The 72089-nt window shown below is 39.9% G+C and overlaps 1 protein-coding gene across 1 annotated transcript; it reads left to right on the top strand.

Annotated features, from left to right (window-relative positions):
* Positions 1-54125: 54125 nt before the first annotated feature.
* LOC126595417 (uncharacterized) lies at positions 54126-64080 on the top strand (the record flags this gene model as incomplete). Its single annotated transcript, XM_050261721.1, has 5 exons — positions 54126-54384; positions 54499-55200; positions 55474-55826; positions 55860-56211; positions 64061-64080. Coding segments are annotated over 5 exons (1686 nt in total), but the record flags the coding sequence as incomplete, so codon positions are not given.
* Positions 64081-72089: the final 8009 nt, after the last annotated feature.

Here is a 72089-nt window from a genome sequence, read left to right as displayed (position 1 = left end):
GTGTCTTAGGGTACCTTCCAACACAATGATGAGGATTTGGTTTTTAATTGCATGACTGTTAAAGAAAGTTACAAACATGGATGGAAGTTTGATATACTCTTTGGTTTATGCTTGGTTGTAGTTAACGTTTACGAATTCACATGTAATCATAAAGGAAAAAATAAGTTTTTGTAACATGCTTGAAGGAAGGAACTCAAACTAACGCTACAACCCTGAGAGACTTGAGCCTAAACTTTATTTGGAGAGTTATTAATCTGTGATTTATTGTTTTCTAAAAGTCGTTGCAAGATCTCATTATTCTTTGCTTGGTTGCTACTTAGAATGCGTTTTATCATTTTAGTTCCAAATACTAGAACTCATACCAGTTTCATTCAAAACTTAAAATTGAATGCATAACATATAACAAGATGAAGTTGTTAGTAGTTACCACCAGAGCCAAAAAGTCTTCATTCCATGCATTTGTTTTTGTAGGTTTAACCCCTTTGAGCCTTAATTAGCCTATTTTCTTTGTTAGCCACATTATCCCTACCTAGCCTAGAATAGGACTATCCACACCCTTGTTCTTAAAGTATAGTGGATAAAAACTTAGAGGGAATTCCTTTTGATCAACATTGTTCCAGAAAACAAGTGTGGGGGAAGAAATGAGGCACAGGTAGAAAAGAAAAAGAAAAAAAATAGTGGAAAATAGAAAGGAAAAAGAAAAGTTGTGAAAAGAATAAAGAAGAGCTGAAAAATATGTGAAAAAGAGCTCTAAAGTGTTGGTTGTTGAAGAAAGGGTCCAAAAAGCTTGAATTTGACCCTAAGTGTTGCATGAATCTTCCCTTGTGTTTAAAAGTTGATTTCTGAATTCAAAAGTGAATTCTAGGTGTCAATTTCATTACTTTGGTCACTATTGCTTTAAGAACGTTTGTTTTCCTTACCTTTCTTTGTTAGCCAATACCCTTAGCCCCATTACAACCCTTAGACTTTAATCTTGGTTGTTGTGTATTTCAATATGTGGAGTTTGGGATTGGTATGAGCATATGGTATCCCTGGTTCTCGTGTTTAAGTAGTAGCATTCCGTTCGTGAGATCATATATATATACATGAATTAATAATTCCAGAAAGTGCTTTCTTCGCTTATAACATATGTGAGTGTTAGTCTACATATTTACATCAATCTTCTCACGTATACCTAGTATAGGGAGTGTAGTCAGAAATTCTGTGTGAAAATAGAGTGTATATCTGGTGAGGAATTGAGGGAATTCTCTAAGGCATGTTACTACATTCAAAATGTTGTTTTATGTGATTAAATGCGAACTAGTAAGTGGTGACTGTGATTAAGTATGCGCTTGAGGGTAGGGATAACTAAAATCTATGTGAGTAGTGATTTTTAATGTGTCATGTTTCATTGGAAATCCCTGAGGCAAATGTTGGAAGGTTTAGGTTATGTTTTGTTTGTTTTGTTTCGTCACCACCCTTCACACCATTCAGAAACACCTTGCCGCAACCCTAATCACCATTCTACATCACGAAACACCATCCTCCATCCATATACATCTCTGCCGCACCTTTTGGAGAAGAAGGAGAGCCTTGTCGTGCATTCCATTGATGAAGGAGGGCCTTGTGCGCAAGCCATCTGCATCCTTGGGAGTTTTAAAAGTTCTTTCTTCCCTCGTTTCAGTTTCGATGTTTATTTTAATTTGCTTTTCAATTGCTATGAGGATGTGGAACTAAACTCTTATTAGTTAGTGGTGAATTTGAAGGCATGGATATATGTTAATATGAATTGATTCCTTTCAGTTATTGTTTCGTAAAATATGAATGCGATTTACTTATCTATTTGATTGATAACTTATTCTTGTGTGTTGATTAAGGAGGCCTACTTAGTTTGCATGCTTGAATCTGATGCTAAATTATAAGGGACTTTCACCTAATCGTTAGAAACTTATAATTACAAGTAGTGGAGATTGTTAGTCACAATCGTGTTAAGTAGATTCTTGGCAAAAGTATCATGCAGTTCATAGTTATAATTGCCTTGTCAATGCTTATGATTTCCATGGAGTTTAATGATCTTTGAATGTATCTCTATCATGCAGTTCATATAGGGAACTTGAGAAGAATAATTTGGGTTTTTGCATGCATTCATCCAATTCAATGAATTTAGGGAAATCTGAGAGTTAATTTGTGCATTCACGATTAATTTGGGGCATTGTCGTTCATGGTTTAAAGAAACAATACTGGAAATCGATTTATGTTGCATATGTTCATGTGTGGAGAAGGATCCTCTAACTAGCTTTTCACCCTTGAATTCATCTCAATTTCGTTTTAGTTTACTTTGATTTGCAATTTGTTTAGTTTTAATTCAATTTCGTCAGAAATCAAACCCCCTTTTCTGTTTTATGTTATTAGGTCAGAATCTGTCCTAATTAGGTTCTTTAGAGTGTTTTGAGTCAATATAGGTTAGAATCTGTCCATAAACATTGTTTGGGTCTTAGTTTAGTCTTAAATTCGTCCAATTTCATCTCTAGAATCTGTTTTGAGTCTAATTGTTAGTATTGTGCTGTTTTGAGTCTTTTAAGTGTTTTCTGAGTTAGTTAAGTTACAATCTGTTTTCTTTTAATCTTTTGAGTCAAAGTAAGTTTTAATTTCGTCCAAATCACTTGTTAGGTTTAGAATTGAGTCAATTTCACTTAGTTTTGCAGATTTGAGTGTCTTAGGTCAGTTTAGAGTCTATAGAGTCTATTCTTGTGTTTTTAAGTCTAGTTTAGTGTTTTAGAGTTTAATTTCAGTAGATTAGCAGCCCTAGTTAATCCCCGGTTTAGAACGATCCCTACTTACATCTTTGCTACAATTGTCATCAATAAGGTTTAATTTGTGTGTCAAGTAATTTTCACATCATCCACACATGAAATATATGCAACGTAAATCAATTTCCAGTTATCAATTCAATAAGTTATGAACCTCAACACTCCAAGTTAATTAGGTCCGCTTAAATTAACCTTCAGATTTCCCTAGGATCATTGAATTGGATGAATATGCATCGCAAACAAATTATTCCTAACAAGTTCTTTATATGAACAGCATGATAAAGACACAAGTTAGAATCATTACGTTCTTTGGAAATCATAAGCATCGACAAGGCATTCGTAACTATGAAAAGCATGATACTCTTGCCAGGAATCTACTTAACACGATCGTGACTAGCGACCTTCACTACTTACGAATATAAATTCATAACGATTAGGTGAAACAAATTTATATCCTAGCATCAAATTCAAGCATGCAAATTAAGCGTGCACTCTCAATCAACATACAAGAATAAGTTCTAAATCAAATGGTTAAGCAAATTGTATTCACGACTTATGTAACAATAACTGGAAGTAATCAACTCATTTCACATATATAATCATGGTTTTGAATACACCCTTAGCCAAAAACGAAATTAGCCAATCATACTTAAAGCAAAACAAAGATTACATGAATTAGACATTAAAATCCAAAGAAAGAAAACACCTAGAATGCTCCAACTTGGCAGCAAGTGCATCCAAGATTCCTCCTTTCCCTTGCTTGCGGCAGATTGGGTTATGGACAGGTTTTGGGTAGTTTTATGGTGTAGAATGGATGGGGAATGGTATGGAAAGGTTTAGGGTGAGTGTGGAGGAGTGTTTGATGGTTGGAGGGTGGTAGAGAACTCGGCAAAGATGGTGGAATAAGGTGGAGTGGCTGTTATGTTTTCTGGGCACTAGAATGGTGTTTTTGGGGTGTTTTGCTGCCTAGGGTGAGTATGGACGAATTTTCTGCATGAATGATGAATATGGGAGGTTCAACCCTTTGCCAAGGGTTGTAAACATGTATATATAGGCCCCAAAAACCCTAGAGAATCAGATTAGGCAGTGGGGAAAATGCACAGCAAGGAGGGTGAATTTATGGTGTGCAATGGTCCAAGGATGAAAATGGAGCAATGATGCAAAGTATGGAGGGTAAAATGGAGTGGTATTTCAGCTAGGGAGCATGAATGATTGTGTTCATTGCATGGAAATGAAAAGGGGAGGTGAAATGTTTCAGAAATTAGTTAAAGGTGCAGCAACATGTGTTGCACAAGGCATTGGATCCCAAATGTGGATGATGGAGCATCAATTGGTGCATGGAATGGTTGTGAAATCTGATGGGTGAAGGGAACAAGAGGTATGCAGCAATTGAGTGTGATAATTGAGTGTATTGAGGCATGAAATCAGAAATATTTTAGGGGACAAGGATGATTAAGCATGCATGGGAATCCAAAGGGAATGCTATGTGGATTGCATGGCAAGGATGTGTATTCTTTTGTGGCTGAGTTCATGATCCTTTGTACACTAATTCTTCACACTCTTAGCCTCTTTAAGTCTTCAATTTCGTCCAAACCTTGGCTCCAAATATGTGACATGCATTCCAAGCTCCATTTTGCTCCAAAATGCTTCAAAATGCATCTTCTTGCCTACTTTGTCCTTAAAATCTGAAAACACACGAAAATGACTTTAAACATTAAAATAACTAAGGAAACACGACATAAATGCACAAGAACAAGCCAAGTAAGTCGCATAAAAATTTGATGCGAAATAGATAAGCACACAAATTAAACCCTCTTTTTGTCAAATTGTAGCAAAGATGTAAGTAGGGATCGTTCTAAACCGGGGATTAGGAGGGATTGCTAAACACTTGGAAACTGACTTAAAACTCAAAAACAAAGTTTAAAACACTAAACTAGACTCAAAGAATGCAAAAGTAAAGGTTAAAACACTTAAACAAACCTAAAACTCAAAACAGCAACTAGAAGGCTCAAAACTGCCTAAAAACCACTTTCTGGGCAGTTTTGAGCACCTACACTAATTTGGACGAAATTTGATGAAAACTTGAATCAAAATACTTAGAAACACAAATCAAAACACTTTCTAACTAATCTAAGACTTCAAATTAAAGGGGGATTTGTTTTGGACGAAAATTTAACACAAAACAGAAACTTTAACTAACACAGATTGTAAAAACGATTTTGGTGAAATAGATGGTTAAAAGGCTAGTTAGGAGGTTCTTCTCCACACATGTCACACTTGCAAACAAAACAATTTCCAGTTGTTCTTCCAATAAATTATAAATACTCAATGCCCCAAATTAACCGTGAATTGCACTAATTAACCCTCAGTTTTTCCGTAAGTTATCAAGTTGGATGATTGCATACGACAACCCAAAACATTCCCTACAAGTTCCCTACATGAATTGCATAATAGAGATACAAGCACGAATCATTAAGTTCTATGAAAAACATAAGCATTGACGAAGCATTCGTTACTATGAATTGCATGAAACTTATGCTAAGAATTCATTCAACGCGATCGTTTTCAAGCGACCTTCACTACTTGTGATTATAAGATTGTAACTATTAGGTGAAACTCCCTCATAATCTAGCATCATATTCATGCATGAAAACTAAGCGTGCACTCTCAATCAACATACACAAATAAGTCATCAATCAAATAGATGAACGAATTGAATCCACAACTTATGAAATAACAACTGAATGTAATCAAATCATATTGCAAGCATATACATGGTTTCGAATTACCCCCCAACTAAGGGGGTTTAGTTCCTCATACTCACAACACAAAATTTATTGAATTGAAACATCGAAGACATAAGAAAGATTACACCTAAAACGCCCAACAATTCCACTTTGAATTTCTGACTTCAAGCTCCTCTTTCTTCTTCTCCTTGCTGCGGCAGAGAGGGTTTAGGGTGATTTTGGATGTGATTTTGGTGTAGGAATGGAGTTAGGGTGATATGGTGGTGCGGCAAAGGGTATGGATGGTGTATGGAGGTGTATAATGGTGGCTAGAGGTGTGGACTGTTTGCGGCAAGGAGTGGGGAGTGGCTGGTTTGTATGGAGGAGTGGCGGCTAGGGGTTCTAAGGGTGATGATGGCTGCAGCAAGGTGGGGAAATAAGGTTGGATGAATTTCTGAATTGTGTAGAGGGTGGATCTTCGGCCAAAGGATGTAAAACACATATATATAGGCACCTAAACCCTAAAGAAATCAGATTAGACAATGGGCTAGGGTTTAGGTGCGGCTAGGGTTGGAAATCCACCAGAAAATAGGGTTTCTAGAACATTAGGTGCGGCATGGGCTTAGGGTAGATAATCAGATTTTTGCATGTGAACAAGGCCTAGGTGCGGCTGATTAAGTGGCTAGGGTTAGGGTTTAGGTGCGACATAGGTCCAAGAAGTAAGGATGGGTCATCCAAAAGCCCAAAGCCGAGAATAGAAACTCACGAATTTGGAAACCTCCAAGAATAGAAACTTCCAACTTTAGAAACTTTGGTTGCCAATTCCGATTTAGGAAAGATCAACCCAAAATGGAAACTTTTAGGCTTAGCTTTCCTACTTCAAGTAGGAAACCTCAAATCTTCAACTCTTCAATTTCATCCCAACCTTGTGTTCCAAGCATGTCCTTTTCAATCCAAGCTCATATTTTGCTCCAAAAGCTCCAACTTGCATCATTTCATGTAGTATGTCCTTTAAACCTGAAAACACATGAAAGTAGCTTAAAAGACTACTTTAACGAAGAAAACATAACAAAGATGCATAAGAACTAGCTAACTAAGGCGCATAAATATGCTCCTATCAATATGCTCCTATCATTTCCTCTTGTTGAATTCCACTTATCCTTTTTCGTAGGAGGATGACTCGAGAAGTTGGGAAAAACTTCTCCAAGAAGGCCCGTTTCATGCTCTCCCAAGATGTGACTGTTCCGGGAGCCAATTCATATAACCAATCTTTCGCATTTTCCAAGAGAGAAAAGGGAAAGGCCTTCATCTTTAATATGCTCCCATCGACGTTGATTGGAGTCATGCTTGAACACACCACCTCGAACTCTTTCAAGTGCTTGTTAGGATCCTCCATGGACAACCCATGGTACTTCGGAATGTGGTGTAGCAAACTTGACTTCAACTCGAATTCCTCGGTCTTTCCTTGGGCAGCTGCGGGATATTGAATACATAGAGGTGCGGCATTATCCAATCCCGAAGCCGAAAGCTCCTTGATTGTACGATTGTCTTGTGCCATGGCTTCCTCCACTTCACCCACTCTTGCCGTGGGTTCCTCTTCCTCAAACTCAACTTCGGCTTCTGAGTTTGAACTTGATTCACTAGGTTCTGGATTCTTCCTTTTTCATCTCAACTCTCGCTCAAAATTGTCGTCAAAGTCCAAGATGTGTTCACGAATCGGATGAGTACTCCGAGTCATAAACTAGTACCTAAATCAAGAAACAAAAACAAAGTCAGAATCTGGAATTAATTAAACAAACTAAAATAAAACAATCCAAGGGATTAGCAACTTTGCTAATCCCCGGCAACGGCGCCAAAATTTGATGTGAAAATTAAGTTGACACACAAATTAAACCCTATTGATGACAATTGTAGTAATGATGCAAGTAGGGATCGTTCTAGACCGAGGATTAACTAGGGATGCTAATCAACACAAATAAGACTCAAAACTAACTCAAAACACTCAAAACAGCAAATAACAACCAAAAAGACTCAATTCAAGACCTAACATGTGATTTGGACGAAAATAGAACTTCAAAGACTCAAAAGACTTAAAAGAAACAAGTTTTGACTCTAAAAACAAGACTTAAAAGTAAGGGGGTTGGTTTTGACGAAATTGGACTTTAAAACATAAACTTTGAAAACAAACTTAACAAAAACGATTTTGGATGAAAAAGAATGGTGAAAGGCTATTTAGAGGGTTCCTTCTCCACACATGAAACATAGACATACGACTCGATTTCCAGTTACTCTTCCAACAAACCATGAATGACAATGTCCCAAATTAACTAGATTGCACCAATTAATTCTCAGATTTCCCTAGATTCATTGAATTGAATGGAATACGCATTACAACCAAATTATTCTTATCAAGGACCCTAACTATGGAATACGCATGATAGAGACACATATCAAAGATCATTAAGTTCAATGGAAATCATAAACATTGACGAGGCATTCATAACTATGGAATACGCATGTTACTCTTGCCAAGGATTTACTTAACACAATCGTGACTAGCGACTTTTACTACTCATGAATATAAGTTAATAACAATTAGGTGAAATTCCCTTATACTCTAGCGTCAAATTCATGCATGCGAACTAAGTATGCATCCTTCAATCAACATACATAAACATGGTATCAATCAAATAGATAAGTAAACCACATTCACGATTCATGAAATCATAACTGGAGGAAATCAAGTCATATAAAACATATGATCATGGCTTTGAATTCCCCTCTAACTATAAAGAAATTAGTTCCTCATGTTCGCAAATAAACAAAGATAAATAAATCTAAACATTGACATAAAGATAGAAAACACCTAGAAACGCTCCAACAATCCAAGCTCCTTGAATGGCATGCATGGCACCAAGAGTCTCCTTCCTTCTCATTTGCAAGCTCACGGCACAAGAGGGATGATTGGGTGAATGATGTAGTGAAAATATGGTAGAGGGTGGTGTTCAATTGGTGCGGCAAAGGGTTGTATTTATAGGCTGAAAATCACAGCCCCTAGGTAGCAAAGGAAAAGGATTTAAAGGCCTAAGTTGCATAGGAAAATAAAACACAATCCTTGAAGGAAAACAAATCAGAAATCCAAAGGGAATGGGAGGATAAGGTGCGGCACTTATCTAGGAAGGGATAAGGGCTTCTAGAAACCAAAATCCCAAGGGATTTGGGTAAAAACTCATGGCACAAAAGTGGAGGGAAAGTGGCTGACTTGCAATGCAAGGCAAAGGTTTTCTAGAAAGGTCCTATGCGCCATTTTTGTAGGAAAGGATTAGGTTTTCTAGAAATCTGATTTTAAGCATCCTAATATAGCTAGGAATCCTCCCAAGTAGCTGAAATATAGGTGGATTAGGATTAGGATAAGATAGGATAGGATTGGATAGGATAGGGTTTGGATAATGTTTTGGATAAGGTGTCTTCACTTGAGCTGATTCTTTGGCTTTAACTTCCCTTCTTCAAGTAGGAAACCGTGTTTGAGTAGGAAACTTCAATCTTCTAGGAATCCAACTTCAACTAGTAAATCCATCTTCAATTAAGCACTTTCCCACTTCAATTATGAAACTTTGCATCTTCAAGTCTTCAACTTTGAAACACATTCCTAGCTCTTCAATCCTTCAAATTCGTCCATTCTTTGTGCTCCACATGCATGAGCTCCATTCTAGCTAATTTTTGCTCCAAAATGCTCCAAATTGCATCTTTTTGCTTACTTTGTCCTTAAAACCTGAAAACACATGAAAATAGCTTAAAAGACTAACTTAACTAAGAAAACACAACATAAATGCATAAGAACTGGCTAACTAAGGCGCATAAATATGCTCCTATCAGGATCCGAACAAACATTTGAAAGAATTTGAAGTGGTGTGCTCAAGTATGACTTCGGTTAACGTTGATGGAAGTATTTTAAAGATGAAGGCTTTTCCATTCTCTTTAATGGACAAGGCCAAGGATTGGTTATACGAGTTGGCTCCCGGAACAGTTACGTCTTGGGAGAGTATGAAGAGGGCGTTTCTGGAGAAGTTTTTCCCGACTTCTCGCATCATTCTTCTTCGTAAAAAAATAAGTGGAATTTAACAAGATGAAGGTGAGTCTTTTCCTACATATTATGAACGATTTAAATCACTTGTTGCTTCTTGTCCACAGCATCAGATGAAGGAGGAGTTGCTTTTGCAATACTTCTACGAAGGGCTCCTACCACTAGAACGTCAAATGCTCGATGCCTCGGCGGGTGGAGCATTGGTGGACAAAACGCCCATGGCTGCAAAAATCTTGATTGCTAATCGAGCGTTGAACGCTCAACAATACGAGGGCGTAGGCCAAAGAGGACCCCCACGGCAACAAGTTCATGAGGTAAGTTCCACATCCAATATTCAATCTCAGTTAGCTAATCTTACTTCTATTGTTTCACAGTTGGCCGAGGGAATGAAGATTCAAGGACCCATGGTGTGTGGTGTATGTTCTATCCAAGGACATTCTTCCGAAAAGTGTCCTCAACTCATCGAGAATGGTGGATGGGAGAGCGCTAATGCCATTGGGTTTCAAAGCCAAAATCAGCCAAGACATGATCCATACTCCAACACGTATAATCCGGGGTGGAGAGACCATCCAAACTTCAAATGGAGAGAGCCACAACAATCCCAACCACAAGGAGACTTTAGGCAACAACCCCCGGGCTTCTACACCAAACCATACGCATCCCCTCAAATCCAACCACAATCTGCCCCAAATACTTCAAATAATGCTTTGGATAATGATACACTTGTTAAGTTACTAACCACTTTGACTCAGGGGCAAGAAAATCAAAACAAAAGGGTGGACCAACTAGAGAAACAAATGGGGCGGATTGCTGAAGTTGTTGGGCAGATTAGAGACCAAGGAAGGCTTCCTAGTTCTACCATTCCAAATCCAAAAGGAGGGTTTGAATCAGCCAAAGCAATCACCCTAAGAAGTGGTAAGGAGGTTGGAGCAGGTTCTTCATCAAAAACAGGTCACAAAGAGGATGAAATGTTGCAAATGGAAGAGGAGGAATCAAATCAACCCACGGCAAAGGTGGAAGTACCTTTGCCGCAAGTGTCCATGGCCCCTAAACCTTCAAATCTGTCCAATAAGGGTAAGAATGTGTTAAATTCAATTCCTACTAATGTTTTTCCTTCGAATGTCCCCTTTCCTAGCAGATTTTTGCAATCCAAGAATGAAGAGGAGGAAAAAGATGTTCTAGAGACGTTTAGAAAGGTGCATGTCAACATTCCCCTCCTTGATGCCATAAAGCAAATCCCGAAGTATGCCAAGTGTTTAAAGAAGCTTTGTACAACAAAGAAACGTGCCCGGGAGAAAGAAGTGGTACATGTAAGCAAGAATGTCTCCGCAATGTTGCAAAGAAAGCTGCCACCAAAATGTAAAGATCCGGGTAGTTTCACAATTCCATGTGTCATTGGTAATACCCGTTTCAAATCTGCCATGCTAGATTTAGGAGCATCTATAAATGTTATGCCATATTCTGTTTATGCATCTATGAATCTAGGAGCACTTAAACATGATGGTGTAATCATACAATTGGCCGATAGATCTAATGCTTATCCGAAGGGAGTTTTGGAAGATGTTTTAGTGTAGGTTGATCATTTAATCTTCCCGGCAGATTTCTATGTCCTCGAAATGGATGAATCAGACCATGCCCCTTCATTGCCCATCCTCCTTGGAAGGCCATTCATGAAAACGGCTCAAACGAAAATTGATGTGGCCAAAGGATTTGTAACTATGGCATTTGGGGGTGACATGATTAGTTTTAAAATTTCTGAATCCATTGAGACTCCTAATGTTGTTCATTCTTGTTGTGCCATTGATAAATTTGAAAAGATAGGACCGGACCATTCAGCACCGAGCACAAAGGATGCATCAAGAACTATGCAAGACGTGGGAATTGGAGTGGAGTACAAGGACCAAACGGCCACTGCCCTCAAAGTGCTCAAATTGGCCGAAAGCACCATGGGGAAGAATGTTCACATTGCTGCCACTTCATCACAACACAAAGGTAAGCCACCTAATCCAAATCCAATTCCCATTAAAGTTGATAGGTGGTTCCCTTCTTTGGTGCAGATACCCAAGCAAATCCCCGATGGTGGGCGCATGAACGTGAACCTTAGGCAACACAACGCACCCATCAACAAACATCACTATCCATTTCCGTTCAAGGATGCAATGTATGCGAACTTTGTTGAGCATGACGTGGAGGAGATCCCACTGCATGCCGTGGGCTCCAATGAGAGCTGAATGAGCTCTTCGTCCAGCTGCAAGACGTTAAAGAAAGCGCTACTTGGGAGGCAACCCATGCATTCGACAAAGGAAGACCTAGAGAGCACTCCAATTCCAGATTTGCGTTCCTAAAACCCTTCTCTTTGTTGTTGTTTATAATCTGCCAGTTTATTTGTTTACTTGCTGTTTGTGTGTTTAATTTTATTTGGTGTGATTTTATGCTTGAAACATTGAGGACAATGTTTGATTTAAGTGTGGGGAGGTAACTAAGTGTTTTTTTTTATTCAAATTCGTGGGATTGTACCACCCATTACTTAGAGACTTGTTCTTTGCTGTTTTTAAGTGTTTTTGAGCAGTTTTGGTGTGTGTTAACATAAAACTCCGAAAATCACATAAAAATTTGAAAAAAGTGTTTTGAAAAACCTAAAAAGGAGTGTTTTGAGTCGTTTTTATGTGTTTGTGTCTTAGGGTACCTTCCAACACAATGATGAGGATTCGGTTTGTAATTGCATGGCTGTTAAAGAAAGTTATTAACATGATGAAAGTTTGAATTACTCTTTGCTTATGCTTGGTTGTGGTTATAGCTTAGGAATTCACATGCAATCATAAAGAAAAAATTAGTTTTTGTAACATGCTTGAAGGAAGGAACTCAAACAAACGCTACAACCTTGTGAGACTTGAGCCTAAATGTTTATTTGGAGAGTTAAAATCTGTGCATTATTGTTTTCTAAGTCGTTGCATGATCCCATCATTCTTTGCTTGGTTACTACTTAGAAGGCGTTTCATCATTTAGTTCCACATGCTAGAACTCATGCCCATTTCATTCAAAGAATGTTATTGATTTGCATAACACATATTCAAGATGAAGTTGTGTAGTTACCACCACCTTAGCCAAAATGTCGTGTACCCTACTTCATTTTTATGTTTAAGTTAACCCCATTGAGCCTTGTTAGCCTTCATTCTTTGTTAACCCACATTAACCTCACCTAGCCTAGATTAGGACAATCCTTACCCTTGTTCTTGAAGCATAGTAAAGCATGATTCAAATTGAATTCCTTTTGATTTATATATGGCAGAAAACAAGTGTGGGGGAAAGGTTTCAATTTGGGTATTTTGGGTGCCATAGAACACGGCAAGAAAAGAAAAGAAGAAAAAAATGAAATTCGTGGAAAAAGAAAAGAAAAAGAAAAGTGTGTGAAAAGAATGAAAAAGAGTTGAAAAGATGTGAAAAAAGAGTTCTAAAGTATTGTTTGTTGAAGAAAGGGTCCAAAACTTTGAATTCAGTCCTAAATTTTGCTTGAATCTTCCCTTTGTGTTTAAAAGTTGATTTCTGCAATCTAAGTGAATTCTAAGTTTCAATTTCATTACTTTGCTTGCTATTGCTTTAAGAACGTTTGTTATCCCTATCCTTCATTTGTTAGCCAACACCCCAAGCCCCGTTACAACCCTTGACTTCAATCTTGAGTGTTATGTGTTTCAATTTGTGGAGTTTGAATTTGGTATGAGCATATGGTGTCACTGGTTCTCGCATCTAAGTAGTAGCATTCCATTCATGAGATCATATCTTAACATGCTTATTAACTCCAAAAATTGCGTTCTTTGTTATACATATATGTGAGCAGTCGTTTCCATATCTACATCAATCTTCTCACATATAACTAGTATAGGGTGTGTAGTTAGAAAATCTGAGTGAAAATTGAGTGCATATCTTGTAAGGAATTGAGTAAATTCTCTAAGGCATGTTACTACATCAAAAACATTGTTTTAATTGGTTAATTGTGAACAAGTAAGTGGTGACTATGATTAAGTATGTGCTTAAGTGTAAAGATGACTAAAATCTGTGGGGAATAACGATTTTTAACATGTCATGTGCATTGGAAATCCCTGAGGCAAATGTTGGAAGGTTTAGGTTGTGTTTTATTTGTTTTGTTTTGTTTTATTTCTTTGTTTTGCTCGAGGACTAGCAAAAGCTAAGTGTGGGGGAATTTGATAGGAGCATATTTATGCTACTTAATTGGCTTGTTCTCGTGCATTTATGTTATGTTTCGTTAGCTATTTTAGTGTTTAAAGTTACTTTTGTGTGTTTTCAGATTCTAAAGGCAAAGTATGCATTTTGGAGCCTTTTGGAGCAAAATGGAGCTTGGAATGATTATCACATGCTTGGAGCAAAAGGAATGGATGAATTAAAGACTTGAAGAAATTAGGATTCCTAATCAATCAAGGATTCCTAATCGAAGAAGGATTCCTAATCGACGAAGGATTCCTAATTGAAGATGGATTCCTAGAAGAACAAGGATTCCTACTCCAAGAAGGATTCCTACTTGAAATAGGAAAGTTAAGCCAAGGTTTCCTACTTTGGTTTGACCTTTCCTAAATGTTCCTAAGATTTATCAACTTTGAAGGCATCCTAAGCATTCTAGGACATCAAATACACCTCTCTTGCACATTGTAAAACCTTGCCGCACCTTTCCCAATTTTCCCTTTCCTTGCCTTGCAAGGGATCCCTTTTTCCATTAGTTTTAGGACACTTAGACCTTTCCTAAAGCCTTGCCGCACCTTGTGAAGGTTCCTTGCCCTTTCCTCTTCCTTGCCGTGCAAGGGAGAGGGTTCTTTCCTGATTTTATGCATTAAAACACATTCCTAATGTGTTTCAAGGTGTTGCCGCATATCCCTTGACTTTCCCTTAAGTTTCTGATTTAATTTCCTATTTCTAGAAGCTTTTGACTTAATTTCTGTTTACCAAAATAGTCTAGGGTTTTTAATTTCCTAATCCTTTTAAATAAACTCATCCTGGTGCAGCCAAAAACATCCCCATTCATCCAGAAACTGACCATTCACGCCAGAAACTGAACTCCATCTTCAACAGCCCCATTCCTTCACCATTCACCATATTTTCTGACCCAAAACCACCCTAGCCGCACCACCCATCAACCCTAAACACTTCCATACGTCCTCCATCCATTCTACATCATTCAATAACCCAAGAAACCACCAACATCCAATCTGCTGCAAGCAAGGAAAGGGGACAGATTCACTCAATTGTTTGGCTCTTCATTCTGAGTTGTTGAACAATTTTAGGTGTATTCTATCTTATATTTCAATGTCTAATTCATGTAATCTTTGTTTTGCTTTGAGTATGATTGGCTAAATTCGTTTTGGCTAAGGGTGTATTCAAAACCATGATTATATATGTGAAATAAGTTGATTACTTTCAGTTATCGTTGCATAAGTCGTGAATACAATTTGCTTAACCGTTTGATTTAGAACTTATTCTTGTATGTTGATTGAGAGTGCACGCTTAATTTGCATGCTTGAATTTGGTGCTAGGATATAAGTTTGTTTCACCTAATCGTTATGAATTTATATTCGCAAGTAGTGAAGGTCGCTAGTCACGATCGTGTTAAGTAGATTCCTGGCAAGAGTATCATGCTTTCATTGTTACAAATGCCTTGTCGATGCTTATGATTTCCAAAGAACGTAATGATTCTAACTTGTGTCTTTATCATGCTGTTCATATAGAGAACTTGTTAGGAATAATTTGTTTGCGATGCATATTCATCCAATTCAATGATTCTAGGGAAATCTGAAGGTTAATTTAAGCGGACCTAATTAACATGGAGTGTCGAGGTTCACAACTTATTAAATTGATAACTGGAAATTAATTTACGTTGCATATATTTCATGTGTGGAGAGGAACCCCTTAGCTATTCCATCATCCATTGATTCATCACAATTTTGTCTTACAATCTGTTTTCTTTTTCAATCTGCCCATTTAATTATTTTCGTCCAAAATCAATCCCACCTTATTCCTTTAAGTCATATTACTTAGAACTTGTCTTAGAACATGTTTTTAGGTGTTTTAGGTCATTAGGAAACGAAAATTCGTCCAAGTTGTGTTAGAGTCCCAAAACTGCCCAGAAAGTGGTTTTAAGGCAGTTTTGAGTGTTTGTTTGCTGTTTTGAGTCTTTTGGTTTGTTTTAGTGTTTTAGATTTTAGTTTTGCATTCTTTGAGTCTAGTTTAGTATTTTAAACTTTGTTTTACAGATTTGAGTCAGTTTAGAGTGTTTTAGCAATCCCTCCTAATCCCCGGTTTAAGAACGATCCCTACTTATCCATACTACAATTGTCAACAAGAGGGTTAATTTGTGTGTTTAGTTATTTTACGCATCAAGGCCCTTCATGAAAACAGCACGCACCAAGATAGATGTGTTCAAGGGGACGTTAACAATGGAATTTGATGGGGAGATTATTGATTTTAACATTTCTGAAGCTATTAAATTTCCCAAAGATGATCATTCTTGTTTTTCTATTGATGTATTTGATGAATTGGCGCAAGATTATCTTGACTTGTTGGAAGAAGATCCCCTTGAAAGAACAACTGCACAAGGAATTGGATTGAAGCCCAATCTGGCCGTACCTTGATGCGTAAAATAAGTTAACACACAAATTAAACCCTCTTTTTGACAATTGTAGTAAAGTATGTAAGTAGGGTATCGTTCTAGGCCGGGGATTAGGAGGGATTGCTAATCTATTCTAAATTAATTTAAAAATATTAAACAAGACTCAAGGACACAAAACTAGGCTAAAAACTCTAATAACTCGAAACACACTTAGAATGACTCAAAATAATGAAAACAATCAATTGAGACACTAGGAACTGAAATGGACGGAAATTGAATTAAAAGACTAACAACAATGAAAACTAACTAAATAATATAATTTAATAATGGGGGGTTTGGTTTTGACGAGAAGTAAATTAAACTGAAATAAATTACAGAATTGACAAAAGCATGAAATTAAGGTGAAAGGATAGGTGACGGACTAGCTAGAGGGTTCTTCTCCACACATGACACATATGCAACCTAAATTGATTTTCAGTTGTTCTTTCAATAAATTGTAAATCTCAATACTTCAGATTAACCGTGAACAGCACTTTTTTAATCTTCAAGTTTTCCTTAAGTTATTGAATTGGACGGAAAAACGCATACAACAATTCAAAACATTCCCTACAAGTTCCCTACATGAATTGCATAATAGAGATACAAGCAAGAATCATTAAGTTCTATCAAAAACATAAGCATTGACAAGGCACTCGTTACTATGATTTGCATGAAACTTATGCCAAGAATTTACTTAACGTGATTGTGACTAGCAACCTTCACTACTTGTGAATATAAGTTCATAACGATTAGGTGAAACTCCCTTATATTCTAGCGTCAAATTCATGCATGAAAATTAAGCGTGCACTCTCAACCAACATACACAAATCAGTTTTTATACGAACGGATAAGTAAATTGAATTCACAACTTATGAATCACAACTGGAAGTAATCAATTCATATTACAAATATATTCATGGCTTTGAATTAACCTCTAGCCAAAATAAATTTAGTTATACATTATTAAAACGGAAATAAAATATAAGTATGGAAAGATTTAACCGAGAGAGAAGGCAGCTTGCTCCTTCTGTTTTTCTCCCCGCTGGCGCTGCTCTCTGTTTTTCTGTGCCGCAAGGCAGCTGTTCCTCTCTTCTCTTTCTCGCTGCAAAGGTAGCTTTTGCTTCTCTCGCTGGCGTCCTCTTTCTCGCTGCAAAGGCAGCTTTTATTCTCTCCCGCAAGGCAGCTTCGCTGCTTCCCTCCTAGCCCTCTCTCTCCCCGTTGGTTTTCTCCCCACTCCTCTATGTCTCCTGCACTCTTCTCTTATTATTTGCTTTTTCCCGTCAGTGTGCACTCCACTTCTTCTTTGTATTTTATTCTTTCCGCACTGCCTTCTTCTTTATTTCTCCATCATTCCCATGTCTCCCACTTATTTATTTTCTTATTCTTCTTTCTCCGCACAGTCCGCAAGTCTCTCCCTTTCCTCTTTTATTATTCAATTTCTTGATAGTCCACTTCCTTCCTTTGTTTAATGCCGTGTTGCACTCTGTCTTTTCTCTATTCTTTTCTGCCCATTTTGTTTGAAATTAATCCTACAATACAATTAACGGTACATTAACATAAGGTAAGGTACATTGCTACAATTTTAACATAAAAACATCACAAAAACTTTAGAAATGGATGGTATAAATGCATGAAATATATGAGTGATCATACCTAATGTAGCACATGCCGAGATTGTGGTTGCTTTTGAATCACTGCCACAACATCATGGTAAGCCTCCAAACTCAATTCCAATTCCCGTTTCTACTAATACGTTGTTACCTTCAGTGATTCAGGCCCCCGTTCTAGAACTTAAACCATTGCAGGATCATTTAAAGTACATCTTTTTGGGCGATGAAGAGACGTTGCTCGTCATTGTCTCTTCATCACTCACAGTAATAGAGGAGGAGAAGTTAATTCGGGTGTTGAAAGAGCACAAATTAGCCATTGGATGGACCTTGGTCGATATTAAGGGGATTAGCCCTACAACATGAATGCATCGCATACTTCTAGAGGAGGGGGCTAAGCCAACTCGAGAGGCTCAACACCGACTTAACCCTTTAATGATGGAAGTTGTGAAGAAGGAGATTATCAAGCTTCTCGATTGTGGAGTGATTTATCCAATTTCGGATAGCCGTTAGGTTTCACCGGTTCAAGTTGTTCCAAAGAAGTCCAGAGTTACTGTGGTGAAGAATGCCGAGAATGAGCTTGTGCCAACCTGTATCCAAACAGGTTGGAGAGTGTGCATCGATTATAGGAAGCCCAACAACACAACAAGGAAGGACCACTTTCCCTTGCCGTTCATTGATCAAATGCTTGAAAGGTTAGCCGTTCATTCTTTTTATTGTTTTCTTGATGGTTATTCGGGATATAATCAAATTGTCATAGCTCCAGAGGACCAAGAAAAGACCACTTTCACGTGCCCCTTTGGTACTTTTGTTTATCGTCGCATGCCATTCGGTTTATGCAATGCACCTGCCACTTTTCAAAGATGCATGGTAAGTATCTTTTCAGATTTTGTTGAGAAGATTATTGAGGTATTCGTGGATGATTTTAGTGTCTTTGGTGATTTGTTTGATGGTTGTTTGAAAAATCTCACATTAATCTTAAAACAATGCGTTGAAACTAACCTTGTTTTAAATTGGGAAAAATGTCACTTTATGGTAAAACAAGGCATAGGTTTAGGGCATATCGTTTCTGAAAGCGGAATTGAGGTTGATAAATTGAAAATAGATCTTGTACACTACTTACCCTCTCCTACTTCGGTTAGAGAGGTTCGTTCTTTTCTTGGACATGCAAGATTCTATAGGCGATTCATCAAGGATTTTTCAAAGATTTCAACACCCTTGTGCCGACTTCTCCAAAAGGATGTGCCCTTTGAATTCAACGAGGAATGTGAGAAGGCGTTCAAACACCTCAAAGAGATGCTAACTTCGGCCCCCATCATTATGCCATCAGATTGGAGCATTCCTTTCGAGCTTATTGATGCGATTTATATAAGCACACAAATTAAACCCTCTTTTTATCAATTGTAGCAAGTATGTAAGTAGGGATCGTTCTAGGCCGGGATTAGGAGGGATTGCCAAATCACTTGAAAACTGACTCAAAACTTAAAAACAAAGTTTAAAACACTAAACTAGACTCGAAGAATGCAAAACTAAAGTTTAAAACACTAAGATAAACAAAAAGATTCAAAACAGCAACCAAAAGACTCAAAACTGCCTTAAAAACACTTTCTGGGCAGTTTTGAGCACAAACACAAATTTGGATGAAATTGGTTTACCACTTGAATCAAAACACTTAAAAACAAAAACTAAAGTGATTACTGTGGATGCAAATTTCTTCCTCCTCGATCTTGGACGATTTTGCACCTACAAAACAATTAACACCTTAGGTTAAGGCCAAGAGCCTCACGCACTCACGATGAATGGGGGGGGCTTTGGCCGAAGAACCTCCGATGCCAAAGTTAGAATTTAGAGAGAAAGAGTGTTTAGAGAATTTTGGGATTTTTGCCAAAGTGTTGGAATTAGCTTTTTGGTGAGAATGGGAGTATATTTATAGGGATAGGAGGTGGCTAGGGTTTTTAGGTTTCATTTAGGTTTAATTAGCCAATTTATTTGGCTATTAAACATAAGATGAATGTTTTGGTGGTTTTTGAATTTATTGGGTAATAAAAAGGAAAAAATGGTGAAAAAGGTAGAAAAAAGTGATGGATTAGGTTTTGAAATGGGGATAGCCGGCCATGTGGTGTTTTAGGGTTGAATTGGATGTATTTTGTAGTTATTTGGATATAATGGATGGTTTAATTGACAATTAATGGGTTAATTAGGCAATAAACCCATTAATTAGCCAATTAACATAATTTAAAAGGAATGTGTTTGGGAATTACCTTGTAGAAAGGATTTGATGAGATGGACTTTGAATTGTTACCTATTCTGGGCACTTCTGTCTTGGTTGAAAGAGGGTTGCCCGCTGCTTGCGCGTAGGAACCTCGTTAGCAAGGGTATTTTTGTCATTTTTGTCCAAAAATCCACGTGTCGCCCTGTGAATATTTTTGGCTCCACAAATGCCCCCACACCTGTTGGGCTGCTCGCAGAAAAGGGCAGCAGGTGTAGAGATCTTCTTGCTTTAGGAAACTTAGGACTGCTTCCTATTTTGATGTAGATTCTCTCTTTAATAGGAAATTAGATCCTTCTAGGAAAGGGAAATAAATTTCTCTCAAAGCCTATTTAAATCCACCTTAAGTGGGTTATTAAATCAACTTTGGAGAGCGATTTATTCTACCCTACAAGAGAAAGATAGCTTAGAGGATATTTGTTCCCCCTCCTCTAGCAATCTTCTACATCTTGCCCGTGCAAAGGACCGTCTTTCGTTGATTTCTTCGTCTTCTTCGTGGATAGTACTACCGCGGGGCAGCCGTCGGGGTGGTGCGGCACGTCGGCTGGCATGGGCCAGGAGTCGACTCGGCATGGGCCGATGAGGTATTGTGGCAGGGACCACTGCTTTAAGCTGCTCGACTTGGCTAGAACCAAGGGCAGCTTGTGTGGCTGGGACCTCGGATTGTGGCACTGGGGCGTAGTATTAGGCAAGTCACATGGCTCATGTCTTTTAGGCTTTTGGACATGACTCGAGCTAGGCTGGTGATTGAGAGAAATGAAATTAACTAGCACTCAAATTAACCCTCTTTTTATCAATTGTAGTAAGTATGTAAGTAGGGATCGTTCTAGGCCGGGGATTAGGAGGGATTGCTAAATCACTTGAAAACTGACTCAAATACGTAAAAACAAGTTTAAAACACTAAACTAGACTCAAAGAATGCAAAACTAAACTTGGAAATACCAAAACAAACCAAAAGACTCAAAACAGCACCAAAACACTCAAAACTGCCTTAAAAAACACAATCTGGGCAGTTTTGAACACTAGACACAAACTTGGACGAAAATTGGTTTTAACTTGACTCAAAACACTTAAAAACACAAACTAACTTGACTTCTAACTAATATGACTTAACAAAGAAAAGGGGGATTGATTTTGGACGAATTTGAAAACAAAACAAAACTTGTAAACGAACAGATTTTAAAACGAATTTGGTTTAAATGAATGGGTGGAAAGCTAGCTAAGGGGTTCATCTCCACACATGTTATACTTGCATTCAAAACGATTTCCAATTGCTTTTCAATAACCCATGAATTCTCAATGCCCCAAGTTAATTAGGTCCGCTTAAATTAACCTTCAGATTTTCCTAACGTTATTGAATTGGATGATTGCATACGACAACCCAAAGCATTCCCCACAAGTCCCCTACATGATTGCATAATAGAGATACAAACAAGAATCATTAAGTTCTATGAAAACCATAAGCATTGACGAAGCACTTGTTACTATGATTGCATGAAACTTATGCCAAGAATTTACTTAACGCGATTGAGATCATCAACCTTTACTACTTGTGAATATAAGTTTATACGATTAGGTGAAATTCCCTTACATTCTAGCATCAAACTCATGCATGAAAATTAAGCGTGCACTCTCAACCAACATACACAAATCAGTTTTAATTCATATAGATAAGTAAATTGAATCCACAACTTATGAAACGCAATTGAAAGTAATCAAATCATATAGCAAGCATAATCATGGTTTCGAATCCCCCCCTAGCCAAGGGGGGGGTTTAGTTCCTCATACTCGCAAAGCAACGATACATAAGTTTAGAAATTAAAATCAAAGGAAAGAAAACACCTAGAATGCTCCAACGTGGCAGCAAGTGCATCCAAGAATCCTCCTTCCTCCTTGCTGCGGCAGAGAACTTTAGACAGGTTTTTGGGGTTATTTGTGGTGTAGAATGGATGGGGAATGGTATGGAAGGCTTTAGGGTTGATGGGTGGTGCGGCTAGGGTTGTTTTTAGGCAGAAATTTGGGAGAATGGTGGTGGAAGGCTGCGGCAAAGGCTAGGGCAGATTTCTGGCGTGATTTATGAATGTGAGAGGTGGTGTCAATGAATGGGTGCGGCATCATGTATTTATAGGGTCCTAAAAGTCTAGCAAATCAGATTAGGACTTGGAGGATTAAATCCCATCAGGAAAGGGCTTAAAACAATCAGATTTTGGGTAGGAAAGGTCCTCCTAGGTGCGGCAGGAATGGATCAGAAGGATAAGGCTTCTAGATGGCCTTGCAAGGCAAGGAAATCAGGTTTCTAGAAGCTAGGGTGCGGCACTAAGGGATAAGGATAAGGTTTAGGTGTCCTAAATGGATAAGGACTCCTCATTTCACTTGGAAACTTTGCCTATTAGGAAACCATGTCTTTGTCTTTCCTTCTTCATCTTGGAATCCTTTTCCTTCTTGGACTTGGAAAACTTCTTTGTTGCTTCTCTTGAGACCATTTGGATTTTGACTTTCCTACTCCAAGTAGGAAACCTTGTTTGAGTAGGAATCCTCATTCTTCTAGGAATCCCAATTTCACTAGGAAACCTATTTCAACTAGGAATCCTAATTCAACTAGGATTCCATCTTCAATTAGGGACTTTCCTACTTCAACTAGGAAACCTTGTTCAAGTAGGAAACATCATCTTCAAATCTTCAATTTCGTCCATCCTCATGGCTCCAAGCATATGATGTCCATTCCAAGCTCTAATTTGCTCCAAAAGGCTCCAAAATGCACCCTTTTGCATACTTTGCCCTTAAAACCTGAAAACACATAAAACTAGCTTAAAAGACTACTTTAACTAAGGAAAAACAACGTAAATGCACAAGAACAAGCTAACTAAGGCGCATAAATATTCTCCTATCAGGGGTGGTGCGGCACGTCGGCTGGCATGGGCCAGGAGTCGACTCGGCATGGGCCGATGAGGTATTGTGGCAAGGACCACTGCTTTAAGCTGCTCGACTTGGCTAGAACCAAGGGCAGCTTGTGTGGCTGGGACCTCGGATTGTGGCACTGGGGCGTAGTGTTAGGCAAGTCACATGGCTCATGTCTTTTTAGGCTTTTGGACATGACTCGAGCTAGGCTGGTGATTGAGAGAAATGAAGAGGTTGCGAACCTCATGAACTGCTGGAATGTTGGGTTGAACTTCCCTGCTAGGTACCACGAATGACGTTGGCTACTTTAACTCTTTTCGTAAGGAGAAACGTGGGCTGTTCCCAAAAGATAAGGGGAATAGGATCAAAGCAGATGCACTGGCTCGTCCAATTACTGTTGTGGATCCTGCTGCAAGTGAAGGTGGAAAATGGATCTTCTCTGCTTGCTCAAGAGATGCCGGCTGAGAAAAAACCAAAGACTTCTTTCGCTGCTCATGAGGGTCCGCTTGCTACCAAGAGGTATGTGATTGACATGACTTCTTCCAATGGGAAGAAATGTAAGGCTGCTATATCTGAGCATGTGGCGTCTTCCATGTTGAGAATGGCTAGTACAATTGTGGATAAGATTACTCAGCGTAAAGGTTTTATCATGCCCCCAGTGCCGAAGTCTGTACCAGGACGTTCTTTGGGAGCCAAGTCCAGTTCACCTTTGTAGAGACTTGCTATTATGAAGAGTGGTAAGGTGGACTCTGCTGCTAAAGTGGCGCCAAAGCCAGCTCCCTTTGCTGCTGAGATTGATTCGCCTCAGATTCAAGGTCTTAAGCTTGCAATTTCTGAGCTTCGTTTCGCTACTTATGCTAAGAAGAGAGTGGATGAGCTGCAGCGCGTCCGTGTTAGTCTGCTTAAGAAGAATGAGCAACTGAAGGGTGAGAAGGATGGGCTTGAGGTTTTAAGACCTTCTCTATTTCTCCGGAAGACTTGCTTGCTTTTACTTTTAAGGCTTCCATTGGTGAAGTAGTTAGAGAAGTTAGTGCCCAGACTAGGGCAGCCAGGGGTGAAGCGTCAGATGATGCCGCTGCTAAGAGCGTTACGGCTGTTGAAGGTGTGGCGACCGAGTAGTCGTGGGATGTCCAAGCTGCTGTAGTGTAGTATTTTAGGTAGCCTTTAGGATTTTCTTTGTTTTTCCTTGTAGCTTTTGTTTTGCTTGAACTCCTTCGGCCTTTGCTAGTTGTTTATAAACATGTTTTCCTTCGTTTTTCTTCATCTTCACTTCTTTTGTTCATGCCCTAACCTTTAGACTTGATAGACCAGTGGCAGGCATGCTACTTTTTTATAAGCAGACAAACTCGCGTAGCCTATGCAGCCGTAGGTGTTGGTGTAGAACTTTGCAAAGTTGTTAGCCATAGGGTTGGCAGCCGGATGCCTTACTTACAGAAGCAGACAAGTCCGCGTAACCACTAGGCTGTTAACCTTGACTTTCTTCAATTCCGTAGGTTGCGTAGCAAGTATCACAACACTTTAGGACTTGGTGTAGGTTGTTCCGCGCTTGGCAGAGGTGAAGCTTATCGACTACGTAGCATGTCGGCAGTGGATAAAACTTTGTATATGCGCGCTAGCTTGTTTAACCTTTCACAAGAATGTGCGGTTGTATAAGTCTAGTGCGGCTTCACTGCTCGAAGGGCAAGCCGTAGGCAGTCTTCCGGAATCCGTAGGCTACCTTAGTGCACTCGGTAGCAGCTTTAGGATTCCAGGGCAGCCGTCCATCGCATGTACTGCGTAATGTGCCCTCTCCGTCTCTAGGGCCTGGTTCCCCACGGATTAAGCCAAGAGACCCAAAATCCTTCAGTTAGCTAAGCCTTGAAAAAGACCATTGCGACTACTTCTAAGAATCCCGGCGCAAGCCATCGTGCATCTAGTTATACTAGGGTAGCCAGGCTCATCCACGTCTGGATATTCGGAGTGTAAAGTTTATCCTCCCGTCTTGGAGAGCTGACCCATATGGGTGTCGGAGAATTGGTTTACTCTCTCGCACTGGAGAGCATGGTTGGTCCCTCGGGGGGCACAATTCCTGCGATGAGTCCCTAAGAAGGGCGCAGTCTTCTTTTGAAGTGCAGGAGTGATTAGTTGTTGTAAGCATGCAGCCAAGCCAAGTTGTGATTACTTCTAAATTCCTCATTGAAAAACGAGTGAAACGAACGAGAACTTTAGCTGTAAGGTAGGAACTGCATAACAACTGGATAGTCCTCAGCTTGTGAGGTGGTGCTCGTCGAACTTATTGAGTCTTCGGGTTTTGATGTAGCGGGAGGTCACACATGGTACTTCTTCAGATTGTAGGCCATCCATTTCTTTTCAATCTTTTTGCCGCTTCATGGTGGTGAGGGTGTAATTACTCTTGCCCCCTACTCTGTTGATCTTGTACGGACCTTCCCAGATGGGATCCATCTTTTTGGAGCCTTCTCTGCCGACAGTGATGAAGGCTTTTCTGCGTCGTCGACATGCAAATGCTAGAAGTCTCCATCGGGTGGAGTAGGCGCAGCTAAAGTGTGCTCGGCTACTTCTAAGGCATCGTTGGGCCGCTCTGTTGCGTCACCTAGGCTCGGCGTGAAGACGCAGTAGGGAGCTGTGGAGATGGGGCCATGTCATACGCAGCAGGAGATGCTCAACTGCTGGTATTGGGCCACTCTAGAGTTGAATCATTGAGCAAGGGTCGGCTAGGGCCATGTGATGCGCAGCAAGAAATGGTACTCAACTGCTGGTACATGTTGCTCCTATGTAGAATCTTTTAGGGTGACGAGGACAAAACTTGCTTTCAAGTGTGTCCTTCCAGTGTTGCATTCGTCAGAAAACTTTACATCCGCCAGGGTCTACGCCTTTATCGTCGCGCGTCTGGATTGGGCAGAATAGTACGTCATTAGGATGATTGCATGCGTTTGAAAGTAAAACTTATGCTTCTGGGTTGCAACAACTATCGCCAAAGTTAGCTTTTGAATTTTTAATGACATCGAGGAGAGCTTTTGAACTGTAGAATACAGGTAACTGTGGAATACAGGTAGTCGGGCCCCCACCTCTTCTCGCATGATGGTAGAGCTTATTGCTACTTTAGATACCGTCAAACATGTGAATAAGTCCTCCGCTGCTTCTAGGGAGGTGATGTCGGGTACTTCTTCAAGTCCTTGAATATGCATTGGCGAGCCTCATCCCAAAGTGCATACTTCTCTACCAAAGCAAAAGAGTCTGCCAGAGTTAGATCCTCTTTCATGATCAATTTTCCGAATAGCGGGTGGTCTGCTGGAAGTCCTTTTTGGAAGGCTGCTCTAGCTATCGAGTCATTGCATCCGACTATTTTTGCCTTCTCTACTTTGAACCTCCTCACATAGTCGCGAAGTGACTCCTTTGGGTTCTCCTTGACGTTGAACAAATGATCAGATTTCTTTTTGATCGAGCGATAGGATGAATATTCTTTGGTGAAAACCAAAGAAAGTTCGTAGAAATTCCGGATGGATTGTGGCGGCAGGGTGTAGAACCAATCTTGTGCCTCGCCTTGTAGAGTGGTGGCGAATATCTTGCACATAAGCTCATCGTTGTTTCGATAAAGGATCATTGCGCTTCGGTAGCGCTTGAAGTGTCTCTCCGGGTCTTCATCCCCTTTGAAAGATGTGAAATGTGGCATGCTGAACTCTCGTGGAGGCTCTGCCTGCTCAATCTCGTCCGTGAAGGGTGACCTGCTTATGTTGGTCATGTTCCGTCGTAGTGCCTCGTCGGTGACCTCGTTGCGTTGGAAATCATGCAATCGCTTGGTCAAGAGTCTCTCTACTTCTTCCTGAATTTTCCTTTGTTGGGGTAACAGAGCTCTCGGCTGCCCCCAGCCATGACTTGCTGGTCTAGGCTGCTCTTCCATGTGTTTGGCTCGTCTACGCCGCAGATGCAGTGCATGTGGTGCGTTCCTAGCAGGCGAGCGAGTTCTTCGCAGGCTGCTGGTTGAACTTGAGCTGGATTGAGCGATTGCTTCTCTCCGTCCGTCGTGCTGCCTACTCTGATGTGAGGTGGATGATGCTCCTTGTGGGCTTAGCCGCGAATGAACACTTTGTCCGGAAGGTTGCTCATGTTGACTATCGGAGTGTGACCCCAACCGTGAATGTATGCACATCCGTGGGCCTAGTCGAGAGTACACGCTCCTCCGCGCACTAAGACGGGAGTATACGCTATCTCGGGGGCCCAATCGGGAATGTACACTGCCTGAACGTTCGGCTCGTGGCTGGTCGAATGGCTGCTTGCCGGGACGCTGCTGGAAAGGTTCGTCTGCCCTTGTCCTACTTCGGGATACATCGTCCGGGGCACGTTGGATCCCAATGCGTTGCAAAAGTTGATTCACCAAAGTTGTCTGTTGTGCAAGGGCGCTCGTCAACTTTATGACTTGTCGAGACAAGTGTTGTTCGCCATTTGGATTGGAAGAGCTTGGAAGGAATGCGCCTCCTTGGGCAGTGGAAATGTGGTAGACTCCGGGTGCGAGATTTGAATTGGGAAATGTCAAATCCGCGAAAAAATATGGTGAGAATGCCCCCGGTTCGATGGTAGGTCCGGATGGTTGAGATAGTCTTGGGCCGACTTGGGCTGCTTGGAAAGCCACTGGAGCAGGATAGGCAGTGAGAGTGGGCTGCTCGTCGGGAGCAGGCTTGATAGGAGCATATTTATGCGCCTTAGTTAGCTAGTTCTTATGCATCTTTGTTATGTTTTCTTCGTTAAAGTAGTCTTTTAAGCTACTTTCATGTGTTTTCAGGTTTAAAGGACATATTACATGAAATGATGCAATTTGGAGCTTTTGGAGCAAAAAGTGAGCTTGGAATGAAAAGGACATGCTTGGAACACAAGGTTGGGATGAAATTGAAGAGTTCGAGATTTGAGGTTTCCTACTTGAAGTAGGAAAGCTAAGCCTAAAAGTTTCCATTTTGGGTTGATCTTTCCTAAATCGGAATTGGCAACCAAAGTTTCTAAAGTTGGAAGTTTCTATTCTTGGAGGTTTCCATTTTCGTGAGTTTCTATTCTCGGCTTTGGGCTTTTAGATGACTTAAACCCTAATTCCTTGTGAACCCTAAGTCCATGCCGCATCCTAGGGCCTAATCATTCAATTTCTGCCATGTTAAACCCTAATCCATTTCTCCTAAGCCCATGCCGCACCTAATGTTCTAGAAACCCAATTTTCTGGTGGATTTCCAACCCTAGCCGCACCTAACCCTAGCCCATTGTCTAATCTTATTTCTTTAGGGTTTAGGTGCCTATATATATGTGTTTTACATCCTTTGGCCGATGATCTCCCTCTCCATAATTCAGAAATCATCCAACCCTTATTTCCCCACCTTGCCGCAGCCACCTTCATCCATTCCAGCCACTTCCCATCCTTGCCGCAGCCACCATCCACCTCCATACACCATTCTACACTTCCATCCACCACCCACACACCTTGCCGCACCACCATATCATCCTAACTCCATTCTTAAACCAAAACCACATCCAAAAAACCCCAAAACCATCTCTGCCGCAGCAAGGAGAAGAAGAAAGAGGAGCTTGAAGTCAGAAATTCAAAGTGGAATTCTTGGGCGTTTTAGGTGTAATCTTTCTTATGTCTTCGATGTTTCAATTCAATAAACTTTATGTTGTGAGTATGAGGAACTAAACCCCCATAGTTGGGGGGTAATTCGAAACCATGTACATGCTTGCAATTTGATTCGATTACATTCAGTTGTTATTTCATAAGTTGTGGATTCAATTCGTTCATCTATTTGATTGATAATTTATTTGTGTATGTTGATTGAGAGTGCACGCTTAGTTTTCATGCATGAATATGATGCTAGATTATGAGGGAGTTTCACCTAATAGTTACAATCTTATAATCACAAGTAGTGAAGATCGCTTGAAAATGATCGCGTTGAATGAATTCTTAGCATAAGTTTCATGCAATTCATAGTAACAAATGCTTCGTCAATGCTTATGTTTTTCATAGAACGTAATGATTCTTGCTTGTATCTCTATTATGCAATTCATGTAGGGAACTTGTAGGGAATGTTTTGGGTTGTCGTATGCAATCATCCAACTTAATAACTTGTGGAAAAACTGAGGGTTAATTAGTGCAATTCACGGTTAATCTGGGGCGTTGAGTATTTATAATTTATTGGAAGAACAACTGAAAATCGTTTTGTTTGCAAGTGTGACATGTGTGGAGAAGAACCTCCTAACTAGCCTTTTATCCATCTATTTCACCAAAATCGTTTTTACAATCTGTGCTAGTTAAAGTTTCTGTTTTGTGTTAAATTTTCGTCCAAAACAAATCCCCCTCTCATTTGAAGTCTTAGATTAGTTAGAAAGTATTTTGATTTGTGTTTCTAAGTATTTTGATTCAAGTTTTCATCAAATTTCGTCCAAATTAGTGTAGGTGCTCAAAACTGCCCAGAAAGTGGTTTTTAGGCAGTTTTGAACCTTCTAGTTGCTGTTTTGAGTTTTAGGTTTGTTTAAGCGTTTTAACCTTTACTTTTGCATTCTTTGAGTCTAAGTTAGTGTTTTTAAACTTTGTTTTTGAGTTTTAAGTCAGTTTCCAAGTGTTTAGCAATCCCTCCTAATCCCCGATCTAGAACGATCCCTACTTACATCTTTACTACAATTTGACAAAAAGAGGGTTTAATTTGTGTGCTTATCTATTTCGCATCAAGGCTGGGTCATGAAAGCAGGCTGCTTGGCAGGAGCAGGCTGGGCCACGGGAATGGGCTGCTCGACGGAAGCAGGTTGGGCCACGGGAGTCGGCTGCTTGACGGAAGCAGGCTGGACCACGAGAGTGGGCTGCTCGTCGGGAGCAGGTTGGGTCACGAGAACAGGCTGCTTGGCAGGAGCAGGCTGGGCCACGGGAGTGGGCTGCTTGATGGAAGCAGGCTGGACCACGGGAGTGGGCTGCTCGTTGGGAGCAGGCTGGGTCACGAGAGCAAGCTGCTTGGCAGGAGCAGGCTGGGCCGCGAGAGCAAGTTGCTTGGCGGGAGCAGGCTGGGCCACGGGATTGGGCTGCTCGACGGAAGCAGGCTGGACCACGAGAGTGGGCTGCTCGTCGGGAGCAGGCTGGACCACGGGAGTGGGCTGCTCGTCGGGAGCAGGCTGGGTCACGAGAGCAGGCTGGGCCACGGGAATGGGCTGCTCAACGAAAACAGGCTGCTCAATGCGCGGTGCATGTGAATGCGAGGCTTGGGCTTGGGTCCACGTAAACTTGGATGGCACGGCTTGGGTCGTGGTCTTGGTACCGTGAGCCTTGGATGGCACGGCTCGGGCCGTGGTGAAAGCTCCATGGACCTCGCCACGAATGGCTACCGAAGTAGCCACCGCGGTGGTTCCCATGGTGGCCGTGGTGAAGGCACCATGGACCTCGCCGTGGGTGGCTACCGAGGTAGCCACCGCGGTGGTTCCCATGGTGGAAACTCGTAGTGGTGATGCCGCTCCCCTTATTGTCGCATTTTGCCTCATGGATCTCCGCAATCCCATTTCTTGTATATTAGAATTTTCATTTGTGGAATTTTCTAAATTTCTAGCCATTATATTTTGCCTATACGTTTTATTAAAGAACCTTTGCAAGTAAAAAATTCTAATAATAAGAACGTATGAAAAATATTCAAATGGACTAAAAAATAAAGAAAAAACCTTTTTGTGCGAGAGTCTTCTACGAGTATGGATTTCAACTCTCAATGAAAGCACCAATTTGTGGATGCAAATTTCTTCCTCCTCGATCTTGGACGATTTTGCACCTACAAAACAATTAACACCTTAGGTTAAGGCCAAGAGCCTCACGCGCCCACGATGAATGGGGGGGCTTTCGCCGAAGAACCTCCGATGCCAAAGTTAGAATTTAGAGAGAAAGAGTGTTTAGAGAATTTTGGGATTTTTGCCAAAGTGTTGGAATTAGCTTTTTGGTGAGAATGGGAGTATATTTATAGGGATAGGAGGTGGCTAGGGTTTTTAGGTTTAATTTAGGTTTAATTAGCCAATTTATTTGGCTATTAAACATAAGATGAATGTTTTGGTGGTTTTTGAATTTATTGGGTAATAAAAAGGAAAAAATGGTGAAAAAGGTAGAAAAAAGTGATGGATTAGGTTTTGAAATGGGGATAGCCGGCCATGTGGTGTTTTAGGGTTGAATTGGATGTATTTTGTAGTTATTTGGATATAATGGATGGCTTAATTGACAATTAATGGGTTAATTAGGCAATAAACCCATTAATTAGCCAATTAACATAATTTAAAAGGAATGTGTTTGGGAATTACCTGGTAGAAAGGATTTGATGAGATGGACTTTGAATTGTTACCTATTCTGGGCACTTCTGTCTTGGTTGAAAGAGGGTTGCCCGCTGCTTGCGCGTAGGAACCTCGTTGTACTGCAAGGGTATTTTTGTCATTTTTGTCCAAAAATCCACGTGTCGCCCTGTGAATATTTTTGGCTCCACAATTACTAACTAATCTAACACTTTGAAATAAATGGGAGATTGGTTCTTGATGAAATTTAAAACTAAACAAAAACTTTAAGAACTAGCATATTGTAAAACGAGATTGATTAAATTGAATGGATGAGAAGCTAGCTAAGGGGTTCTTCTCCACACATGTTATACTTGCATACAAAATGATTTCCAATTGCTCTTCAACACACCATGAATTCCCAACACCCCAGATTAACTGTGAATTGCACTAATTAACCCTCAGATTTCCCTAAAGTTATTGAATTGGATGAATTGCATACGACAACCCAAAGCATTCCTCACAAGTCCCCTACATGAATTGCATAATAGAGATACAAGCAAGAATCATTAAGTTCTATGAAAATCATAAGCATTGGCGAGGCACTTGTTACTATGAATTGCATGAAACTTATGCCAAGAATTTACTTAACATGATTGTGATCAACAACCTTTACTACTTATGAATATAAGTTCATAACGATTAGGTGAAACTCCCTTATATCCTAGCAACAAACTTATGCATGAAAATTAAGCGTGCACTCTCAACCAACATACACAAATTAGTTTTAATTCATAGAGATAAGTAAATTAAATTCACAATTCATGAAACGCAATTGGAAGTAATCAAATCATATAGCAAGCATAAACATGGTTTTGAATCCCCCCCTAGCCAAGGGAGGTTTAGTTCCTCATACTTGCAATGCAAAGATACATAAAATTAGACATTAAAATTCAAAGAAAGACAACACCTAAAACACTCCAACTTGGCAGCAGGTGCATCCAAAGTTCCTCCTTATTCCTTGCTGCGGCAGAGAGGTTTTGGACACGGTTTGGGTGGTTTTTATGGTGTAGAATGGATGGGGAATGGTATGGAAAGGTTTAGGGTTGATGGGTGGTGTGGCTAGGGGTGATTTTTGGCTGAATTTGGAGAGAATGGTGGTGGAAAACTCACGGCAAAGACAAGGATCCCAATCTGTTCTTTGATGAATATGGGAGGTGGTATTTATAGGCTTGAGAAAGGACCACTCCATTTCCTTTGCATGTGCAGCTTGTGTGGGTGTGAGCTGTCATGTTTCCCCTTTACATTTACACACACATGCTTGATCATTTCAACCACCAAACACCCACATTTTCTGCCCATGCCGTGTGCTCCATGTGTTTGCTGCCATGTTCTTTTCTTTGCCATGTGTTTGCTGCCATGTTATCATCCTAGCTATTACACTTGCACACACACATGTTCTTTGCATCATTTCAGCCACAAAACAAGCACAATTCATTCCCCTTTGTCGTGCCTTTCTTCCACTTTGCATGTGGGTGTCTTTGCATGTGTTTTGTGGCAGAAATGTTGTGTAATGATGAAGGGTTGTTGCTGCATTTGTGTGAAGGATGATTCCAGCTACTCTTTGCATGTGTGTGCTGCCATGTTTCATCCTAGTTGTTACACTTGCACACACATCATTTCAGCCACAAAACAAACACAATTCCTTCCCATTGCCGTGAGTTTGCATGTGTATGAGTTGTCATTGTTTACCCTTGCATTTGCACACACACACTTGCACACACATATGCCCAAAACGTCCATCCTCATGCATGCAATCCATTTTAGCCCAATTTTGATCCAAAATGCACTTTTCTTGCCAATGTTGTTATTAAGACCTACAAACATACGAAAATGACTTTAAACGCTAAAGTAACTAAGGAAACACAACGTAAACGCACGAGAACAAGCCAATTAAGTCGCATAAATATGCTCCTATCACTTATGTGTGATGCTTTCGATTATGCAATAGGCGCTGGTTTAGGACCAAGAAAGGACAAACAGCCACATGTCATCTAGTATGCATCTCGGACCTTGAATGATGCTCAATTAAACTACTCTACCACTGAAAAAGAACTTCTTGCTGTTGTGTTTGCTTTAGATAAGTTTCGTTCATATTTACTTGGTACTAAAGTTATTATTTACACTAACCATGCAGCGTTGAAGTACTTGTTTACGAAGAAGGAGGCCAAACCAAGGCTTATTCGCTGGATGCTTCTTCTCCAAAAGTTCGATATCGAAATCCGAGATAAGAAGGGAAGTGAAAACGTGGTGGCTAACCACTTGAGCCGTTTGGTACATGATGAAGATGTTATGCCTATCCCAGAAACATTCCCTGATGAGCAGTTGTTGTCCATTGAGGTAAGTGTGCCATGGTATGCCAATTTAGTTAACTATTTGGTCACTAAACATGTTCCAAGCACCCTAAACAAGCAATAAGGTCATAAATTGAAGAAAGATGTACGTTTTTATGTTTGGGATGACCCTTATTTGTGGAAATATTGCCTTGATCAGATTCTACGTAGGTGTGTGCATCATTCTGAGTTCAATTCATATTTAACCTTTTGTATCACTTATGCATGTGGGGGACACTTTGGCACTCAAAGAACAACACTTAAGGTGTTAGAATGTGGTTTTTATTGGCCGACGATCTTTAAAGATGCTAGAACGTTTTGTATGACTTGTGATAGATGTCAAAGAATGGGCAATATAGGTTCAAAAGATCAAATGCCGCAGACCCCCATCTTTTGTGTCGAAATTTTTGATGTTTGGGGAATTGATTTTATGGGTCATTTTCCTTCATCACATGGTTTCAATTAGATTTTACTTGCGGTTGATTATGTTTCGAAATGGGTGGAAGCAAAAGCCACCCGTACTAATGATTCTCAAGTGGATGCAAATTTTGTTAAGACTAACATATTTGCAAGGTTTGGAATGCCGCGGGTACTTATAAGTGATGGGGGCTCCCATTTTTGCAATCGAAACATTGAGGCACTGCTCAAAAAGTATAATGTCACACATAAGGTTTTACACCTTATCATCCTCAAACGAGTGGGCAAGCCGAGGTTTCAAATAGGGAAATCAAGCAGATTTTGGAGAAGACCGTTGGGCCAACTCGTAAAGATTGGAGCTTGCGTTTGAATGATGCATTGTGGGCATATCGTACTGCCTACAAAACACCAATTGGGATGTCACCATTTCGGCTCATCTATGGGAAATTGATAGGAGCATATTTATGCATCTTAGTTAGCTAGTTCTTATGCATTTCCATGGTGTTTTCTTAGTTAAAGTAGTCTTTTAAGCTAGTTTTATGTGTTTTCAGGTTTTAAGGCCAAAGGATGTAAGAAGATCCATTTTGGAGCAAAATTGGGCTTGGAATGATTATCACATAATTGGAGCCAAGCTTTGGACGAATTTGAAGACTCGAAGATGATGATTCCTACTTGAACAAGGTTTCCTAGTTGAAGTAGGAAAGTGCTTACATGAAGGAGGATTCCTAATCGACGAAGGATTCCTAATCGACGAAGGATTCCTAATCAACGAAGGATTCCTAATTGAAGATGGATTCCTAATCACATGAGGATTCCTAGAAGAACAAGGATTCTACCTCCAACAAGGATTCCTACTTGAAGTAGGAAAGTTAAGCCAAGGTTTCCTACTTTGGTTTGATTTTTCCTAATTGTCCCTAAAAGTTCCAGCAATTATGAAGACTTTCTAAGCATTCTAGGACACAAAACAAAAGCCTAGAACCCTTTTGAACCCTTGCCGCACCCCCCTTCGCATTTCCTCTTCCTTATTTCCTGTTTTTATGCTTTAAAACACCTTCCTTTTGTGTTTTAAACCCTAGCCGAATTTCCCTTGCCTTTTCCTTTAATTTTCTGATTTATTTCCTAATTCTAGAATCCTTAGACTTAATTTCTGATTTCCTAAACAACCTAGGGTTTTAATTTCTGTTTTCCTTTAAATAAACCTCCTTGTTGCAGCCACAAAACATTCCACACACACCCATTCACATCCATTCACGCCAGAAACCTTTCCCCTACCTTTGCCATGCCCAATCTTCACCCAAATCCATATTTTCTGACCCCAAACCTCCCTAGCCGTGCCATACACCCATCCTAGACACTTTTCCACCATTCTACCTCATCCAAAACCATCCCAAACCATCTCCATACCTTGTGCCGCAGCAAGAAGGAAGGAGTGCCCTTGAATGTGCTTGCTAGTCTATTGCAGATTGCTGGAACTTTTAGGTGTAATCTTTCTTATGTTTTCAATGTTTCAATTCAATAAACCTTGTGTTGTGAGTATGAGGAACTAAACCCCCTTAGTTGGGGGGTGATTCGAAACCATGTACATGCTTGCAATATGATTTGATTACATTCAGTTGTTATTTCATAAGTTGTGGATTCAATTCGTTCATCTACTTGATTGATAACTTATTTGTGTATGTTGATTGAGAGTGCACGCTTAGTTTTCATGCATGAATATGATGCTAGATTATGAGGGAGTTTCACCTAATAGTTACAATCTTATAATCACAAGTAGTGAAGGTCGCTTATAAACGATCGCGTTGAATGAATTCTTGGCATAAGTTTCATGCAATTCATAGTAACGAATGCCTCGTCAATGCTTATGTTTTTCATAGAACTTAATGATTCTTGCTTGTATCTCTATTATGCAATTCATGTAGGGAACTTGTAGGGAATGTTTTGGGTTGTCGTATGCAATCATCCAACTCAATAACTTGTGGAAAAACTGAGGGTTAATTAGTGCAATTCACGGTTAATTTGGGGCGTTGAGTATTCATAATTTATTGGAAGAACAACTGAAAATCGTTTTGTTTGCAAGTGTGACATGTGTGGAGAAGAACCTCCTAACTAGCCTTTTATCCATCCTTTCCATCCGAAACGTTTTATAATCTGTTTTGTTTTCAATTTTCGTCCAAAACAAATCCCCCTTTATTTTGAAGTCTTAGATTAGTTAGAAAGTGTTTTGATTTGTGTTTTTAAGTGTTTTGAGTCAAGTTATAACATATATTCGTCCAAATTTGTGTTAGTACTCAAAACTGCCCAGATTGTGCTTCTAAGGCAGTTTTGAGTGTTTATTTGCTGTTTTGGTTCCTTTGCTTTGTTTTGGTGTTTTAACTTTTAATTTTACATTCTTTGAGTCTAGTTTAGTGTTTTAAACTTTGTTTTTACGTTATTGAGTTAGTTTTCAAGAGTTTAGCAATCCCTCCTAATCCCCGGTTTAGAACGATCCCTACTTACATCTTTACTACAATTTGACAAAAGAGGGTTTAATTTGTGTGCTTATCTATTTACGCATCAAATTTTTGGCGCCGTTGCCGGGGATTAGCAAATTTGCTAATCCCTTGGATTGTCTTTTGTTTCTGTTTCTTTTATTTCACTTTGTTTCTGATTTTGTTTAAGTTCCTGACCTAATTTTGTTTCTTGTTTCTTAGGTACTAGTTTATGACTAGAAGCTCTCAAACGGTTCGTGCAAACATTTTGGACTTTGACGACGACTTTGAGAGGAATTTGAGAAGAGCGAGAAACCAGCAAGAACACAATCCACCCAATTCCGAATCTGACCTTGAAGAAAACATACAAGAAGAGGAGGAGGCCACGGCAGGGATATTTGAAGAGGATCAAGGCATGGCGGTGGACAACCGTACACTCAAAGAGCTCTCGGCCTCGGGATTGGATAATGCCGCACCCTTGGGCATCCAATACCCCACGGCTGCCGAAGGTAAGACGGAAGAGTTTGAATTAAAGTCAAGTTTGCTTCATCATATTCCTAAATACCATGGCTTGTCCATGGAAGATCCTAACAAACATTTGAAAGAATTTGAAGTAGTTTGTTCTAGTATGACTCCCGTTAACGTTGACGGTAGTATTTTGAAGATGAAGGCTTTTCCATTCTCTTTGATGGATAAAGCCAAGGATTGGTTATACGAGTTAGCTCCCGGCATTGTCACTTCTTGGGAGAGTATGAAGAGAGCGTTCTTGGAGAAGTTCTTTCCAACTTCTCGCATCATCCTCCTACGCAAAAAGATAAGCGGAATTCAGCAAGAAGAAGGTGAGTCTTTTCCTACATATTATGAACGATTTAAATCACTTGTTGCTTCTTGTCCGCAGCATCAGATGAAGGAGGAGTTGCTTTTGCAATACTTCTACGAGGGTCTCCTACCTCTAGAACGTCAAATGCTTGATGCTTCGGCGGGGGGAGCATTGGTGGACAAAACACCCATGGCTGCCAAGATCCTGATCTCTAATCGAGCGTTGAACGCTCAACAATATGAAGGAGTAGGCCAAAGGGGACCCCCACGACACCAAGTACATGAGGTAAGTACAACTTCTGATCTTCATTCACAATTGGCTAATCTTACTTCTATTGTGTCTCAGATGGCCGAGGGCATGAAGATGCAAGGACCAATTGTATGTGGCGTATGTTCCATCCAAGGACATGCCTCTGAAAAGTGTCCACAGTTGATTGAAAATGGTGGATGGGAAAGCGCCCATGCAATTGGGTTTCCAGGTCAAAACCAACCAAGGAACGATCCATATTCAAACACATATAATCCCGGTTGGAGAGATCACCCAAATTTCAAGTGGAGGGATCCCCAACAACCTCAAAACCAAGGAGGCTTTAGGCAACAACCCCCGGGGTTCTTTCCCAAAACCTACGGCCCACCCCAAAATCAAGCCCAATCTGGCCCAAGTGCCTCAGGTACGTCTCTTGACAATGATGCACTTCTTAAGATACTAACTAAGTTGTCTAATGGGCAGGAAGATCAAGCTAAGGCTATGCAAAACCAAGACAAAAGGGTGGATCGACTTGAGAAACAAATTGGGCAGATTGCCGAGTTTGTAGGTAAGTTTCGAGATCCCGGACAACTCCCTAGTTCCACCATTCCAAATCCGAAGGGAGGGTTCGAAAGTGCAAAGGCAATACTTTTGAGAAGTGGAAAAGAGATTGGGGCAGGTTCTACACCATCACTAACAGGTGCCAAAAGTGATGTAAATGTGCAAATTGAAGAGGAGGAATCAAGCATGCCCACGGCAAAGGTGGTTCCACCTTTGCCGCTGATATGATATTAACTAGCACTCAAATTAACCCTCTTTTTATCAATTGTAGTAAGTATGTAAGTAGGGATCGTTCTAGGCCGGGGATTAGGAGGGATTGCTAAATCACTTGAAAACTGACTCAAAAACGTAAAAACAAAGTTTAAAACACTAAACTAGACTCAAAGAATGTAAAACTATAACTTAAAACACCAAAACAAACCAAAAGACTCAAAATAACACAAAAACACTCAAAACTGCCTTAAAACCACTTTCTGGGCAGTTTTGAACTCTAAACAAGATTTTGACGAAAATAGGTTTTAACTTGACTCAAAACACTTAAAAACACAAACTAACACACTCTCTAACTAATTTGACACTTGAAAACAAAGGGGGATTTGGTTTTTACGAAATTGAAAACAAAACATAAACTTGTAAATCAAAACAGATTTTAAAACGAATTTGATTGAATTGAATGGATAGAAAGCTAGCTAAGGAGTTCATCTCCACACATGTTATACTTGCATTCAAAACGATTTCCAATTGCTTTTCAATAACCCATGAATTCTCAACGCCCCAAGTTAATTAGGTCCGCTTAAATTAACCTTCAGATTTTCCTAAAGTTATTGAATTGGATGATTGCATACAACAACCCAAAGCATTCCCCACAAGTCCCCTACATGATTGCATAATAGAGATACAAGCAAGAATCATTAAGTTCTATGAAAACCATAAGCATTGACGAGGCACTCGTAACTATGAATTGCATGAAACTTATGCCAAGAATTTACTTAACATGATTGTGATCAACAACCTTTACTACTTGTGAATATAAGTTCATAACGATTAGGTGAAATTCCCTTATATCCTAGCATCAAATTCATGCATGCAAACTAAGTGTCGACCCTCAATCAACATACAAGAATAAGTTTTAATTCACATAGATAAGCAAATTGAAATCACAACTTATGAAACGCAATTAGAAGTAATCAAATCATATAGCAAGCATAAACATGGTTTCGAATCCCCCCCTAGCCAAGGGGGGTTTAGTTCCTCATACTCGCAAAGCAAAGATACATAAATTTAGAAATTAAAACCCAAAGAAAGAAAACACCTAGAAGGCTCCAACTTGGCAGCAAGATCATCAATGATTTCCCTTTCCTCCTTGCTGCGGCAGAGAAGTTTAGAACAGGTTTTGGGTAGTATTTAGGGTGTAGAATGGATGGGGAATGGTAGGGAAAGGTTTAGGGTTGATGGGGGTACGGCTAGGGATGATTTTTGGGCAGAATTTTGGGATTTTGGTGATGGGAAGGTGCGGCAGAATGCAAGGGTAGATTTCTGGCGTGAATGATTGTGTATGAGAGGTGATATCTCGGCCAAAAGGGTTTAATGAGTATATATAGGCATCCAAAACCCTAGGGTAATCAGATTAGGGTTTCTAGAAGCCCAAATCCACCAGAAATTAGGTTAAAACAATCAGATTTTTAGTGGGAATAAGGCCTAAGGTGCGGCTAGGGTTAGGGTTTAGAGATGGGCCTTCTAGAATGCCTTGCAAGGCAAGGAAATCAGATATTCTAGAGGCCTAGTGATAGGAGCATATTTATGCGCCTTAGTTAGCTAGTTCTTATGCATCTTTGTTATGTTTTCTTCGTTAAAGTAGTCTTTTAAGCTACTTTCTTGTGTTTTCAGGTTTAGCGGACGTATTACATGAAATGATGCAGTTTGGAGCTTTTGGAGCAGAAAGTGAGCTTGAAGTAAAAAGGACATGCTTGGAACGCAAGGTTGGGATGAAATTGAAGAGTTGAAGATTTGAGGTTTCCTACTTGAAGTAGGAAAGCTAAGCCTAAAAGTTTCCATTTTGGGTTGATCTTTCCTAAATCGGAATTGGCAACCAAAGTTTCTAAAGTTGGAAGTTTCTATTCTTGGAGGTTTCCATTTTCGTGAGTTTCTATTCTCGGTTTTGGGCTTTTGGATGACCCATCCTTAACTCTTGGACCTATGCCGTACCTAAACCCTAACCCTAGCCCATTGTTTCAGCCGCACCTAGGCCTTGTTCACATGCAAAAATCTGATTGGAAATCCCTAAGCCTATGCCGCACCTTTCCATCCAAAAAGCCCTATTTTACAAACCTTAACCCTAGCCCATTGTTCTAATCTGAATTGCTAGGGTTTTTAAGTGCCTATATATATATATTTCTACACCCTAGCCGCATATCTTCTTCCCTCTCCATAAAAATCAGAAAACTACATCCCTTTCCCCACCTTGCCGCAGCCACCATCACCCAAATCCCTTCCTTGCCGCAGCCATTCATCCATTCCAGCCACCATCCTCCACCTTTAGACACCATTCCACACCTCCATAACTCTTTCCCACACCTTGCCGCACCACCCTACCATCCTAACTCCCTTCTAAAAAACCAAAAACACATCCAGAAACTCCATTCACGCCAGAACCTGTCCCTCACCTTTGCCGAGCCCAACCTACACCCAAATCCATATTCTCTGACCCCAAACCTTCCTAGCCGTGCCCTACACCTATCCTAGATAGTTTTCCACCATCCTCCCTCATCCAAAGTCATCCAAACCCATCCAAAAACCCCCTAAACCAACTCTGCCGCAACAAGGAGAAGAAGAAAGAGGAGCTTTCTGTGCAGAATTCAAAGTGGACTTCTTTGGCATTTTAGGTGTAATCTTTCTTATGTCTTCGATGTTTCAATTCAATAAACGTTGTGTTGTGAGTCTGAGGAACTAAACCCCCTTAGTTGGGGGGTGATTCGAAACCATGTACATGCTTGCAATTTGATTCGATTACATTCAGTTGTTATTTCATAAGTTGTGGATTCAATTCGTTCATCTATTTGATTGATACTTATTTATGTATGTTGATTGAGAGTGCACGCTTAGTTTTCATGCATGAATATGATGCTAGAGTATGAGGGAGTTTCACCTAATAGTTATAATCTTATAATCACAAGTAGTGAAGATCGCTTGAAAACGATCGCGTTGAATGAATTCTTAGCATAAGTTTCATGCAATTCATAGTAACAAATGCTTCGTCAATGCTTATGTTTTTCATAGAACGTAATGATTCTTGCTTGTATCTCTATTATGCAATTCATGTAGGGAACTTGTAGGGAATGTTTTGAGTTGTCGTATGCAATCATCCAACTTGATAAATTCTGGAAAAACTGAGGGTTAATTAGTGCAATTCACGGTTAACTTGGGGCGTTGAGTATTCATAGTTTATCGGAAGAACAACTGAAAATCGTTTTGTTTGCAAGTGTGACATGTGTGGAGAAGAACCTCCTAACTAGCCTTTTATCCATCTATTTCACCAAAATCGTTTTTACAATCTGTGCTAGTTAAAGTTTCTGTTTTGTGTTAAATTTTCGTCCAAAACAAATCCCCCTTTAATTTGAAGTCTTAGATTAGTTAGAAAGTGTTTTGATTTGTGTTTCTAAGTATTTTGATTCAAGATTTCATCAAATTTCGTCCAAATTAGTGTAGGTGCTCAAAACTGCCCAGAAAGTGGTTTTTAGGCAGTTTTGAGCCTTCTAGTTGCTGTTTTGAGTTTTAGGTTTGTTTAAGTGTTTTAACCTTTACTTTTGCATTCTTTGAGTCTAAGTTTAGTGTTTTAAACTTTGTTTTTGAGTTTTTAAGTCAGTTTCCAAGTGTTTAGCAATCCCTCCTAATCCCTGGTCTAGAACGATCCCTACTTACATACTTTACTACATTTGTCAAAAGAGGGTTTAATTTGTGTGCTTAATATATTTCGCACCAAATTTTTGGCGCCGTTGCCGGGGATTAGCAATTTTGCTAATCCCTTGGATTGTTTTCGTTTCTTTTATTTCACTTTGTTTCTGACTTAATTTAAGTTTCTGACCTAATTTTTGTTTCTTGTTTCTTAGGTACTAATGTATGACTAGAAGCTCTCAACCGATTCGTACAAACATCTTGGATTTTGACGACGATTTTGAGAGGAAGTTAAGGAGAGCTAGGAACCAGCAAGAGCATCATCCAACCAGTTCAAAATCTGACCTTGAAGAAAACGTACAACAAGAGGAGGAGGAAGCCACGGCAGGGATATTTGAAGAAGTCCAAGGCATGGCCATGGACAATCGTACACTCAAGGAGCTTTCCGCCTCGGGTTTGGATAATGCCGCGCCCTTGTGCATTCAATACCCCATGGCTGCCCAAGGTAAGACAGATGAGTTTGAATTAAAGTCAAGTTTACTTCATCATATTCCTAAATACCATGGCTTGTCCATGGAAGATCCTAACAAACATTTGAAAGAATTTGAAGTAGTTTGCTCTAGTATGACTCCCGTCAATGTTGACGGAAATATCTTGAAGATGAAGGCTTTTCCATTCTCTTTGATGGATAAAGCCAAGGATTGGTTATATGAGTTAGCTCCCGGAACTGTCACATCGTGGGAAAGTATGAAGAGAGCGTTCTTGGAGAAGTTCTTTCCAACTTCTCGCATCATCCTCCTCCGCAAAAAGATAAGCGGAATTCAGCAAGAAGAAGGTGAGTCTTTTCCTACATATTATGAACGGTTTAAATCACTTGTTGCTTCTTGTCCACAGCATCAGATGAAGGAGGAATTACTGTTGCAATACTTCTACGAGGGTCTCCTACCTCTAGAACGTCAAATGCTTGATGCTTCGGCGGGGGGAGCATTGGTGGACAAGACACCCATGGCTGCCAAGGTCTTGATTGCTAATAGAGCGTTGAACGCTCAACAGTACGAAGGTGTAGGCCAAAGAGGACCCCCACGGCACCAAGTACATGAGGTAAGTTCGACTTCCGATCTTCATTCACAATTGGCTAATCTTACTTCTCTTGTGTCTCAGATGGCCGAGGGCATGAAGATGCAAGGAACAACTGTATGTGGCGTATGTTCCATCCAAGGACATGTCTCTGAAAAATGTCCACAGTTGATTGAGAATGGCGGATGGGAGAGTGCGAATGCCATTGGGTTTCAAGGCCAAAATCAGTCAAGGCATGATCCATACTCCAACACGTATAATCCGGGGTGGCGAGACCATCCAAACTTCAAGTGGAGGGATCCCCAGCAACCTCAGAACCAAGGAGGCTTTAGGCAACAACCCCCGGGGTTCTTTCCCAAAACCTACGGCCCACCCCAAAATCAAGCCCAATCCGGCCCAAGTGCCTCAGGTACGTCTCTTGACAATGATGCACTTCTTAAGATACTAACTAAGTTGTCTAATGGGCAGGAAGATCAAGCTAAGGCTATGCAAAACCAAGATAAAAGGGTGGATCAACTTGAGAAACAAATTGGGCAGATTGCCGAGTTTGTAGGTAAGTTTCGAGATCCCGGACAACTCCCTAGTTCCACCATTCCAAATCCGAAGGGAGGTTTCGAAAGTGCCAAAGCTATCACCCTAAGAAGTGGTAAGGAAGTTGGGGCAGGTCCTACACCAAAAACAGGTCATAATGAGGATGAACTTTTGGAAATGGAAGAGGAGGCATCAAAGCAGCCCACGGCAAAGGTGGTTCCACCTTTGCCGCAAGTCCCTAATGTCCCAAATCTGCCCAATTCGTCCCACAAAGGTAAGAATGTGTCCAATTCAGTTCATACTAATGTTTTCCCTTCAAATGTGCCTTTTCCTAGTAGGTTCATGCAAACGAAGAAAGAAGAGGCAGAAAAGGATATCCTTGAAACCTTTAGGAAAGTTCAAGTTAACATACCTTTGTTAGATGCAATCAAGCAAGTTCCGAGGTATGCTAAGTTCTTGAAGGAGTTGTGTACCACGAGGAAGAGGATGGCGACCAAGGAAGTGGTCAAGGTAGGTGAGAATGTGTCCGCCATCTTGCAACGCAAATTACCTCCCAAATGTAAAGATCCAGGTAGCTTTACCATTCCTTGTGTTATTGGGAACAATAGGTTTGAATCTGCCATGCTTGATTTAGGTGCTTCTATAAATGTTATGCCATATTCCATTTATGCATCTATGAACTTAGGAGCGTTGAAAAATGATGGGGTAATAATACAATTGGCCGATAGATCTAACGCCTATCCAAAGGGAGTTTTGGAAGATGTTCTTGTGCAGGTTAATCATTTAGTCTTCCCAGCGGATTTCTATGTCCTCGAAATGGATGAGTCGGACCATGCTCCTTCGTTGCCCATTCTACTTGGAAGGCCATTCATGAAGACGGCCCGGACAAAGATTGACGTGTATAGTGGAACTTTGTCCATGGAATTCGATGGGGAAGTTGTTAATTTTAATCTTTCTGATTCCATTAAATACCCTAGTGAGGACCATTCATGCTTTTCTATTGATATAATTGACTCTTTGGCGCAGGGATATCTCGACGATTTAAATGACGATGTGCTTGAAAAAGTCATTACACGAGGCATGGAACTCAAAACAAAGGGGGCTGATTGCATGCATGCTCACGGCATACATGGTTCATCCCATGCCGTGCCCCCTAGTGAGGAATTACTTGAAGTTGTGGCTGCCCTTGAGTCCTTACCTAAGCTTGATGGTAAGTATACTAACCGTGAGTCCATTCCCATTTCGACTAACAAATTGCTTCCATCTATAATTCAGGCACCTATCCTTGAACTCAAGCCTTTGCCAAGCCATCTGAAGTACATTTTCTTGGGAGAAAATGAAACACTACCTGCCATCATCTCCTCCTCCCTCACGGCACAAGAGGAGGAGAAATTGCTTCGAGTTTTGAAGGAGTTCAAATCTGCCTTAGGTTGGACATTGGCCGATATTAAAGGTATAAGCCCTACGACTTGTATGCATCACATATTTCTTGAGGAGGGGGCCAAACCCACTAGAGAGGCTCAACGCCGTCTCAACCCTCCGATGATGGAAGTAGTGAAAAAGGAGATCATAAAGCTTCTAGATTGTGGGGTTATCTATCCAATCTCGGATAGTAAGTGGGTTTCGCCCGTTCAATGCGTGCCAAAGAAATCCGGAGTGACGGTGGTAGCTAATGCCGAGAATGAGCTTGTCCCTCAACGGATTCAAACCGGTTGGAGGGTGTGCATTGACTATAGGAAGCTAAACACCACCACGAGGAAGGACCACTTCCCATTGCCGTTCATTGACCAAATGCTTGAGAGGTTAGCGGGTTATGCTTTCTATTGTTTTCTTGATGGTTATTCTGGTTATAATCAAATTGTCATTTCACCTGAGGACCAAGAAAAAACCACTTTTACATGCCCGTTTGGTACATTTGCATATCGTCGCATGCCTTTTGGTTTATGTAACGCACCTGCTACATTTCAAAGATGCATGATGAGTATATTTTCTGATTATGTAGAGAAGATAATTGAAGTGTTTATGGATGATTTTAGCGTCTTTGGTGATTCATTTGATAGTTGCTTACATAATCTAAGTGTGATCCTAAAACGTTGTGTTGAAACTAACCTTGTGCTTAATTGGGAAAAGTGTCATTTTATGGTTAAACAAGGTATCGTTTTAGGTCATATAATCTCTGAAAAGGGTATTGAGGTTGATAAGTCGAAAATAGATCTTGTACGTCACTTACCCTCTCCGACTTCGGTTAGAGAGGTTCGTTCGTTTCTTGGCCATGCAGGATTTTATCGTAGGTTTATCAAAGATTTCTCGAAGATAGCACAACCTCTTTGCCGACTCCTACAAAAAGAAGTGGCGTTTGAATTCACCAAGGAGTGCATGGCATCATTCAACCAACTCAAGGAATTGTTGACCACGGCACCCATCATTGTTCCACCGGATTGGAGTCTACCTTTCGAGCTCATGTGTGATGCGTCCGACTATGCTTTAGGAGCTGTTTTAGGACAAAGAAAGGACAAGAGGCCGCATGTCATTTACTACGCCTCTCGGACGTTGAACGATGCACAATTGAACTACTCCACTACGGAAAAAGAACTTCTTGCCGTTGTCTTTGCTTTAGATAAATTTCGATCATATTTAATTGGAACTAAAGTAATTGTTTTCACTGATCATGCAGCTCTGAAGTACTTGCTCACCAAAAAGGAAGCCAAGCCACGGCTAATTCGATGGATATTATTACTTCAAGAGTTCGACATAGAGATTCGGGACAAGAAGGGAAGTGAGAACGTGGTGGCTGACCACCTAAGCCGAATGGTGCATAATGAGGAGTTGGTGCCGATTTTGGAGACATTCCCCGATGAACAATTGTTGTCCATTAAGGTTAGTGCACCTTGGTATGCCGATATTGTTAATTTTTTGGTGTCAAAACGTATTCCAAGTGAGTTCACTAGGCACCAACGTGATAAACTTAGGCATGATGCACGGTTTTATGTGTGGGATGATCCGTACTTATGGAAATTTTGCCCCGATCAGATTATACGTCGTTGTGTGCACGATTCTGAATGTCATTCAATTTTGAGTTTTTGTCACACATATGCATGTGGAGGGCACTTTGGTACACAACGCACAGCCCTTAAGGTGTTACAATGTGGATTTTATTGGCCGAGTATTTTTAAAGATGCTAAAACTTTTTGCTTAACATGTGATAAATGCCAACGAATGGGTGGTATTAGTGCAAAGGACCAAATGCCGCAGGTTTCTATCCTAAATGTTGAAATTTTTGATGTTTGGGGTATTGATTTTATGGGTCCTTTTCCTTCTTCGTATGGCTTTACATATATTTTGCTTGCGGTTGATTATGTGTCAAAGTGGGTGGAAGCCAAGGCCACCCGGACTAATGATTCTAAGGTGGTTGCAGATTTTATTAGAACTAACATTTTTGCAAGGTTCGGAATGCCACGAGTGATCATTAGTGACGGAGGGTCACACTTTTGCAATCGGACTATTGAAGCGTTATTGAGGAAATACAGTGTCACCCATAAGGTTTCTACACCTTACCATCCTCAAACTAATGGGCAAGCCGAGGTTTCTAACCGTGAGATCAAGCAAATCCTAGAGAAGACCGTGGGGCCAACAAGGAAGGATTGGAGCTTACGGTTAGATGATGCACTTTGGGCGTATCGTACGGCGTACAAAACCCCCATTGGGATGTCCCCCTTCCGACTTGTCTATGGCAAGGCGTGCCATCTTCCTGTTGAATTGGAGCACAAAGCACATTGGGCCATTAAGAAGTTTAACATGAACCTCGAGGAAGCAGGAAGTCAAAGGAGATTGCAATTGAATGAGCTTGATGAGATACGGCTTGAGGCGTACGATAATGCAAGCATTTACAAGCAAAAGACCAAAGCTTTCCATGACAACATGATCCGTGGGAAATCATTCTCAATTGGGCAGAAAGTGCTATTGTTCAATTCCCGTTTACGGTTGTTTCCCGGTAAGTTACGTTCTAAGTGGATTGGACCGTTTGTTATTACTAACATATCTTCTTATGGTGCCATCCAGATTCAAAGTCTCAAAACAGGTCATGAATTCCAAGTGAACGGACATCGTTTGAAGCCATATTTTGAGAACTTTGTCGAACAAACCGTGGATGATATTTCTTTGGGTGCCGTGGGCACAATTGGAGAATGAATGGGTTTTTCGTCCGGCTGTACGACGTTAAAGAAAGCGCTACTTGGGAGGCAACCCATGCAATTCAACAAAGGAAGCCCAAGGAATCACTCCAATTCCAGATTTGCGTTCCTAAACTCTTCCCTTTGTTATTTATTTCGAATCTGCCTATTTAGTTGTTTTAGTTGCTGTTTGTGTGTTTCTTTTTGTTTAGTGTGATTTTATGCTTGAAACATTGAGGACAATGTTTGATTTAAGTGTGGGGGGGTAACTAAGTGTTTTAGATACAAATTCGTGGGATTTTATCACCCTAAACTTGAAGACTTGTTCCTTGCTGTTTTTAAGTGTTTTTGAGCAGTTTTGATGTGTTTTAGTGTGTTTTGAAGTAAAAATCCGAAAATTACATAAAAATTTGAAAAATTTGTTTTAAAAACCCAAAAAGAGTTGTTTTTGTGTTTGTTTGTGTCTTAGGGTACCTTCCAACACAATGATGAGGATTTGGTTTTTAAGTGCATGACTGTTAAAGAAAGTGACTAACATGGATGAAAGTTTGATTTACTCTTTGTTATGTTTAGTTGTGGTTATAACTTATGAATTCACATGCAATCATAAAAGAAAAAATCAGTTTTTGTAACATGCTTGAAGGAAGGAACTCAAACTAACGCTACAACCTTGTGAGACTTGAGCCTAAACGCTTATTTGGAGAGTTAAAATCTGTGCATTCTTTGTTTTCTAAGTCGTTGCATGATCTCATTATTCCTTGCTTGGTTGCTACTTAGAAGGCGTTTCATCATTTAGTTCCAAATGCTAGAACTCATGCCCATTTCATTCAAAGCATGTTATTGATTTGCATAACACATATTCAAGATGAAGTTGTGTAGTGACCACCACCTTAGCCAAAAAGCCGTGTGCCCTATGTCATTGTGATTTGTAGGTTTTAACCCCATTGAGCCTTGTTAGCCTTCGTTATTTGTTAACCCATGTTTTCCTCACCTAGCCTAGTTTAGGACCATCCAAACCCTTGTTCTTAAAGCATAGTAAAGCATGATTCAAATTGAATTCCTTTTGATTTATGTTGGCAGAAAACTAGTGTGGGGGAAGTATTTCGTTGTGATTTTGTGTGCCATAGGCACGTGTGGAAAGAGAAAAGAAAATAAAAAATTCGTGGAAAAAGAAAAAATGAAGAAAAAAAAATATGAAAAGTGTGAAAAAGAGTTGAAAAGTTGAGAAAAAGAGTTCCAAAGTATTGTTTGTTGAAGTAAGGGTCCAAAACAATGAATTCGGCCCTAAGGAGTTGTTTAAATCTTTCCCTTGTGTTTTGAAGTTAATTTCTGCACTCTAAGTGAATTCTAAGTCTCAATTTCATTGCTTTGCTTACTATTGCTTGAAGAACGTTTGTTTTCCTTATCCTTTCCTTGTTAACCAACACCCCAAGCCCCATTACAACCCTTAACTTCTATCTTGAGTGTTATGTGTTTCAATTTGTGGAGTTTGAATTTGGTATGAGCATATGGTGTCACTGGTTCTCGCATCTAAGTAGTAGCATTCCATTCATGAGATCATATCTAAACATGCTTCATAACTCTAGAAATTGCGTTCTTTGTGATACATTTATGTGAGCATTCGTTTTCATTTCTACATCAATCTTCTCACATATGACTAGTGTAGGGTGTGGAGTTAGAAAATCTGAGTGAAAATAGAGTGTATATCTTGTAAGGAATTGAGGGAATTCTCTAAGGCATGTTACTACATTCAAAGCATTGTTTTGATTGATTACTTGTGAATTAGTAAGTGGTGGCTTTAATTAAGTATGTGCTTGTGTAAAGATGACTCAAATTTGTGGGGATAACAATCTTTAACATGTCATGTGCATTGGAAATCCCTGAGGCAATTGTTGGAAGGTTTAGGTTTTGTTTTGGTTAGTTTGTTTCATTTTGTTTTCTTTCTTTTGTTTGTTTTGCTCGAGGACTAGCAAAAGCTAAGTGTGGGGGAATTTGATAGGAGCATATTTATGCGCCTTAGTTAGCTAGTTCTTATGCATCTTTGTTATGTTTTCTTCGTTAAAGTAGTCTTTTAAGCTACTTTCTTGTGTTTTCAGGTTTAGCGGACGTATTACATGAAATGATGCAGTTTGGAGCTTTTGGAGCAGAAAGTGAGCTTGAAGTAAAAAGGACATGCTTGGAACGCAAGGTTGGGATGAAATTGAAGAGTTGAAGATTTGAGGTTTCCTACTTGAAGTAGGAAAGCTAAGCCTAAAAGTTTCCATTTTGGGTTGATCTTTCCTAAATCGGAATTGGCAACCAAAGTTTCTAAAGTTGGAAGTTTCTATTCTTGGAGGTTTCCATTTTCGTGAGTTTCTATTCTCGGTTTTGGGCTTTTGGATGACCCATCCTTAACTCTTGGACCTATGCCGTACCTAAACCCTAACCCTAGCCCATTGTTTCAGCCGCACCTAGGCCTTGTTCACATGCAAAAATCTGATTGGAAATCCCTAAGCCTATGCCGCACCTTTCCATCCAAAAAGCCCTATTTTACAAACCTTAACCCTAGCCCATTGTTCTAATCTGAATTGCTAGGGTTTTTAAGTGCCTATATATATATATTTCTACACCCTAGCCGCATATCTTCTTCCCTCTCCATAAAAATCAGAAAACTACATCCCTTTCCCCACCTTGCCGCAGCCACCATCACCCAAATCCCTTCCTTGCCGCAGCCATTCATCCATTCCAGCCACCATCCTCCACCTTTAGACACCATTCCACACCTCCATAACTCTTTCCCACACCTTGCCGCACCACCCTACCATCCTAACTCCCTTCTAAAAAACCAAAAACACATCCAGAAACTCCATTCACGCCAGAACCTGTCCCTCACCTTTGCCGAGCCCAACCTACACCCAAATCCATATTCTCTGACCCCAAACCTTCCTAGCCGTGCCCTACACCTATCCTAGATAGTTTTCCACCATCCTCCCTCATCCAAAGTCATCCAAACCCATCCAAAAACCCCCTAAACCAACTCTGCCGCAACAAGGAGAAGAAGAAAGAGGAGCTTTCTGTGCAGAATTCAAAGTGGACTTCTTTGGCATTTTAGGTGTAATCTTTCTTATGTCTTCGATGTTTCAATTCAATAAACGTTGTGTTGTGAGTCTGAGGAACTAAACCCCCTTAGTTGGGGGGTGATTCGAAACCATGTACATGCTTGCAATTTGATTCGATTACATTCAGTTGTTATTTCATAAGTTGTGGATTCAATTCGTTCATCTATTTGATTGATACTTATTTATGTATGTTGATTGAGAGTGCACGCTTAGTTTTCATGCATGAATATGATGCTAGAGTATGAGGGAGTTTCACCTAATAGTTATAATCTTATAATCACAAGTAGTGAAGATCGCTTGAAAACGATCGCGTTGAATGAATTCTTAGCATAAGTTTCATGCAATTCATAGTAACAAATGCTTCGTCAATGCTTATGTTTTTCATAGAACGTAATGATTCTTGCTTGTATCTCTATTATGCAATTCATGTAGGGAACTTGTAGGGAATGTTTTGAGTTGTCGTATGCAATCATCCAACTTGATAAATTCTGGAAAAACTGAGGGTTAATTAGTGCAATTCACGGTTAACTTGGGGCGTTGAGTATTCATAGTTTATCGGAAGAACAACTGAAAATCGTTTTGTTTGCAAGTGTGACATGTGTGGAGAAGAACCTCCTAACTAGCCTTTTATCCATCTATTTCACCAAAATCGTTTTTACAATCTGTGCTAGTTAAAGTTTCTGTTTTGTGTTAAATTTTCGTCCAAAACAAATCCCCCTTTAATTTGAAGTCTTAGATTAGTTAGAAAGTGTTTTGATTTGTGTTTCTAAGTATTTTGATTCAAGATTTCATCAAATTTCGTCCAAATTAGTGTAGGTGCTCAAAACTGCCCAGAAAGTGGTTTTTAGGCAGTTTTGAGCCTTCTAGTTGCTGTTTTGAGTTTTAGGTTTGTTTAAGTGTTTTAACCTTTACTTTTGCATTCTTTGAGTCTAAGTTTAGTGTTTTAAACTTTGTTTTTGAGTTTTTAAGTCAGTTTCCAAGTGTTTAGCAATCCCTCCTAATCCCCGGTCTAGAACGATCCCTACTTACATACTTTACTACATTTGTCAAAAGAGGGTTTAATTTGTGTGCTTAATATATTTCGCACCACCTAGGTGCGGCTAGGGTTAGGGTCCACAAGGAATTAGGGTTTAGGTCATCTAAAAGCCCAAAACCAAGAATAGAAACTCTCGAAAATGGAAACCTCCAAGAATAGAAACTTCCAACTTTAGAAACTTTGGTTTCCAAATCTAAATTCTTTGTTCTTCACTTTCATTTCTTCATTTCTTAAGCTCCTTTGACCTTCAAACTCGTCCATTCCTTGTGCTCCATTAGCATACACTCCATTCCAGCTCAATTTTGCTCTAAAATGCTCCATTTTGCACTTCTTTGCATACTTCGTCTCTAAACCTGAAATTGCACGAAAATGACTTTAAACACTAAAATAACTAAAGAAAAACAACATAAATGCTTAAGAACAAGCCAACTAAGTCGCATAAATATGCTCCTATCAGCCGCAAGCTCCTAGTGCCCCAAATATGTCCAATTCATCCAACAAGGGTAAGAATGTGTCAAATTCGGTTCATACTAATGTTTTTCCTTCGAATGTTCCTTTTCCTAGTAGGTTTATGCAAACGAAGAAGGAGGAAGCCGAAAAGGACATCCTTGAGACATTTAGGAAAGTTCAAGTAAACATACCTTTGTTGGATGCAATCAAGCAAGTCCCGAGGTATGCTAAGTTCTTGAAGGAGTTGTGTACCACTAGGAAGAGGATGTCGACTAAGGAAGTGGTAAAGGTAGGTGAGAATGTGTCCGCCATCTTGCAACGCAAACTACCTCCCAAATGCAAAGATCCGGGTAGTTTTACCATTCCTTGTGTCATTGGTAACACTAGATTTGAATCTGCCATGCTTGATTTAGGTGCTTCTATAAATGTTATGCCATATTCCATTTATGCATCTATGAACTTAGGAGCATTGAAAAATGATGGGGTAATAATACAATTGGCCGATAGATCTAACGCCTATCCAAAGGGAGTTTTGGAAGATGTTCTTGTGCAGGTTAATCATTTAGTCTTCCCGGCGGATTTCTATGTCCTCGAAATGGATGAATCGGACCATGCTCCTTCGCTGCCCATTCTACTTGGAAGGCCATTCATGAAGACGGCCCGGACAAAGATTGATGTGTATAGTGGAACTTTGTCCATGGAATTTGATGGGGAAGTTGTTAATTTTAATCTTTCTGATTCCATTAAGTACCCTAGTGAGGATCATTCATGTTTCTCTATTGATATAATTGACTCTTTGGCGTAGGGATATCTCGAAGATTTGAATGCCGATGCGCTTGAAAAAGTCATTACAAGAGGCATGGAATTCAAAACCAAGTGGGCAGATTCTAGGGTAACCCACGGCATACAAGAGTCATTCCATGCCGTGCCCCCTAATGAGGAAATGATTGAAGTTGTGGCTGCCCTTGAGTCCTCACCTAAGCTTGATGGTAAGTATACTAACCGTGAGTCCATTCCCATTTCGACTAACAAATTGCTTCCATCCATAATTCAGGCACCTATCCTTGAACTCAAGCCTTTGCCAAGCCATTTGAAGTACATTTTCTTGGGAGAAAATGAAACACTACCTGCCATCATTTCCTCCTCCCTCACGGCACAAGAAGAGGAGAAACTAGTGCGCGTCTTGAAGGAGTTCAAATCTACCCTAGGTTGGACATTGGCCGATATTAAAGGTATAAGCCCTACGACCTGTATGCATCACATATTTCTTGAGGAAGGGGCCAAGCCAACTAGAGAGGCTCAACGCCGTCTCAACCCTCCGATGATGGAAGTAGTGAAAAAAGAGATAATCAAACTTCTAGATTGTGGGGTGATTTATCCCATCTCCGATAGTCGTTGGGTTTCACCTATCCAATGTGTGCCTAAGAAATCTGGAGTGACAGTTGTGGAAAATGCCGAGAATGAGCTTGTACCCATGAGGATTCAAACCGGTTGGCGTGTGTGCATTGATTATAGGAAGATAAACGCCACCACAAGGAAGGATCACTTCCCTTTGCCGTTTCTAGACCAAATGTTGGAAAGGTTAGCCGGTCATTCCTTTTATTGTTTTCTTGATGGATATTCAGGTTATAACCAAATTGTCATTGCCCCGGATGATCAAGAAAAGACCACTTTTACTTGTCCCTTTGGAACGTTTGCATATCGATGCATGCCATTTGGCTTGTGCAATGCTCCTGCCACGTTTCAAAGGTGTATGGTAAGCATATTTTCTGATTACGTTGAAAAGATTATTGAGATATTTATGGATGATTTTAGTGCGTTTGGTGATTCATTTGACAAATGCTTGGATAATCTTACTTTAATCTTGAAACGTTGTATTGAAACAAACCTTGTGTTGAATTGGGAAAAGTGTCACTTTATGGTTAAACAAGGTATTGTTTTGGGTCATATAATTTCTGAAAAAGGAATTGAAGTTGATAAGTCTAAAGTAGATCTTGTACGTTACTTACCCTCTCATACTTCGGTTAGAGAGGTTCGTTCATTTCTTGGTCATGCAGGATTCTATAGAAGATTTATCAAAGACTTTTCCAAGATTGCACAACCCCTATGCCGCCTCCTCCAAAAGGATGTGTCTTTTGAGTTCAACGAGGCATGTGAGAAGGCATTCAAGCATCTCAAGGAGCTACTTACCACGGCACCCATCATCACTCCTCCGGATTGGTCCATTCCATTTGAGTTGATGTGTGATGCCTCGGATTATGCACTTGGGGCTGTTTTGGGTCAAAGAAAAAATAAACATTCCCATGTTATTTATTATGCTTCACGCACTCTAAATGATGCTCAATTAAATTATTCTACAACCGAAAAAGAACTTTTGGCGGTTGTATTTGCTTTAGATAAATTTAGATCATATCTAATTGGTACTAAAGTAATTGTTTTCACTGACCATGCAGCCTTGAAGTATCTTTTTACCAAAAAGGAGGCTAAACCAAGGCTCATTCGTTGGATGCTCCTACTTCAAGAGTTCGATATTGAAATTAGGGATAAGAAAGGTTGTGAAAACGTGGTGGCTGACCACTTGAGCAGATTGGTGCGTGAAGAAGAGTCCATCCCCATTTCAGAAACGTTTCCGGATGAGCAATTGCTGTCCATTAAGGTAAGTACCCCTTGGTATGCCGATTTGGTTAATTTTTTGGTGTCTAAGCAAGTCCCTAACACCCTAAGCAAAGCCCAACGTGATAAGCTAAGGTATGATGCACGTTTTTATGTTTGGGATGACCCATATTTGTGGAAAATCTGCCCTGATCAGATTGTGCGTCGTTGTGTGCATAATTCGGAGTTTCATTCAATTTTAAGCTTTTGTCATACATATGCATGTGGTGGCCATTTTGGCACGCAAAGAACAGCTCATAAAGTGTTACAATGTGGATTTTATTGGCCTAGTATCTTTAAAGATGCTAGAACTTTTTGCTTGACATGTGATAAATGTCAAAGAACTGGAAATATAGGTGCTAAGGACCAATTGCCGCAAGTTTCTATCCTAAATGTTGAAATTTTTGATATTTGGGGTATTGATTTTATGGGTCCCTTTCCTTCTTCGTATGGTTTCATGTATATATTGCTTGCGGTTGATTATGTGTCAAAGTGGGTGGAAGCAAAAGCCACCAGGACTAATGATTCTAAAGTGGTTGCAGATTTTATTAGAACTAACATCTTTGCAAGGTTTGGCATGCCACGTGTGATCATTAGTGATGGGGGGTCTCACTTTTGCAACCGGACCATTGAGGCGTTGTTAAGGAAGTATAATGTCAATCATAAAGTTTCCACACCTTACCATCCTCAAACAAATGGTCAAGCCGAGGTTTCCAACCGTGAGATCAAACAAGTTCTTGAGAAGACCGTTGGGCCTACAAGGAAGGATTGGAGCTTACGGTTAGACGATGCATTATGGGCATATCGAACGGCTTACAAGACGCCCATTGGCATGTCCCCATTTCGGCTAGTCTATGGCAAGCCATGCCATCTACCCGTGGAGCTTGAACACAAGGCACATTGGGCAGTCAAGTCCTTCAATATGGATGTGGACACGGCTGGAAATCATAGAAAGCTTCAATTGAACGAGCTTGAAGAGATTAGGCATGATGCTTATGAGAATGCTCGAATTTATAAAGAGAAGACCAAAGCATTTCATGACAAGATGATTAGAGGGAAAACATTCGAAATTGGGCAGAAAGTGTTGCTATTTAATTCTCGTTTACGGTTGTTTCCCGGTAAGTTACGATCTAAGTGGATTGGACCGTTTGTTATTACTAACGTATCTTCTTATGGTGCCATTCAGATTCAAAGTCTCAAAACAGGTCATGAATTCCAAGTGAACGGACACTGTTTGAAGCCATATTATGAGAACTTTGTTGAACAAACTGTGGATGATATTTCTTTGGGTGCCGTGGGCACAAATGGAGAATGAATGGGCTTTTCGTCCGGCTTTACGACGTTAAAGAAAGCGCTACTTGGGAGGCAACCCATGCAATTCAACAAAGGAAGACCAAGGAATCACTCCAATTCCAGATTTGCGTTCCTAAACTCTTCACTTTGTTGTTTATTTCGAATCTGCCTATTTAGTTGTTTTAGTTGCTGTTTGTGTGTTTCTTTTTGTTTAGTGTGGTTTTATGCTTGAAACATTGAGGACAATGTTTGATTTAAGTGTGGGGGGGTAACTAAGTGTTTTAGATGCCAATTCGTGGGATTTTATCACCCTTAACTTGGAGACTTGTTCCTTGCTGTTTTTAAGTGTTTTTGAGCAGTTTTGGTGTGTTTTAGTGTGTTTTGATGCAAAAATCCGAAAATCACATAAAAATTTGAAAAATTTGTTTTAAAAACCCAAAAAGAGTTGTTTTTGTGTGTTTGTTTGTGTCTTAGGGTACCTTCCAACACAATGATGAGGATTCGGTTTGTAATTATATGGCTGTTAAAGAGAGTGATTAACATGGATGAAAGTTTGATTTACTCTTTGTTTATGCTTAGTTGTGGTTATAACTCATGAATTCACATGCAATCATAAAAGAAAAAAAATCAGTTTTGTAACATGCTTGAAGGAAGGAACTCAAACTAACGCTACAACCTTGTCAGACTTGAGCCTAAACGTTTATTTGGAGAGTTAAAATCTGTGCATTCTTTGTTTTCTAAGTCGTTGCATGATCTCATTATTCCTTGCTTGGTTACTATTTAGAAGGCGTTTCATCATTTAGTTCCAAATGCTAGAACTCATGCCCATTTCATTCAAAGCATGTTATTGATTTGCATAACACATATTCAAGATGAAGTTGTGTAGTGATAGGAGCATATTTATGCGACTTAGTTGGCTTGTTCTTAAGCATTTATGTTGTTTTTCTTTAGTTATTTTAGTGTTTAAAGTCATTTTCGTGCAATTTCAGGTTTAGAGACGAAGTATGCAAAGAAGTGCAAAATGGAGCATTTTAGAGCAAAATTGAGCTAGAATGGAGTGTATGCTAATGGAGCACAAGGAATGGACGAGTTTGAAGGTCAAAGGAGCTTAAGAAATGAAGAAATGAAAGTGAAGAACAAAGAATTCAGATTTGGAAACCAAAGTTTCTAAAGTTGGAAGTTTCTATTCTTGGAGGTTTCCATTTTCGAGAGTTTCTATTCTTGGTTTTGGGCTTTTAGATGACCTAAACCCTAATTCCTTGTGGACCCTAACCTTAGCCGCACCTAGGCCTCTAGAATATCTGATTTCCTTGCCTTGCAAGGCATTCTAGAAGGCCCATCTCTAAACCCTAACCCTAGCCGCACCTTAGGCCTTATTCCCACTAAAAATCTGATTGTTTTAACCTAATTTCTGGTGGATTTGGGCTTCTAGAAACCCTAATCTGATTACCCTAGGGTTTTGGATGCCTATATATACTCATTATAACCCCTAGATCAGATCACCACCTCTCATACACAATCATTCACGCCAGAAATCTGCCCTTGCAATCTGCCGCACCTTCCCATCACCAAAATCCCAAAATTCTGCCCAATAATCATCCCTAGCCGTACCCCCATCAACCCTAAATCTTTCCCTACCATTCCCCATCCATTCTACACCCTAAATACCACCCAAAACCTGTTCTAAACTTCTCTGCCGCAGCAAGGAGGAAAGGGAAATCATTGATGATCTTGCTGCCAAGTTGGAGCCTTCTAGGTGTTTTCTTTCTTTGGGTTTTAATTTCTAAATTTATGTATCTTTGCTTTGCGAGTATGAGGAACTAAACCCCCCTTGGCTAGGGGGGGATTCGAAACCATGTCTATGCTTGCTATATGATTTGATTACTTCTAATTGCGTTTCATAAGTTGTGATTTCAATTTGCTTATCTATGTGAATTAAAACTTATTCTTGTATGTTGATTGAGGGTCGACACTTAGTTTTCATGCATGAATTTGATGCTAGGATATAAGGGAATTTCACCTAATCGTTATGAACTTATATTCACAAGTAGTAAAGGTTGTTGATCACAATCGTGTTAAGTAAATTCTTGGCATAAGTTTCATGCAATTCATAGTTACGAGTACCTCGTCAATGCTTATGGTTTTCATAGAACTTAATGATTCTTGCTTGTATCTCTATTATGCAATCATGTAGGGGACTTGTGGGGAATGCTTTGGGTTGTCGTATGCAATCATCCAATTCAATAACGTTAGGAAAATCTGAAGGTTAATTTAAGCGGACCTAATTAACTTGGGGCGTTGAGAATTCATGGGTTATTGAAAAGCAATTGGAAATCGTTTTGAATGCAAGTATAACATGTGTGGAGATGAACCCCTTAGCTAGCTTTCTATCCATTCAATTCAATCAAATTCGTTTTAAAATCTGTTTTGATTTACAAGTTTATGTTTTGTTTTCAATTTCGTAAAAACCAAATCCCCCTTTGTTTTCAAGTGTCAAATTAGTTAGAGAGTGTGTTAGTTTGTGTTTTTAAGTGTTTTGAGTCAAGTTAAAACCTATTTTCGTCAAAATCTTGTTTAGAGTTCAAAACTGTCCAGAAAGTGGTTTTAAGGCAGTTTTGAGTGTTTTTGTGTTATTTTGAGTCTTTTGGTTTGTTTTGGTGTTTTAAGTTATAGTTTTACATTCTTTGAGTCTAGTTTAGTGTTTTAAATTTTGTTTTTACGTTTTTGAGTCAGTTTCACAGTGATTTAGCAATCCCTCCTAATCCCCGGCCTAGAACGATCCCTACTTACATACTTACTACAATTGATAAAAAGAGGGTTAATTTGAGTGCTAGTTGATATCATATCATGTAGTGACCACCACCTTAGCCAAATGCCGTGTGCCCTATGTCATTATGTTTTGTAGGTTTTTAACCCCGTTGAGCCTTGTTAGCCTTCATTATTTGTTAACCCATGTTTTCCTCACCTAGCCTAGTTTAGGACCATCCATACCCTTGTTCTTGAAGCATAGTACAGCATGATTCAAATTGAATTCCTTTTGATTTATGTTGGCAGAAAATAAGTGTGGGGGAAGTGTTTTTCATGAGGAATTGTGTGCCATAGGCACGGCAAAGAAAAGAAAAGAAAAAAAATTTCGTGGAAAAAGAAAAATTGAAGAAAAAAATATGAAAAGTTTGAAAAAAGAGTTGAAAAGTTGAGAAAAAGAGTTCCAAAGTATTGTTTGTTGAAGTAAGGGTCCAAAACAATGAATTCGGCCCTATGATGTGAAAATTATGTTGACACACAAATTAACCCTCTTTTTATCATTTGTAGCAAAGTATGTAAGTAGGGATCGTTCTAAACCGGGGATTAGGAGGGATTGCAAAATCACTTGAAAACTGACTCAAATACGTAAAAACAAGTTTAAAACACTAAACTAGACTCAAAGAATGCAAAACTAAACTTTTAAAACACCAAAACAAACCAAAAGACTCAAAACAGCCCAAAAACACTCAAAACTGCCTTAAAACCACAATCTGGGCAGTTTTGAACACTAGACACAAACTTGGACGAAAATTGGTTTTAACTTGACCTAAGACACTTAAAAACACAAACTAAAGTGATTTCTAACTACTATGACTCAACTAAGTAAAGGGGGATTGATTTTGGATGAATTTAACTTTGAAAACAGAAACTTTGAAAATAAACCTTGACAAAAACGTTTTGATGAAAACTAAGATGGTGAAAGGCTAGTTAGAAGGTTCCTTCTCCACACATGAAACATATGCATACGACTCGATTTCCAATTATTCTTTCAATAAACCATGAATGACAATGCCCCAAATTAACTAGATTGACCAATTAATTCTCAGATTTCCCTAGATTTATTGAATTGAATGGGATACGCATTACAACCAAATTATTCTTATCAAGGACCCTAACTATGGAATACGCATGATAGAGACACATATCAAAGATCATTAAGTTCAATGGAAATCATAAGCATTGACGAGGCATTCATAACTATGGGATACGCATGTTACTCTTGCCTAGGATTTACTTAACACAATCGTGACTAGCGACTTTTACTACTTATGAATATAAGTTAATAACGATTAGGTGAAATTCCCTTATACTCTAGCATCAAATTCATGCATGCAAACTAAGTGTCGACCCTCAATCAACATACATAAACATGTTATCAATCAAATAGATAAGTAAACCACATTCACGATTCATGAAATCATAATTGGAAGAAATCAAGTCATATAAAACATATGATCATGGCTTTGAATTCCCCTCTAACTATAAAGAAATTAGTTCCTCATGTTCGCAAATACACAAAGACAAATAAATTTAAACATTGACATAAAGATAGAAAACACCTAGAAACGCTCCACAATCCAAGCTCCTTGAATGGCATGCACGGCTCCAAGATGTATTCCTTCTTCTCCTTGAAAACTCACGGCATTATGAGGGATGGTTGGGTGAATGGTGTAGTGAAAATCTGGTAGAGGATGGTGAGTGAAAGGGTGCGGCAATGGGTTGTCTATATAGGCTGAAAATCCCATCTCCTAGGTAGCAAAGGACAAGGTTTTAAAGGCCTAAATTGCATAGGATAATAACATCCAATCCTATAAGGAAAACAAGTCAAAAACCCAAAGGGATTGGGAGATAAGGTGCAGCACAAAGAGTGTGAAATGATAAGGCTTCTAGAAACTAAAATCCTAAAGGAAATAGGGTAGAAAATTCGGCACAAAGTGTGGTTTCTAGAAGGATAATGCAAGGCAGATTTTTAGGCTTCTAGAAAGGTTCTTAGGTGTCATCTTGGTAGGATAAGATAAGGTCTTCTAGAAATCCCATTTTAAGCATCCTAATCTAATTAGAAACCCTCCTAACTGGCTGGAATGTGGATAGTTTAGGATAAGGATAATATAGGATAGGATAAGGTTTGATTGGATAAGATAAGCTAAGATAAGGTTATGGGTGAGGTTTTGGATAATACTCCTTATCTAGGAATCCATCTTCAATTAGGACTCCTTTAGTGATTAGGAATCCCAATTCATTTAGGAATCCTTCATTCAAGTCATTTCCTTCTTCAACTAGGAAACTTTGTATCTTCAATTCTTCAACTTTGAAACGCCTTCCTAGCTTCACCAATTCCTCAAATTCGTCCATCCCTTGTGCTTCATGTGCATGAACTCCATTTTAGCCCAATTTTGCTCCAAAATGCTCCAAATTGCATCCTTTTGCTCACTTTGTCTCTAAAACCTGAAAACACATGAAAATAGCTTAAAAGACTAACTTAACTAAGAAAACACAACATAAATGCATAAGAACTAACTAACTAAGGCGCATAAATATGCTCCTATCACCCTAAGGAGTTGTTTAAGTCTTCCCCTTGTGTTTTAAAGTTAATTTCTGCAATCTAAGTGAATTCTAAGTCTCAATTTCATTGCTTTGCTTACTATTGTTTGAAGAACGTTTGTTTTCCCTATCCTTTCCTTGTTAACCAACACCCCAAGCCCCATTACATCCCTTAACTTCTATCTTGAGTGTTATGTGTTTCAATTTGTGGAGTTTAAATTTGGTATGAGCATATGGTGTCACTGGTTCTCGCACCTAAGTAGTAGCATTTCATTCATGAGATCATATCTAAACATGCTTCTTAACTCTAGAAATTGCGTTCTTTGTGAAACATATATGTGAGCATCCGTTTTGATATCTACATCAATCTTCTCACATATGACTAGTGTAGGGTGTGGAGTTAGAAAATCTGAGTGAAAATAGAGTGTATATCTTGTAAGGAATTGAGGGAATTCTCTAAGGCATGTTACTACATTCAAAGCATTGTTTTAATTGATTACTTGTGAACTAGTAAGTGGTGGCTTTAATTAAGTATGTGCTTGTGTAAAGATGACTCAAATCTGTGGGGATAACAATCTTTAACATGTCATGTGCATTGGAAATCCCTGAGGCAAACGTTGGAAGGTTTAGGTTTTGTTTTGGTTAGTTTGTTTCGTTTTGTTTCCTTTCTTTTGTTTGTTTTGCTCGAGGACTAGCAAAAGCTAAGTGTGGGGGAATTTGATAGGAGCATATTTATGCGCCTTAGTTAGCTAGTTCTTATGCATTTCCATGGTGTTTTCTTAGTTAAAGTAGTCTTTTAAGCTAGTTTTATGTGTTTTCAGGTTTTAAGGCCAAAGGATGCAAGAAGATGCATTTTGGAGCTTTTTGGAGCAAAATTGGGCTTGGAATGATTATCACATAATTGGAGCCAAGGTTTGGACGAATTTGAAGACTCGAAGATGATGATTCCTACTTGAACAAGGTTTCCTAGTTGAAGTAGGAAAGTGCTTACTGATGCGAAATAGATAAGCACACAAATTAAACCCTCTTTTTGTCAAATTGTAGCAAAGATGTAAGTAGGGATCGTTCTAAACCGGGGATTAGGAGGGATTGCTAAACACTTGAAAACTGACTCAATGATGTAAAAACAAAGTTAAAACACTAAACTAGACTCAAAGAATGTAAAATTAAAAGTTAAAACACCAAAACAAGGCAAAGGAACCAAAACAGCAAATAAACACTCAAAACTGCCTTAGAAGCACAATCTGGGCAGTTTTGAGTACTAACACAAATTTGGACGAATTTATGTTATAACTTGACTCAAAACACTAGAAAACATAAACTAACACACTTTCTAACTAATCTAAGACTCTAAAATAAAGGGGGATTTTGTTTTGACGAAAATTAAAATAAAGAAAACAGATTGGAAATAGGGCAGATTGTAAAAACGATTTTTGTGAAATAGATGGGTAGAAGGCTAGTTAGGGGCTCTTTCTCCACACATGACAAGTATGCAAACGACTCAATTTCCAGTTATTCCTTCGTTGAATTATGAATGACAATGCCCCAAATTAACCGTGACATCACTAGTTAATTCTCAAGTTTTCCTTGTGTTATTGGATTGGATGACATCATTCGACAACCCAAAGCATTCCTCAAAAGTTCCCTACATGACATCATAATAAAGATACAATCAAAGATCATTACGTTCAATGAAAACTATAAGCATTGACAAAGCACTTGCAACTATGACATCATGTCACTCATGTTAGGAATTGAACTTAACGCGATCGTGACTAGCGACCTTCACTACATATGAATATAAGTGTGTGACGATTATGTGAAACAACCTTATATTCTAGCAACATATTCATGCAAGCCAATTAAGTGTCGACCCCTAATTAACAAACACAAATAAGTTATTACTCGCACAGTTAAGCCAATTGCATTCATGATTCAAGAACTCATAACTGGAATTTATTAAATCAACTTGCATACATAGTCATGGCTTCGAAATTACCCCTAACCAATAGGGGTTTAGCCACTCATGTTCGTAGCAAAACAAAAGGAAAAGAAATTAAACATTGAAAGCATAAAACGAATTACACCTAGAATGCACCAACGATGAAGCTTAAGCATCCAAGAGTCCTTCCTTCTTTCTCCTTGCTGCTGCACACGAATGGGTGAGTTTTGGGGGTTATGAATGGTGTAGAACGATGGGTTTATGACTGGGATAGGTGTATGGGACGGCTAGGGTGGTTTTTGGTCAGAAAATTTGGTGAATGGTGAAGGATAGGTGCGGCAGAGAGAGTGGTGATGTTTCTGGCGTGAATGGGACTGAATGGGCAGATTCTTGGGTATTTGAATGATGTAGAATGGATGGAGGATGTATGGAAGTGTTTAGGGTTGATGGGTGGTGCGGCTAGGGTGGTTTTGTGGCAGAAATTTGGGTGAATGGTGAAGGAATGGGGCTGTTGAAGATGGAGAATGGTTTCTGGAGTGAAGGATTATTTTCTGGATGAATGGCTCTGTTTGTGGCTGCACAAACATGTTTATTTAAAGGGATTAGGAAATTAAAAACCCTAGGCTAATTAGGTAATCAGAAATTAAGTCTAAGGATTCTAGAATTAGGAAATAAATCAGAAAATTAAAGGAAAGGGCAAGGGAAATTCGGCTAGGGTTTAAAACACAAAAGGAAGGTGTTTTAAAGCATAAAAACAGGAAATAAGGAAGAGGAAATGCAAAGGGGGTGCGGCAAGGGTTCAAAAGGGTTCTAGGCTTTTGTTTTGTGTCCTAGAATGCTTAGAAAGTCTTCATAATTGCTGGAACTTTTAGGGACAATTAGGAAAAATCAAACCAAAGTAGGAAACCTTGGCTTAACTTTCCTACTTCAAGTAGGAATCCTTGTTGGAGGAGGAATCCTTGTTCTTCTAGGAATCCTCATGTGATTAGGAATCCATCTTCAATTAGGAATCCATTTTCAATTAGGAATCCTTCGTTGATTAGGAATCCTTCGTCGATTAGGAATCCTCCTTCATGTAAGCACTGATAGGAGCATATTTATGCGACTTAGTTAGCTAGTTCTTATGCATCTTTGTTATGTTTTCTTCGTTAAAGTAGTCTTTTAAGCTACTTTCTTGTGTTTTCAGGTTTAGCGGACGTATTACATGAAATGATGCAATTTGGAGCTTTTGGAGCAAAAAGTGAGCTTGAATTGAAAAGGACATGCTTGGAACGCAAGGTTGGGATGGAATTGAAGAGTTGAAGATTTGAGGTTTCCTACTTGAAGTAGGAAAGCTATGCCTAAAAGTTTCCATTTTGGGTCGATCTTTCCTAAATCGGAATTGGCAACCAAAGTTTCTAAAAGTTGGAAGTTTCTATTCTTGGAGGTTTCCATTTTCGAGAGTTTCTATTCTTGGCGTTGGGCTTTTAGATGACCTAAACCCAAATTTCCTTGTGGACCTTCAACCCATGCCGAACCCTAGGGCCTAATCATCTAAAATCTGCCATGTTAAACCCTAGTCCATTCCTCCTAAACCCAAGCCGCACCTTTCCATCCTAGAAGCCTATTTTACAAACCCTAGCCCATGTTCACTTAAGTGCCGCACCTAACCCTAGCCCATCTGATTTCATTAGGGTTTTAGGTGCTTATATATTTGTGTTTTACCACCCTAGCCGAACTTCATCTTCCCTCTCACTAAAAATCAGAAAACCATCTCCCTTTCCCCACCTTGCCGCAGCCACCATCACCAAAGCCACATCTTGCCGCAGCCTTTGATCCATTCCAGCCACCATCCTCCACCTTTAGACACCATTCCACACCTCCATAACTCTTTCCCACACCTTGCCGCACCACCCTACCATCCTAACTCCCTTCTAAAAACCAAAAACACATCCAGCAAACTCCATTCACGCCAGAACCTGTCCCTCACCTTTGCCGAGCCCAACCTACACCCAAATCCATATTCTCTGACCCCAAACCTTCCTAGCCGTGCCCTACACCTATCCTAGATAGTTTTCCACCATTCTCCCTCATCCAAAGTCATCCAAAACCATCCAAAAACCCCCTAAACCAACTCTGCCGCAACAAGGAGAAGAAGAAAGAGGAGCTTTCTGTGCAGAATTCAAAGTGGACTTCTTTGGCATTTTAGGTGTAATCTTTCTTATGTCTTCGATGTCTCAATTCAATAAACTTTGTGTTGTGAGTATGAGGAACTAAACCCCCTTAGTTGGGGGGTGATTCGAAACCATGTACATGCTTGCAATTTGATTCGATTACATTCAGTTGTTATTTCATGAGTTATGGATTCAATTCGTTCATCTATTTGATTGATAACTTATTTGTGTATGTTGATTGAGAGTGCACGCTTAGTTTTCATGCATGAATATGATGCTAGATTATGAGGGAGTTTCACCTAATAGTTACAATCTTATAATCACAAGTAGTGAAGATCGCTTGAAAACGATCGCGTTGAATGAATTCTTAGCATAAGTTTCATGCAATTCATAGTAACAAATGCTTCGTCAATGCTTATGTTTTTCATAGAACGTAATGATTCTTGCTTGTATCTCTATTATGCAATTCATGTAGGGAACTTGTAGGGAATGTTTTGGGTTGTCGTATGCAATCATCCAACTTAATAACTTGTGGAAAAACTGAGGGTTAATTAGTGCAATTCACGGTTAATCTGGGGCGTTGAGTATTTATAATTTATTGGAAGAACAACTGAAAATCGTTTTGTTTGCAAGTGTGACATGTGTGGAGAAGAACCTCCTAACTAGCCTTTTATCCATCTATTTCACCAAAATCGTTTTTACAATCTGTGCTAATTAAAGTTTCTGTTTTGTGTTAAATTTTCGTCCAAAACAAATCCCCCTCTCATTTGAAGTCTTAGATTAGTTAGAAAGTATTTTGATTTGTGTTTCTAAGTATTTTGATTCAAGTTTTCATCAAATTTCGTCCAAATTCGTGTAGGTGCTCAAAACTGCCCAGAAAGTGGTTTTTAGGCAGTTTTGAGCCTTCTAGTTGCTGTTTTGAGTTTTAGGTTTGTTTAAGTCTTTTAACCTTTACTTTTGCATTCTTTGAGTCTAGTTTAGTGTTTTAAACTTTGTTTTTGAGTTTTTAAGTCAGTTTCCAAGTGTTTAGCAATCCCTCCTAATCCCCGGTTTAGAACGATCCCTATTTACATCTTTGCTACAATTTGACAAAAAGAGGGTTTAATTTGTGTGCTTATCTATTTCGCATCAAATTTTTGGCGCCGTTGCCGGGGATTAGCAATTTTGCTAATCCCTTGGATTGTTTTTGTTTCTTTTATTTCACTTTGTTTCTGACTTTGTTTAAGTTTCTGACCTAATTTTGTTTCTTGTTTCTTAGGTACTAATGTATGACTAGAAGCTCTCAACCGATTCGTGCAAACATCTTGGATTTTGACGACGATTTTGAGAGGAAGTTAAGAAGAGCTAGAAACCAGCAAGAACACCATCCACCCAATTCCGAATCTGACCTTGAAGAAAACGTACAAGAAGAGGAGGAAGAAGCCACGGCAGGGATATTTGAAGAAGTCCAAGGCATGGCCATGGACAATCGTACACTCAAGGAGCTTTCCGCCTCAGGTTTGGACAATGCCGCACCCTTGTGCATTCAATACCCTAGGACTGCCCAAGGTAAGACGGATGAGTTTGAATTAAAGTCAAGTTTGCTTCATCATATTCCTAAATACCATGGCTTGTCCATGGAAGATCCTAACAAACATTTGAAAGAATTTGAAGTAGTTTGCTCTAGTATGACTCCCGTCAATGTTGACGGAAATATATTGAAGATGAAGGCTTTTCCATTCTCTTTGATGGATAAAGCCAAGGATTGGTTATATGAGTTAGCTCCCGGCACTGTCACATCATGGGAGAGTATGAAGAGAGCGTTCTTGGAGAAGTTCTTTCCAACTTCTCGCATCATCCTCCTCCGCAAAAAGATAAGCGGAATTCAGCAAGAGGAAGGTGAGTCTTTTCCTACATATTATGAACGATTTAAATCACTTGTTGCTTCTTGTCCACAGCATCAGATGAAGGAGGAGTTGCTTTTGCAATACTTCTACGAGGGTCTCCTACCTCTAGAACGTCAAATGCTTGATGCTTCGGCGGGGGGAGCATTGGTGGACAAAACACCCATGGCTGCCAAGGTCTTGATTGCTAATAGAGCGTTGAACGCTCAACAGTACGAGGGTGTAGGCCAAAGAGGACCCCCACGGCACCAAGTACATGAGGTAAGTTCGACTTCCGATCTTCATTCACAATTGGCTAATCTTACTTCTCTTGTGTCTCAGATGGCCGAGGGCATGAAGATGCAAGGACCAACTGTATGTGGCGTATGTTCCATCCAAGGACATGTCTCTGAAAAATGTCCACAGTTGATTGAAAATGGTGGATGGGAAAGCGCCCATGCAATTGGGTTTCAAGGGCAAAACCAACCAAGGAACGATCCATATTCAAACACATATAATCCCGGTTGGAGAGATCACCCAAATTTCAAGTGGAGGGAGCCTCAGCAACCTCAGAACCAAGGAGGCTTTAGGCAACAACCCCCGGGGTTCTTTCCCAAAACCTACGGCCCACCCCAAAATCAAGCCCAATCCGGCCCAAGTGCCTCAGGTACGTCTCTTGACAATGATGCACTTCTTAAGATACTAACTAAGTTGTCTAATGGGCAGGAAGATCAAGCTAAGGCTATGCAAAACCAAGATAAAAGGGTGGATCAACTTGAGAAACAAATTGGGCAGATTGCCGAGTTTGTAGGTAAGTTTCGAGATCCCGGACAACTCCCTAGTTCCACCATTCCAAATCCGAAGGGAGGTTTCGAAAGTGCCAAAGCTATCACCCTAAGAAGTGGTAAGGAAGTTGGGGCAGGTTCTACACCAAAAACAGGTCATAATGAGGATGAACTTTTGGAATTGGAAGAGGGGGCATCAAAGCAGCCCACGGCAAAGGTGGTTCCACCTTTGCCGCAAGTCCCTAATGTCCCAAATCTGCCCAATTCGTCCCACAAAGGTAAGAATGTGTCCAATTCAGTTCATACTAATGTTTTCCCTTCAAATGTGCCTTTTCCTAGTAGGTTCATGCAAACGAAGAAAGAAGAGACAGAAAAGGATATCCTCGAAACCTTTAGGAAAGTTTAAGTTAACATACCTTTGTTAGATGCAATCAAGCAAGTTCCGAGGTATGCGAAGTTCTTGAAGGAGTTGTGTACCACGAGGAAGAGGATGGCGACCAAGGAAGTGGTCAAGGTAGGTGAGAATGTGTCCGCCATCTTGCAACGCAAATTACCTCCCAAATGTAAAGATCCAGGTAGCTTTACCATTCCTTGTGTTATTGGGAATACTAGATTTGAATCTGCCATGCTTGATTTAGGTGCTTCTATAAATGTTATGCCATATTCCATTTATGCATCTATGAACTTGGGAGCATTGAAAAATGATGGGGTAATAATACAATTGGCCGATAGATCTAACGCATATCCAAAGGGAGTTTTGGAAGATGTTCTTGTGCAGGTTAATCATTTGGTCTTCCCGGCGGATTTCTATGTCCTCGAAATGGATGAGTCGGACCATGCTCCTTCGCTGCCCATTCTACTTGGAAGGCCATTCATGAAGACGGCCCGGACAAAGATTGACGTGTATAGTGGAACTTTGTCCATGGAATTCGATGGGGAAGTTGTTAATTTTAATCTTTCTGATTCCATTAAATACCCTAGTGAGGACCATTCATGCTTTTCTATTGATATAATTGACTCTTTGGCGCAGGGATATCTCGACGATTTAAATGACGATGCGCTTGAAAAAGTCATTACACAAGGCATGGAGCTCAAAACAAAGGGGGCAGATTGCGTGCATGCTCACGGCATACATGAGTCATCCCAGGCCGTGCCCCCTAGTGAGGAATTACTTGAAGTTGTGGCTGCCCTTGAGTCCTTACCTAAGCTTGATGGTAAGTATACTAACCGTGAGTCCATTCCCATTTCGACTAACAAATTGCTTCCATCTATAATTCAGGCACCTATCCTTGAACTCAAGCCTTTGCCAAGCCATCTGAAGTACATTTTCTTGGGAGAAAAGGAAACACTACCTGCCATCATTTCCTCTTCCCTCACGGCGCAAGAGGAGGAGAAGTTGCTTCGCGTTCTGAAGGAGTTCAAATCTGCTCTAGGTTGGACATTGGCCGACATCAAAGGTATAAGCCCTACGACTTGTATGCATCACATATTTCTTGAGGAGGGGGCCAAACCAACTAGAGAGGCTCAACGCCGTCTCAACCCTCCGATGATGGAAGTAGTGATAAAGGAGATCATAAAGCTTCTAGATTGTGGGGTTATCTATCCAATCTCGGATAGTAGGTGGGTTTCGCCGGTTCAATGCGTACCAAAGAAATCAGGAGTGACGGTGGTAGCTAATGCTGAGAATGAGCTTGTCCCTCAACGGATTCAAACCGGTTGGAGGGTGTGCATTGACTATAGGAAGCTAAACACCACAACGAGGAAGGACCACTTCCCATTGCCGTTCATTGACCAAATGCTCGAGAGGTTAGCGGGTTATGCTTTTTATTGTTTTCTTGATGGTTATTCTGGTTATAATCAAATTGTCATTTCACCCGAGGACCAAGAAAAAACCACTTTTACATGCCCGTTTGGTACGTTTGCATATCGTCGCATGCCTTTTGGTTTATGTAATGCACCTGCTACATTTCAAAGATGCATGATGAGTATATTTTCTGATTATGTAGAGAAGATAATTGAAGTGTTTATGGATGATTTTAGCGTATTTGGTGATTCGTTTGATAGTTGCTTGCATAATCTAAGTGTGATCCTAAAACGTTGTGTTGAAACTAACCTTGTGCTTAATTGGGAAAAGTGTCATTTTATGGTTAAACAAGGCATTGTTTTAGGTCATATAATCTCTGGAAAGGGTATTGAGGTTGATAAGTCGAAAATAGATCTTGTACGTCACTTACCCTCTCCGACTTCGGTTAGAGAGGTTCGTTCGTTTCTTGGTCATGCAGGATTCTATCGTAGGTTTATCAAAGATTTCTCGAAGATAGCACAACCTCTTTGCCGACTCCTACAAAAAGAAGTGGCGTTTGAATTCACCAAGGAGTGCACGGCATCATTCAACCAACTCAAGGAGTTGTTGACCACGGCACCCATCATTGTTCCACAGGATTGGAGTCTACCTTTCGAGCTCATGTGTGATGCGTCTGACTATGCTTTAGGAGCTGTTTTAGGACAAAGAAAGGACAAGAGGCCGCATGTCATTTACTACGCCTCACGGACGTTGAACGATGCACAATTGAACTACTCCACTACGAAAAAAGAACTTCTTGCCGTTGTCTTTGCTTTAGATAAATTTCGATCATATTTAATTGGAACTAAAGTAATTGTTTTCACTGATCATGCAGCTCTGAAGTACTTGCTCACCAAAAAGGAGGCCAAGCCACGGCTAATTCGATGGATATTATTACTTCAAGAGTTCGACATAGAGATTCGGGACAAGAAGGGAAGTGAGAACGTGGTGGCTGACCACCTAAGCCGAATGGTGCATAATGAGGAGTTGGTGCCGATTTTGGAGACATTCCCCGATGAACAATTGATGTCCATTAAGGTTAGTGCACCTTGGTATGCCGATATTGTTAATTTTTTGGTGTCAAAACGTATTCCAAGTGAGTTCACTAGGCACCAACGTGATAAACTTAGGCATGATGCACGGTTTTATGTGTGGGATGATCCGTACTTATGGAAATTTTGCCCCGATCAGATTATACGTCGTTGTGTGCACGATTCTGAATGTCATTCAATTTTGAGTTTTTGTCACACATATGCATGTGGAGGGCACTTTGGTACACAACGCACAGCCCTTAAGGTGTTACAATGTGGATTTTATTGGCCTAGTATTTTCAAAGATGCTAAAACTTTTTGCTTAACATGTGATAAATGCCAACGAATGGGTGGTATTAGTGCTAGGGACCAAATGCCGCAGGTTTCTGTCCTAAATGTTGAAATTTTTGATGTTTGGGGTATTGATTTTATGGGTCCTTTTCCTTCTTCGTTTGGTTTTACATATATTTTGCTTGCGGTTGATTATGTGTCGAAGTGGGTGGAAGCCAAGGCCACCCGAACTAATGATTCTAAAGTGGTTGCAGATTTTATTAGAACTAACATTTTTGCAAGGTTCGGAATGCCACGAGTGATCATTAGTGATGGAGGGTCACACTTTTGCAATCGGACCATTGAAGCGTTATTGAGGAAGTACAGTGTCACCCATAAGGTTTCTACACCTTACCATCCTCAAACTAATGGGCAAGCCGAGGTTTCCAACTGAGAGATCAAGCAAATACT

This window comes from Malus sylvestris, chromosome 13 (genome assembly GCF_916048215.2).
Source record: "Malus sylvestris chromosome 13, drMalSylv7.2, whole genome shotgun sequence".
NCBI lineage: Eukaryota > Viridiplantae > Streptophyta > Magnoliopsida > Rosales > Rosaceae > Malus > Malus sylvestris.
Note: the sequence above shows the minus strand (reverse complement) of the source record. Positions and strands in the feature narration are given on the sequence as shown.